At 34.8% G+C, this 72,089-nt stretch overlaps 1 pseudogene; it reads right to left on the bottom strand.

Moving 5' to 3' along the window:
• Positions 1-20,898: 20,898 nt before the first annotated feature.
• Positions 20,899-32,721, bottom strand: LOC109112855 (annotated as a pseudogene).
• Between the last annotated feature and the right edge of the window lie 39,368 nt (positions 32,722-72,089).

Below are 72,089 nucleotides of genomic sequence, written 5' to 3'. Positions count from 1 at the left end.
TATACTTGTATATAAGCATTATTTTACACAATTTTGCTAAATAAATAAATAAACGTACCTATTTTATACACATTTTTGCTAAATAAATAACAAATAAATAAATATACTTGTTTATATTCATTACTTTACATTATTTTGCTAAACAAATATAAATATATATATATGTACCTATTTTATATATTTTTTGCTAAATAAATAAATATACTTGTTTATATTCATTATTTTTACATTATTTTTGCTAAATATATATAAACATATATATATATATATATATATATATATATATATATATATATACCTATTTTATATATTTTTTGCTAAATAAATAAATATACTTGTTTATATGCATTATTTACATTATTTTGCTAAATAAATAAATAACGAATAAATAAATATCTTGTTTAATGCCTTATTTACATTTATTTGGCAAATAAATAAATGTACTATTTTATATAAATTTTTTGCTAAAATGAATGAATGAATGACTGATGAATGAATGAATGAATGAATGAGAGATGTCCCATCCTTCAATTTACAGGATGTTCCAGGCAGGGCTGTTTAGTCAATCATCGTCAGGAACAGAATCTCTCGCTCAGACTACTCCTCAGATCGATCACGAGCGAGAAAAGACGGTGAATCATTAGTGTAAAAACACCCGTGGTGCTTTTTTTTCTTATATGGAAGCCAAACATAAAAACTACTAGAGTTTGTTTTTCAAAACGCGCACATCAAATATATGAAACAATTTCTCACGCTTCGGATCTGTCAGAACTCTGAAAAAAGGACAAAATTCAGAATTTAAGGACTGGGCTCCTTTCAGTTTATATTCTGAACTGATTTGGAAGCTGAATATGAATTTGAATTGGAATGATGGGATAGGTCTGGCATTAATCTAAAACAAAAAATCTCAAAACCTATAAATAAATACATGAAAATAATATATTACATACAAAACAAACATATCTAACTGACTTTAATGTAATCCAACAACAAAAAACAATTTCCCATGCATTTTGGCATTCTGTTTGTTTTCTTAATTCAAATTCAATTAGATTTTAGAAAGCATTGGTAGTTTAATTCTAAATTTTGCAATTAATACTTATAATTTAAGCACCAATAAACACACATCCGAAGCTCAGAGACCATATTGATGACGATTGTCTTTGTAAGCACCAATAAATACACATCCGAAGCTCAGAGACTCAGACGGGGAGATAGAAAGAGAGGAGATGAGAGCAGATAAGCAGAGGAATGTCTCTCTCTCTCTCTCTCTCCTCTATACAGGCCCCGTTGGACTGGCCCGGAGCAATCTGGAGAGAGTACACTGCTGTCCACAGACACGAGGTCAGGCTTCCACACAACAGAATCTAGCAACAACAAACACTGGCTTCACGGTGTGGCTATTGCATTATGCGTGAGCTGGTTGTGCTTTAAACGAGATAAGTGAATTTCAGATTTTGGAAGCTTGCTCCAGAAATGTAAGACAAAGATCATTCTACTAAGATAAGATAAACTAAAGATGCTTAATTAAAAATAAAATAAATAAAATAAAATAATAATAAGAAGAAAATAAAATAATATAAAATAAAATAAATAAAATAAAAATAGTTATAAATAAAATAAAATAAAAAAAAATAATTATCAACATGTTGAAAAATATTTTTTTTTTAACACTTATGAATATTATAAAAATAACATTTTTTATATTTTAAAAAAAATTTTTTTTTATATTTTGATTTATATTTTATATTTTCTGTTTTCACTTTAATTTTTGGTTATGTTTTAGTAATTTTTGCTGTGTTTTTGTAATTTTTTATTAGGTTTTTCTAAAACACGTCCATATAGTTTGTATAGATTTTTGATTTTTGTGGGATTGGTACCATACATCATTAAAAAAATGTAAACTGGTGCAATAAATAGGTTTAAATAAGTTTAAGGTTTTATTTAAATTTTATTTAGTTTTATTTAGTTTAGTACTTAAAAGCTAAATATAAAAAAATGTCAGTATGAGGCATCTAGCTAAAATAAAATAAGTTTAAGGTTTTTTCTTTAGTATTTTAGTTAACATTTTGTTTTGAGTATTGATTTTAAATTTTAATTTAATTTATTTATTTATTTTTTTTAAAATTAATAAACTCTGAAAGAAAATTGTAAATGTTTACTTAAATATAATAATTCAACATTGAGCATGTAATAATATTAAAAATACTTCCATCCAATTCAGATATAAATTATTATTTACATATTTTGTGTGTGCTGTGCAGTTTTCTTTACATTGTCAGTTTTGCTTTATGCTATCCGTTTCAGTCTCTGTGAGCTGCTGTCTGTTAGTATGCTGCCTGTGCAGGGAGCTCCCTATGTAGACAGCGAGACAAGCACATTTAGCCTTTCTCTGAACTGGGAAAATTCCCATGCACTCATCATCTTCATCATCTTCATCATCATCACAGCACAGCTCAAGGATGAATCAATGAAAGCCCAGTGAAGGAACAAAAGCTGGCCCGTCTCCTGTCGTGCTGCGTGTCTGATGCTGGCGATAAGGGCTGGAGGCGGGTGTGAGCTGCTGGGTTCAGCGCCTGAACTGCGTCCACACATGCTGGTATTCGTGACAGACTTCCAGATGGCAGATTTGTCTGGAGCTGGGCATCTCGGGCTTCCCCCACCGGCGCTGCAGCAGATCAGCGGCCGATAAACAGCTATTCTCAGACGTCAAATCCTCCACAACATCAACCAGAGTGAAGCAAGAGGCAAAGAAAACTCTTCGGATTGGGTAGAAAATCAGAAAGCTGCTCAAACATACCATGCTTTTGGTGCGTTTGGTGGAAGTGCATGCACAATGAAGTATAGATTAATCGTGCATTTTGTACATTTAGCATCCATGCAGTTTCATGTTAATACTTTGGTGTTGAAGATTTTTATAAGCAGGGGGTTGACCGTCATGCAATAATTGAAATTGCACCTTAAACCCAGAGGTAAAACTGTCAACAGCTTGATTAATCAATTAACAGGATAATTAGGAAAATCTACAACATTTGGTTAACAGAAAACTATACTAAACATTTATGGAAATGCATGAACTTGCATTCATGCAAAGCAGTCAGAAAAGGGTATTAAAATGGTATTTTGGACTTTTTCTCATGTTAGTACCATCATAGACAAAAAAATATAATCACCACTTTTCAAAACATTATAGTCATCATTCATGGAACGTTGAATTACCATCAAAGTTAAAAACAAAATATCCACCAGTAATGTTAATAGAACATCCGTTCAGTTATCAGGTCTTCAATAATGTTCTCAAAACATTAATATCACTCATACATCGCTCATGGAATGTGTTATTCATTTCTGAAACAAATGAAACATTTGTTTTGGAACATTTAGAGAACATTCAAATCAACATTCTCATAATGTTTGCAAAACTGAACGTTCCATTAACGTTTGCATAACTAAGCAAAAAAAAAAGTTTTTTTAAATGTTATGAAAATGTTGTTTTGGAACATTCAGATAATATTCAAATCAACATTATCATAATGTTTGCAAAATAGAATGGTACACAATCAAGAAAAGAATTAAAACATTTAAAGAACTGGATGTTTTGAACATTCAGAGAACGTATCGTTTTATAACTAAATGGAAACGTAACTATTTTCATTATTTTTTTATCAGCTGCTATTTCGTGTAGCACAACATTTACTTAAACACAAGTGCTACCATGATTTTTTTTTTTTTTTTTTTGTGGAAATGCATGTAACAAAAAGTACTGAAATGGCATTTTTTTACCGTGTTAGTAACATCCCAGCTAACAGAGAACATTCTCAGAACGTTTGGATCTCTCAAAGTTATGAACAAACGTAACAACGTTTTATTACCCTCACATCAACAGAACGCCTCTTCAAAGTTAATATTTCTGTAATAACATTCTCAAACATTAACATATACTTATCATAACATTGTTTCATTGGAGGTCCTTTTCCCCTGAAACATTTCAGTGTTTGGAACATTTTTTTTTTTTTTAAATGTTGCTACTCATTTCAGAACGTTCAAAAGTAACATTCCCATAATCCTAATTGTTTGCAAAACCGGAATTGCATAATCTTGTTGTTTGTAAAATGTAAAATCTGGACATTTAGACCTTTCAGAAATAAACGTATTGCTAACGTTCTTTTTCGTGAGCTGGGATGTAGTTTGCTACTATGGGATTTATTAATTTTTTTTATGAACGTGTGACTGTCAGCACTAATTGCACTTTAGCACCAGTAGTAAATGTGATTAATCGCCTGTTTTATGGATTAATTAGTAAAGTGGCTACAATGTGGTCAGCCGTGACGCGACTTGTACGCGTGTGTTTTTCATGGCAGGCTTTAGCAGATTACGCTTCAGTGTGTGGTTGTGTGTTCTTCACAGCAGCTGCGTAATTCCCGCTCGGGCCCCAGTGTTCCTGCCGCAGTCAGTCGGCCCTCATTCCCGCTCGGGCCCCAGTGACTCCCAGCAGCAGGTGTTAAAAGCCAGAGGAAGGAATTCATTCTTAAGAGGGTCGCTCTGCCAGCGAGTATGAGCTGATGCTTCTGTTTCCACTGGCACTTTAACCTGAGACCGTCCTGTGAGAGCTGGGGACAAGCTCTGAATCTGCATTTAGAAGTTCAAGAGAAGCATTTTAATTGAACCTGTCTAAATGATAAATGAAATAAGTGCATGTAAACATCAGTATTCGTACTTGAGATTGACTTAGGCATTAATGAGCATCTGATGCATTGAAATGCTGTAGTTAACTCTCTATATATAAATCTTTTAAATAAATATAAATCAATAAAGATAAATAAATTATATATATATATATTAAATAAATATCTAAAAATTATTTAAAATATTCCCACTCTCTATATAAAATTAAATACTTATTTAAATATAATTTTTATATTTTATTAATATAGAGTTACTTATTTATAATATAAAATATTTTAAAAATAAATAACGTTAGAATTATAATTGTCGATCCTTGTCATATTATTTATTTTTATTTTTTGCCTTTTATCGGTTCCATTAAAATACTCTTTGAGGATTTAGAACTCTAATATAGGCAATTGCTAATTTAAGAAGAAAAAAAAACATGAGAAATGACAAAAATATGACAAATATCTCTCAAATAATGAGCTCTTAAAAACTAATTTAAAAATTACACAAGAATGGGAAAAATCGAATTGTTCGTGCTGTTACTGAATAACATTATAAACAATACAATTATTTTTCTTTCTTTCTTTTTTTTTCTTGTCTTAAATTAGCAGTACTCTATTTCGAGCTCTAAATTGCGATCGTCGGTAATGTGACTTCCTGTCAAAGATCTGGCTCTAGTCCAGAAGAAACTCTCATTGAAAGTGCCGGCTGATGACAGCTATGGTATCTGAAACAGCTTGTAAAAAAACACTTGACTTTCTGGTTTGTGCGGCTCTTGATGCTCCCATTCTGTATCACGTCCTGACAAACGGCTTCCTGTTTAAACCATTAAACCACCAGTATAGCGCGCACGAGAGCATTATAACTATTAGGAGTTTTTTAAGTCATCGGCAAGAACATGTTTATCCTAAAACTTTAACTAAACTGTAGCTGCACTGTAAAAGTGGCAAGTTAGTCACTTCTAATAATTTCCAAATAAATGAATCACAGCTGCTTTTTCTGCAACTTTCCTGACATGCAAAACAATTAATGAATCCACAGAAATGGAAAAGACCACATGAAAAATATCTTACAACTATCTTTTGGTCAACAGATATCAGATATAGTCATTTACTGTAAATTGTATAAAATGAGAAAACCAACCTCTACATATATATATACATATGTATATATACTGTACATATATGTATGTATGTATGTATGTGTGTATGTATGTATACATATATACATATGCAAATTCATTTGTTTTCGGTGTCTATTTTTATTTAATTAATTTATTATTACTTTGTTAATTTATTGGCAAATTTGCAAAAGGATGTACAAAAAATCTTAAATGTTTTTATAAAGCCATATAAAAGACTTCTGCACATGTTTGTCTCTACACTAACGTATTATATATATAGATAACATATATATATAATAGATATATATATTAGATATATATAATATATATATATATATATAATATATATATATTATATATATATATTATAAACATTTAAGACTTTTTGTACATCCTTTTGCAAATTTTCCAATAAATTAGCAAAATAATAAAAAATTTATTAAATAAAAATAGACACTGAGAAAAAAAGAAATTGCCTAAATAAAATAAAAAATAAAATAAAATAAAATAAAATAAAATAAAATAAAATAAAATAAAATAAAATAAAATAAAATAAAATAAAATAAAATAAAACAAAAAAAAAATTCTGAACAGAGGTCTGATATTAGCCTGGCATAAAATTATATAATATATCATGATATATCCTATAATACTATATATAATATATAATATAATATGCATATACAATATAATATAAATATAATATAATATAAATATATATATTAATATATAAAATAGTACCCTTTTTGTAATTTATTTTATAATCATTTATAAATATACAATATCTGTGCCCCAATGTACTACAAATATGGTTTACACCTCTGTAAAAATAGGGCACAATACTGTATTATAATGAAGGGATTTTCAGTATGTATGTTTTTTACAGATATTTTACCTGTCTTTTGACCTCTGCACTGCACTGGGTTGTATTTTAGTGGTAATGAAAAAGTCTGCAAAATTAATGGATAATGTCCTGGCAGACATTCCCAGTACATTTTACAAATATTTTTTTTTTCAGTGTGCATTTATTGAGCATTAAATCTAACCCATTTCTCATCTACATGTAGAGAACAATCGTCTTATCGGGCGAATATCAGAGCGTTTATGGCAAACTATCAGAGAACAAAAAAGAGCATAACTCATGTTCTCTCTGATGTTCTCTTCAAATGGCAGAAATATCCCGTCACATCCGTAACCATGCTGCACTTTCCCCCTTCACCTCGGTAACTGCATAAAGAGCGGCACAGAGTTCAGTCCTGCCAGACTCGATGAAGCCTGACGCTTTAAACCGCCGGCGGCGATCGGAGGCCGTGACCTCACTTCCTCTGTGCTGATGCGTGTCAATACGAGGATTTTGCAACATAGGCAGCGATCGCAGCATACCTCAGCGGCGCTCGGGAGGATCAAAGCCTGCACCACAATCGGCCCAAAACAAGTCAATTAGATTTAAAGCATTGGGACGGGGGTCTCGGGCGCGAGCGAGGGTGGAGGTAAAGGGATTTTTAATTTAGAAAACAAAATGGTAAGCAGTTTATTATGCAAACCCAACCAATCCACAGGAGTCAGGGATGAATCAGAGGCGTTTCTGCTCGGGCCGAGATCTCAGGAGACGCATTAGGGTTAGATTTATCAGCCGCTCGTTTACAGCGAGCACAACCCTGTTTCTGTTTAGTCTCCAGTGAGATTCATAAGGGACTCTGCATTCATTTGGGAGAAGTTGCATGAAGGTCGACTTAAAAGAGATGCACGGCTTTTTGCAGTTAAATACACTTCAAATACAGCTTTGTTAGCTAGAGAGCATAAGTGCAAAAATCAGAAACAAACACCAGAAAAAAAATACCCTGGTTTGTTCCGGACCGGGCCATATCTCAGATTATGAGGAATATTTGTTAATATTCCTGCCAAATCAAGCCCAAAAACACATTTAAAGGGAAGAAACCTGCAGGATGAAAACATCCCAGATGTGTGTGATACTTCTACCAAAGTCAAGTCTAAAAACATGCATCTGCAACATTTAAAAAGCAAGTTTATTTAAAGCATGCCTCGATCTGCAGGAAAATATGTAAAAATGAGGAAAACATGAGGATGAACGTCACAGATTTTGTGCAATATTTCTACAGATCAAGTCTAAAAACACATGCAACATCTAAAGTACATATGTCTGTTTAATCAGGGTTTCTGCAGGTTTTATGAAGATCAGTTTAAGACCTTTTTAAGATCAAGCATACAAAATAAGGACCAAACTGAAGTAAATACATGTAAAATGTGAACATCTAAAGAGCAGAAAATGAGCCGAATTAGCAACAGTTTGTTAAAAGAGATGCGCTGAGCGCTAAAACACATGCATCAGGCAGCTTTGAGTGCAAACTGCAGAGAAAAATGACCCCGCTTTGCTCCGGATGGGCTCTTTCTTTGGGTGAACCCTCTGAAATTCATCAAATTGGATCAAGATGACATCAATAATGGACTCAAGCTGGAGCTCTGAAGGAAGCAAACGATCCGTACATTGTTTTATTTTTTTCCTCAATAGCACATTCCGATTACGGACGCCGTCGAATCGGCGACATTAAAAGCCTCGTCACAGATGTCAACACATTGGCGTCTGCAGAGCTGTTTCTCTTATTCCGGGGCTTTATCGCATTACAGAGCCGTCCGAGCACGGACTTTAAATGCTAAATCGCTCAATCGCCACAGTGCGCCCAACACCTTAATAAAGCCACAAAATCATGCTGAAAAAACAGTTCAATCTAAATGATCTCCAATGCATTCAAGTATGTGTTTTATGAGTGCTTTACAGACATGCATATGCAACGTTTAAAGTACAGATAACTGAGTACTTTTATGGTTAATCATAAAAGAAACCCTGTGTTTTTCATGTTGCATGTGCCATTTCATGTAATATTTCTATGCAATGTTTAAAGTACAGATAACTGTTTAAAGCAATGCATGGTTTTGATGAATGTTACTCATGTCATGCTCCGCCAGCAAAATATGAACAAATGAGGAAAACATCACAGATTTCATGCAATTTTTCCATCAAATCAGGCTCAAAAACACATGCAACATTTAAAGGACAAATAAAGCAATGATGTGCAAAGAACTTTCCTATTGCTCATGCCATGACCTTGAGTAAAACACTGACAAATATCACAGATTTTGAGTAATATTCTGACAAATCGAGTCTAAAAACACATGCAACATTTAAAGGACAAATAAAGCAATGATGTGCAAAGAACTTTCCTATTGCTCATGCCATGACCTTGAGTAAAACACTGACAAATATCACAGTTTTTGAGTAATATTCTGACAAATCGAGTCTAAAAACACATGCAACATTTGCAAGGAAAGCTGGAGGATGAAAAAAAGATTTTGTGTAATATTTCTACCAAAATAAACTTCAAAAACATGCATATGCTACATTTAAAGAACTGTTGATTGTTATACTGTGATCTTGCTATTGCTCGTTCCATTTCTTTGCCAGAAAAATGAGAAAAACACAGATTTTGAGTAATATTCTGACAAATCGAGTCTAAAAACATGCAACATTTGCAAGGAAAGCTGCAGGATGAAAAAGCGATTTTGTGTAATATTTCTACCAAAATCAAGTCATGCATATGCAACATTTAAAGAACTGTTTAAAGCAATCTATGATTGTTATACTGTGACCTTGCTATTGCTCGTTCCATTTCTTTGCCAGAAAAATTAGAAAAACACAGATTTTGTGTAATAATTTCACCAAAAACATTTAACAGGACTGCTGTGTGTTTAATCAGGGTTTCTGCAGGTATTATGAAGCCAATTTAGGACCTTTCAAAGAACTTTTTAAGACCAAGTAAGGAAATTTTAAAGAGTTATTTGAAGGAAACACAATACGCCAATATATTTTCTGTAAATGCAAATGTCTAGAGAGCAGAAAAGCTGAAAATACAACTTCATGCTTTTAATTACTAACTCCATTACTGTAATAAACACTACAAAAAAGCTTAACTAGAAAGCATTTCTGTCGTTTTCCAATGCAAATGAAGATTCTCAAATCAAAATGCATTTATTTTATGTTTATGAGTTTATGATTAAAGCAAGAGCAAATATCTGCCAACAGGCTCAGAAAAATCTACTCCGAAATCAAGACGGCTTCATTTTGCATCGCCAGTAAAGAGATGTTTGCAAACTGGAAAACAAGACAAAAACACTGAGGAAGAAGTGCATGCGATATTTAATGCCACAACATTATCAGTTTAAGATTTTCTGCTCTGATTTGAGACCTTTTTCAAGGCTTTAATTTAAGGAGGGTTGAATTAAGACTTCACAGAAACCCTGTTCACGCAATCTGTGATGTGGAAAAACGTGGACGAACGTCACAGATTTCATGTTATATTTCGACCAAATCGAGCCCAAAACATATACGCAACATTTAAAGGACAGATAAGAGATAATCTCTGATTTGTGAAACCGTGACCTTGCCGGCGCTCATGCAGGAAAATGTTTAAAACACTGTTATGTAGATTATGAGCCGCATGCGTCTTATCTCGGAGAGCCGTCATCTCTGATTATGAGGACTATTGTGACCCTCTTTGTCACGTTCTCAAGGTTACTAATCAAATTTTTCCGTCCGGTTGGAGAACACAAAGGCTCTCGCTCATTCACGTCATGAGGTCAGCCAGCGTGCCGTTCCTGCATGAAAGCCTATCCTGGTGTTTTGATTCAGCAGAAGTGAGGGAATATTGGGCTTCAGGTGGGCGCCATGGCCTTTTTCATTACGGGACGCTGACGTCAGCTCTTTCATGTGTAAATCGGGGCAAATGTTGCTGTGCATTAGTTTAATATTCCCTTAATGGCATTCTGCTGTATGAAGACAGTTATCTCTATCACGAGTCAAACTAGTGATGTGATCAGACCTCTAACATTAGTGTTAAAGATCAGCGCTTGACATCAATGATTCCTCAAATCATCTGCAGGACAGCTTTTCACAATCAAAATCAGCTTTTATATTTTCTATGTAATTATGCCATTTTTTTCATATTTGTCTATATAATTGTATTAATTGTATTTCAGTGTGGTTATTTTAGTACATCAAGTTTAAACTAAACCAGATGAAAATGAGAAATGTTGCTTTGTCAAAAAGCTGATTTATGCATTTTTTTTTAAATTATTTCAGATGATTTTAGTTTCAGTTTTGGTTAACCTTGTTGTTTTGTGTTCAGATTTACCATTTTCACCATAAAACAGCTACAAAAACACTTTGCACACTGAAGGAGGAGAAACTAATACTAAAATACTATGTTATAATTAAAAAAAAAACATTATATGTTTTATGCCAATGTCAAATATGAATTTCTGCGCAGGAAATCTGTGCAGACAGTGAAGTAAAAACATTTTCATTACTGAAAACAAATGAGGAAACACTGTAAAAAATAATTTTTTCCATTCACTGCAAACAAACAAATGGAAAAACTGAAATTAAATACATTTTTATTATGGGAAACAAACAAGAATACACTGAAAATATACAAATATATTAAAAATTACAATGCAAGAACCCTATCGTTGGCTCTTTGATGAACTGTTTTAGATCTTTGTAAGTCGTTCTGAATGAAAAGCATCTGCTAAATGCATAAATGTAAAAGAAAAGAAAATCGAAACCAAAGGCTAATAAGCTATCTGACTTGAAATTAATAATAAAACACTGCATTATGGAGGTCTGTGAACTTCTGGCAGCATTATGGAGAGTTCTGCAGCTTCTTGTTTACAGTGAACTTTAATTAAAAACTGATTTATTTGAATTTGTAAATAAAACAAAGATTACAGGAGTTTGTTCTTATGGAGAGAACTGGAGTAAGAAAAATAGTCAAACCAAAAATTATTCAGACACCAGATATAATTTCTGATATTTTTTACTAGTGTGTGCAGTTCATTTATATAAGTGAGGACAGCAAAATAAAGTAAACTGTGACATATTATACCCAAAAATTCTTCATACAGTGGACTACCAGTAAAACTTGACCTGAGCGTGTTTTGATGAAGTGTTTTTCTTTAATTGCTACTGCGATCTTTTTCCACCACACACTGAACTAAATGAAGCATTGCTTGATAATTGGTTTTATAATTGTGTTCTTAAATGTAACAGCTGACAGCTATTCAGCCGAATTCATTCCAGAACATTCTATCAAAGTTATCTGAGATTATCAACATGAGCAGATATCATCTCGATAATCTCTGGTGTATACACTATTACAACGACGTCCATAAGATTCTCGTGAAATTTGGAGTAACTCATTAATCTGTTGTTTGATCTCTTCATATTTTAGGAGAGAACTAGAGTCACAATCACTTGTTCTGATTCTCAAGGGTGTAGAGTTTATGACTGATATCACACACTACTTTAACGATTAAATGTCTGACGTTACGTCTCTACGAATGACGAAATCAACCCTACACTGTATCAGACTTTCTCAAAGGTCTCTGGCTGATTAGCCCAGAGATTTACGCCTGAGAGGAACACAAATGAGCTTCCAGCTGTCTGTCATCACGAGCTGCAATAACACTGGGCTTCCTTCCATTGTGTGTGTGAGTGCGGAGCGAGTGTTTCTGTGTGAGAGCAGGCTTCCTGTGAGTGAAGCGTCGAGTCGAGTGTGTGCCGCGAACGCGCCGCGCAGGAAATGGCCTTCGGATGCAGACCGCATGCCGACAGCTTAATGGAGAAGTCCACTTACACAACGAAGAATTCCTGATAATTTACTCGCCCACATGTCATCCAAGACGTTCATGTCTTTCTTTCATGAGTCGTGAAGAAATTACGTTTTTTGAGGAAATCATTCCAGGATTTTTCTCCATATAGTGGACTTCAGAGGTGCTCAATGGATTGAAGGATAAAAATACAGCTTCGAGAGCTCGACACGATCCCATTCAAGGAATAAGAGTCTTATCTAGAGAAATGTTTAGTCATTTTCTGAAAAAAAAAATTATATTTATCCACTTTTATTTAACCACAAATGCTCGTCTTGCTCTAGCTCTGTGGACGCGTGATGGGTTTGTGATTTCATGACCTGACGTCCTTTGACTCTTTCACAAATCGGGAGACTTGATGGAGATGGAGAACTCTCAACTGTGTCTCAGACAAAAAACACACACACATATCAGTCAATAAACGACTTAAACTCGACTGTCGATTTGATGAAAAATGTTTGAGATCTCTGTTTGAGACATAGTGGAGATATTCTTTGAAACTCTACACATGATTTCTTATTATTGTCTTTTTCTCTGGAGAATCATCTTAGAACTTACGTAAAATCTCAGTTTCTCACTCCATTTAATGTTGTCCAGAAGAACTGAGAAATCCTATTTGAGATTCTTCCTCGATTAAAGCACAATAATCGACAACAAAAGGATGTTTAAAAACTATATTTAGATATTATATATACAATATTTATATACTGATTGATATAGAGTGCCGTTCAAACGTTTGGGGATCAGTAAGGTTTGTAATGTTTTTTAAAGAAGTCTCTTCTGCTCATCAAGGCTGCATTTATTTGATCAAAAATACAGAAAAAAAAAACGTAATCTTGCAAAATGTTATTATAATATAAAATAATGGTTTCTATTTTCATATCCTTTAAAATATAATTTATTTCTGTGATGCAAAGCTGAATTTCCATCATCATTACTCCAGTATAAAGTGTCACATGATCTTCAGAAATCATTCTGATATGCTGATTTATTATTAGAATTATCAACAGTTGATAAAAATATGCCAAATATTTTTTTGCTAACTGAGATACTTTTTTCAGGATTCTTTGATGAATAAAAAGTAAAAAAAAAAAAAAAAAAAACATTTATTCACAATATAAATCTTTTCTAACAATATAAATCACTTTAACACATCATTGCTGAATAAAAGTTTTAATTTCTTTCAAAAGAAAAAAAGAAAGAATAAAAATGTACTGACCCCAAACTTTTGAACTGTAGTGTATATTGTTAGAAAAGATTTCTATTTTAAATAAATGCTCTTCTTTTTAACTTTTTATTCATCAAAGAATCATGAAAAAAGTATCTCAGTTACCAAAAAAAAAATATGAAGCAGCTTTTCAACACTGATAATAAATCAGCATATTATTATGATTTCTGAAGATCATGTGACACTGAAGACTGGAGTAATGATGCTGAAAATATAGCTGCACATCACAGAAATAAATTACATTTTAGGGTATATTCAAATTAAAAAAAAAGTTATTTTACATCACAATAATATTTCACAATATAATTTTTTTCCCCTGTATTTTTAATCAAATAAATGCAGCTTTGATGAGCAGAAGACACTCCTGTAAAAACATTAAAAACTCTTCTGATCCCAAAACTTTGAACATACACACACATATATATATTTTAGTTTATCTCACAATTTACAAGTTTAACTCATAGCTAAAAGAAAAAAAGAATTGTTAGATTTATTCATATTATAGATTTATTATTGACATATATATTAATATATCATGTTGTTACATCATATTGTCATATGCACACAATATAATTGTCTAAAAATGATTTTTTTCAATAAAATCTAAGTTTGTCTCACAATTTTAACTCATAGCTAGAAGACAAGAAAGAATTGTTTGATTTATTATTAATATATGTGTGTGTGTTTTTAGATGACTATCTATCTATCTGTCTGTCTGTCTGTCTGTCTGTCTGTCTATCTATCTATCTATCTATCTATCTATCTATCTATCTATCTATCGATCTATCTGTCTGTCTGTCTATCTATCTATCTATCTATCTATCTATCTATCTATCTATCTATCTATCTATCTATCTATCTAAAGCAGATAGTTCCGGTCCTTGATTCTGATTGGTTGAGCCGCGTTCAAAGCTGTTGTAAATTACTCTACAAAGTAACATACGCCTTTGTTTACTTCTGTGTGTTGCTCGGCAACCACTTTGTTACAGCTGTCTACAATGAATGGTGGAAGAATACTGTTTTTATTAATATCATTACACTTCATTTGCTCTGTTTTACTCTGTTAAACCTTACTAAACATAACTAATAACATTTAAAAAAAATCAAAAAAAACCCAATAATCCCCGTGACGCCATGGTTTACAGTGAATTTATAACAGCTAAGAGGCGTTGTTAGGTATGACATGAAGTGTCCACACGTGTGTTTTTGTCATTGTCAGGCATGTATCTGCTGTAGTTGTGCTCCTGGTGGCCTTCAGAGGGCTTGTGGGCGTTTGTACGGCTGATATGCACTGATCTCTCATTGGACAGCTGTCTGTTCCTCATGTTCTCATAATAAAGATAGAGAACGCCTCACACGCAGATAAGAAGCCGCCTGATACCCCGGGGTGGAGGAATGAGAGATACATTAAAGATCATAACCACCAACAAAACACTCAAGTGCTCCGTCTGGTTCTGCGAAATCTGAGAAGACAAAAGCAGAGTGTGAATTCAGGAGGGTCATCTGACCCCGCCGCTTAAGACCTGAACCCCCGAAGCCAGCCTGAGTCAAAACAAACAGCTGGAACCGTCTTAAACCACGTATTCTCCTGGCACATGATCAGGCCCACAGCAAAACCTCTGCAGAGTTACATCCACCACCCACCACAGAGCTTATTAAATATGACAAATCTGACGTTTCTTTCAGCTACGCAGAGTGTAGTTCTCATTACTTTTTTTAAATAGGCTACATGTTTAATAAATCTGTTCCACAGATTCTACCACAGAATCAGCAGAACTAGACATGTAAAGTGGCCATATATGTTTCAGTAATCACACAAAAAATATCAAGAGTTAGTTGGAACGCTTATTTTGTAACCATAGCAACAGATGTTTGCCCTATGCGATTCTGTTACTTTTCATCTCACGAATGACACTTTTTCTCAGAACTGCGTGATACAAACTCGCAATTCTGACTTTTTTTCTCTCTCTCTCAGAATTGTGAGATATAAACTCCAAAGTGGCTATAATGGATCAAAACTACAATAACTATGCATAAAAATCCGTCTTTTTACGAGTAGCCTACCAGGTATAGGTGACATGCCAAAAATATTTTTAATACGACCGACTTTGTATGTAATGTGAATTTAATAAAAACTTTATAAGGTATTAATTACACTTATTATTCATTGTGTCTGTTTGATCTTTTACGAAAACTAACCATGGTTTTACTACAAATTAAACAGAAAAAAATAATGTTACTATAGTTAAAGCATGGTAACCACAAATTACCCATGGTTTTGCTACACTAACCGTAGTTTAACCATGGTATTTGCAGTAAAACTGTGGCTATACAAATGGTAATCCATACGCCAGAAAACCATGGCTACTACTCTTTTACTACAATAAAACCATGGTTCATTTTCGTAAGCGATTGCATCAAATATAAATATATTATTCAGCTGTTTTTGTCTTTTGGAAGCTGCATTCGAAATCCACTTTGCTCTAAAATCAGCTGCTCTTCAGTTTGAATGTGCATGACGCCTCTTCTGCGTTTCTTATATTTATCATAAACAGAATACATGTTATCTTGTTGTGACACATTAGATTAGAAGAAAGCTAATTTAGTGTAAATAGGCATTACGATCGGACGGTACATCGATAAAACATTTTCATTTTTTATTATTTTATTACAGATTACGTACTCTATACAGTTGCATTGACATATTATTAAACACCAATACAAATTTGTTAAACTAGACGAGCCAGAGTAATTTGGATTCTACTACTACTAATTAGAAGAAAAAAACGAAAAGGATTTTTTCTAGGATCTTTACAACAAACTAAAAGTGCAGAGGTTATTTGGGGAGACGGAAAGTTCACAAAATGCTTCTGTGCATAACAATAATAAAAGAGAAAAAATACACTCTTGTATTGTTTATGAAAAGAGAAAGACTAAGATAATCTTATCTTGCTGTTCTGAGCGCAGCTGAAGGACCTTCATGTAGTAAACATTCTTTACTCACACAAACACTGATGTCAAATATTATTGTGTGAATATTAATGAAGCTGTAGTGAGGGGTGATGTGTAACTGACCGAGTCCAGACGGCGAGAGCAGCTGGAGGGACTCTGCTGAAGCTCGTTCACAGCTGCAGATCCATCATTAGCCTCGTCCTCCATCAACAGCTCACTAATGAGCGCTCAGGAAATCCCTATCACTGCGGCCCTCTGGGAACACCATTCCCGATGACCGGCACCATACAGGCCTCCAAGCCTGGTGCACGAGTGTGCCTTTACGCATAAAACCCTCATTTCATGACTTGATTGTTAAAGATGCACATAATTAGCATTAATATGAACTATTTTGAGTGCTATTTGCTTGTGCAAAACTCATCACAACGATGCTGTGGTGTCTGCTAAAGTGTTCTGCATTACATCACAGATAATCACTCAGGGTTTAATCAAACCAGCTTGATTTAATGTATTAGAAACAACTCTGTCTGTCCTCAATGTGTCCTCAAAGTAAAAAGGTAAAGGATAAAAGAGGCTGAACGTTAAAGATTATATAGGACAAAATAAGTAAAAGCAGAAAACTAAGATGCTGAAAGATTAAAAAGTAAAGAACAAAGTGAAAGTAAAAGAATGAAAAAAGACTCTTAAAAACTCTTAAATTATGGCTGACGGAGCTCTCGGGTTCTCCTCACTTTGAAAGAATTAGGTACACCCTAAATGATAAGATTTTGTTATTTGAAAAAATCTGGTCCCCTTTTATTTCTTTTTTTGAAACACTCTTAAAAATAAAGGTGCTTGAAAGGTTCTTCACAGTGATGCCACAGAAGAACCCTTCAGTTAAAGAACCATCTCTTTCTTACCTTTTTATAATCTGAAGAACCTTCTTTCGCCACAAAGAACCTTTTGTGAAACAGAAATGTTAAAGGTTCTTCATGGAACCATTTAGACAGAAAATGTTCTTCTATGGCATCGTGAAGCATCCTTATTTTTAAGAGAGAAGGTTGTGATTGATACCTGGATTGTTCTCTGCAAACCTATGATTAATATATTATGCCTCCACCTCCAGTTTTTATCATTGGATAGCACTCTTGGGTTATGTTTTTGGGCAGTTATTTTTATTTATTCATTTGTTTTTTACTTTTTATTTCTCCTTTTTTTTCAGACTTTAAGTTTTATTTATCTGTTGTCATTAGTTCAAAGGTTCATTTGCTGAATTCCTTATAATAAAAAAAATATTCAAACACAAAAGTCAAATAAAAGACAGTGAAAGTCAGAGATTTCCCATCACATGGTCCTCGCAGATCTCCACATGACGCCATCGCTCAGAAATCTCACATTCTCCTGTGTGAAGTTCCCAGGTCCTTGCGCTCGGCGCTCTATCAGCGCTTTGGTTTTGACTGCATCAGGAGTATTTGCCAGCTGAATGTCACGTCGCCCCAGTGATCGGATTCCGGCCGGTTGACGGTCCTCCCCTCCGTCTCTCCCACACAGATAGAGGAGACCGCAGCTGCGCTCCGTATCCGCGGCCCATGAGCGCGACCTGACCTTCACCCAGTGGGACCAAACTGAGCGAACAACATCAAACCTCATTCTTATGTGCACAAATAACAGCTCATCCCAAACCAACACTGTGTGCAGTCTGGACGCTTTTATTTATAAAGTGCAACTTTGAAAGGCCATTTAATGAAAATTATTCACATACTAAAATAACTTTTTTCTGCTTCATATGGAAGCCTATTTATGCCACAGAATAAAACATAAAAAAGGTAATTGCTACTTTTTATCTCTCAATTTCTTGCAATTACATCTCATACACTTTTTTGCAGAATCGCAAGATTCACACACAGAATTGCAAGATATAAACTCGAGAACTGCGACAAACGCGAGAACTGCGACAAACGCAAGAACTGCGTCACACTCGAGAACTGCGACAAACTCAAGAACTGCGACAAACACGAGAACTGCGACACACTCGAGAACTGCGACACACTCGAGAACTGCGACAAACTCGAGAACTGCGACACGCGAGAACTGCGACACACGAGAACTGCGACACGCGAGAACTGCGTCACACTCGAGAACTGCGACAAACTCGAGAACTGCGACACGCGAGAAACTGCGTCACACTCGAGAACTGCGACAAACTCGAGAACTGCGGACACGCGAGAACTGCGTCACACTCGAGAACTGCGACAAACTCGAGAACTGCGACAAACTCGAGAACTGCGACAAACTCAAGAACTGCGACAAACTCGAGAACTGCGACACGCGAGAACTGCGACAAACTCGAGAACTGCGACAAACTCGAGAACTGCGTCACACTCGAGAACTGCGACACACTCGAGAACTGCGACACACTCGAGAACTGCGACAAACGCGAGAACTGCGACAAACGCGAGAACTGCGACAAACGCAAGAACTGCATCACACTCGAGAACTGCGACAAACTCGAGAACTGCGACAAACTCGAGAACTGCGACACACTCGAGAACTGCGACAAACTGGAGAACTGCGACAAACTCGAGAACTGCGACACGCGAGAACTGCGACAAACTCGAGAACTGCGACAAACTCGAGAACTGCGACACGCGAGAACTGCGTCACACTCGAGGAACTGCGACAAACTCGAGAACTGCGACACGCGAGAACTGCGTCACACTCGAGAACTGCGACAAACTCGAGAACTGCGACAAACTCGAGAACTGCGACAAACTCGAGAACTGCGACAAACTCGAGAACTGCGACACACTCGAGAACTGCGTCACACTCGAGAACTGCGTCACACTCGAGAACTGCGACAAACTCGAGAACTGCGTCACACTCGAGAACCGGCGACAAACTCAAGAACTGCGACACACTCGAGAACTGCGTCACACTCGAGAACTGCGTCACACTCGAGAACTGCGACAAACTCAAGAACTGCGTCACACTCGAGAACCGGCGACAAACTCAAGAAACTGCGACAAACTCGAGAACTGCGTCACACTCGAGAACTGCGACACGCGAGAACTGCGTCACACTCGAGAACTGCGACAAACTCGAGAACTGCAACAGCGACAAACTGCGACAAACTCGAGAACTGCGTCACACTCGAGAACTGCGACAAACTCAAGAACTGCGCCAAAACTCGAGAACTGCGACACGCGATAAACTGCGACACACTCGAGAACTGCGACAAACTCGAGAACTGCGACACGCGAGAACTGCGACACACTCGAGAACTGCGTCACACTCGAGAACTGCGACAAACTCAAGAACTGCGTCACACTCGAGAACCGGCGACAAATTCGAGAACTGCGACACGCGAGAACTGCGACACACTCAAGAACTGCGAGACAAACTCAAGAACTGCGACAAACTCGAGAACTGCCGAGAACTCAAGAACTGCGACAAACTCAAGAACTGCGACAAACACAAGAACTGCGACAAACTCAAGAACTGCGACACACTCAAGAACTGCGACAAACTCGAGAACTGGGACAAACTCGAGAACTGCGACAAACTCGAGAACTGCAACAAACTCGAGAACTGCAACAAACTCGAGAACTGCGACACACTCGAGAACTGCGACACACGAGAACTGCGACACGCGAGAACTGCGTCACACTCGACACACTCAAGAACTGCGACAAACTCAAGAACGGCGACAAACTCGAGAACGGCGACAAACTCAAGAACTGCGACACACTCGAGAACTGCGACACACTCGAGAACTGCGACACACTCGAGAACTGCGACAAACTCGAGAACTGCGACACACTCGAGAACTGCGACAAACTCGAGAACTGCGACAAACTCGAGAACTGCGACAAACTCGAGAACTGCGTCACACTCGAGACCTGCGAGATATAAATTTAGATTTGTGATATATAGGACCTAAATTCGAATTGCAATAAACTCAAGAATAGCGACATATAAACTCTAAAATTGCGACGTATAGACTGAGATTTGACAGATATAAATAAAGAGACTCAGAATTACTCAAAATTCAGAACTGCGACATATAAACTTGCATTTCAGAGAAAAGTGTCAGAATTGTGAGATAAAAAGCAATACACTTTTTTATTTTATTTTATTTCAAGCTTCCACAGGATTATTTTCCACACTAGAAACAGAAGGTCAAGTCAGATGCACATGTATGCAAAGAGATACGCAATTGTAGCATATTTGATGTTTTTATTTATAAAATGCAACTTCAAGAGGGATTCAGTGAAAACTCCTCACTTACTAAAACTTGCATGGTGTCGTTCAGGGGAAACGATCAGTTTGTTTAGAGTCTCTCTGAGTTACTGCAGAATATCACTGAACATCTTCCTTTTCTTCGACTCTCCCGTTTGAACCTCCTGCCAGTCGGCTCGTCGCTTCATGAAGTTTGTCAGACCAAATTTGGCCCAAATATGCCGTGCGAACTGATCGGATCGAAGCTGACTTTCACTGGGGACTGAGAGAGGAGAGAGAGGATAAAACACACTTTGATCACAACATGAGCATCTCTGATGGATCAGCAAAGACAACAGCAAATTACTTCGGGAAGTTGACAGTGTAACATGCTTTACTCGATCTAAAACAACTTCACATGACCCTGTCATGAGCTCATATTAACTGGAAAAATACCATATTTTCTGGAATACAAGCTGTGAGAAAATTGCAGAAACGTATCATTCCCCATCATTCAATGCAGTGAATGGGTGCCGTCAGAATGAGAGTCCAAACAGCTGATAAAAACATCACAATAATCCACAAGTAATCCACAGCACTCCAGTCCATCAGTGAACATCTGGAGAAGACAAAAGATGAAAACAAAACCAGCATTAAGATGTTTTTAACTCAAATACATAGAGTCTATAATCCATAAACACACTTCCTCCAAGTGAAAAAGTGTTCTGGTGTGAATCAGAGAGAAATCTGCACAGTTCAAGCAGCGTTTTTTTTTTAAACAGCTCTAAACAAATATATGTCTGGATTTTGGATGTGAGAGACAACAGGAGATGCACTTTTTTCACTGCAGAAGTGTTATTATGGATTATAGACTCTACGTATTTGAGTTAAAAACATCTTAATGCTGGATTTGTTTCATCTTTTGTCTTCTCCAGATGTTCACTGATGGACTGGAGTGCTGTGGATTACTTGTGGATTACTGTGATGTTTTTATCAGCTGTTTGGACTCTCATTCTGACGGCACCCATTCACTGCAGAGCATCCATTGCTGAGACACTGATGAAGTGCTACATGAAGAAAAACTCGGCTGAACTATTTGTTTAAAGCATGTGAAATGCAATGTAAAAGTCATCTCACCGAGTTTCTCAGCGATGCTTTGTCTCTGGCTGACGGTGGCGCTGTTCCACACGGCTTCTAACAGACGGCTGCCACAGCTGGAACAGGCCAGCGGAACATAAAGCTCCTGCGAGGAAGATTTCAAGTTTGAAAGCTGAATAAATAATCTCTCCATTGATGTGTGGTTTGTTAAGATGACAATATTTGTCTGAGATACAACTATTTGAAAATCTGGAATCTGAGGAAGCAAAAAAATCTAAATATTGAGAAAATCATCTTTAAAGTTGTTCAAATGAAGTTCTTAGCAATGCATATTATACTAATCCAAAATCAAGTTTTGATATATTTACAGTAGGAAATTGACAAATTTCACAAAATCTTCAGGGAACATGATCTTTACTTAATATCCTAATGATTTTTGGCATAAACAGAGAAATGTATAATGGTGATCCATACAATGTGATTTTGTCTATTGCTACAAATATATACCTGTGCTACTGATGACTTATGCTTGCTGTGCTGCAGGGACACAGATGAGATTGAATTGTGATGTTTTTACCTCCAGCTTTCTCAAGATCTTTCCCACGGCCCATTATCGCTGGCCGCGGTCAGCAGCTTCTGGAGCGCGTGGCTGCCGGAGCGGTCAGTGCCGAGGGTCAGCAGGTCAGCGGAGCCGAACCCATGAAGGCTGTTCATCAGGACGGATCGATCCTTGAATCCGGCGAGAGCTTGAACCAGCCGCGATCCGTGATAAGATACAGAGAGACGGCGCTGCACAGGCTGAAAGCACAGACACATGTTACCTGCACACTGCACACTTCACCTCGGTTTAAACAGCACAGGAATGACAAACATTTCAAACTGAACCTTGATAAAATGTTGACACATGATCTCATCATTCATTTATTAAGCGCCAGCTTTAAACTTCATATACTGAAATAAAATGATCAAATCATAACGGATGTGTTTTAAACAAACAAATAAATGTGCTCTGAGTTTATTTATTTACTGGAAAACCACCAAAATAAAAGTTTGATATAAATCTTGCTGGATATTTGAAATAAGAATAATGAGATGTATATATAAATGTTGTAATTTTAAAGTTTTAATAGAAAAATTTATTTCCTATTTATTTATTCAAATACTCATTTTTATTTCAAGCAGACGAGCATTATTACAATACATTCTGTTTATTATTATAATATATATATTATATATAATATATATATATATATAGTATTTTATCATATACATAATTTTTATTATTATAGTATATATTATTAATTTTATTTGTTTATCATATAATGTCAATAGAAATAAAGGATGCTATGCACTCAAATTAATTAAATAATAAAAAAAATAAAAATCCAGAGAAAAACAATAATCATGTTTAGCTTTATCATTTTTTGTTTTTATAGAAAATATAAAATGTTCTCTCTCTCTCTCTCTCTCTCTATATATATATATATGTGTGTGTGTTTCAAATATACAATAGATATACTGTATATATAAATATATATATCATATATAATATATTTTTTTTTTTTTTTTGTCTCATGAATATGCAGATGCAGTATGGTACAAATCACTGTAATCATTGAAGAATATTGTCATTTTTTTTTTTTTTTTTTTTTGAAATGGAGCTATTCAGTTTATCTTACTCAAAATTCCTGCATTTTTCATATTACGATATACATCACAGAAAAACAAAAAAAATGTAAATGTCATTTTTTCCTCTATTATGCAGCCCAGTGGCTTCCAGACTGAAAATGATGTACTATTATGTGTAAAAATGCTGTTTTGAAAGCTTTAACATCATTAACCAGTCAAACTCGTGGCTGATGTTACTTCTGCTTCTGAAGTAGAAGATCAAGTCTGATGCATTTCACAACATCTCACAACACACTGCATTGTGGGATACACACACTGCACACAGTACACATGCAGTGAAACTAGAAGGAGCTGAACAAGTGTGTGAAGGAGCGAACAGGGTGACGGGAGCACCTGTGTTGAGGGCCGTTCCCTCTATTGCTGGTCTCTGTGTTGTAAGTACACTTCATTACGCAAACAAAGAAAGAAAGAGAAGAAAACACAGGACACCTGCAGAGATGCTGGCTCACTGCAGTGAAAAGCCTGATGGGAAATTAAGTTCATAATGAAACACCAGTTTATCGCATACTGCACACTGAAAACGTTTGCACAAATAAACAATACAGACAGAGCATTAGCACACTGAGTAGTATGCACACTGTACAGTGCAGAAGTTATAAGAGTAATATTATAGTGGCTTTGCAATTTTGTTTGGGTGCCAAAATTATACGCTTCACCGTTCATGTGTCATTTTAGTATTATTAAGATTTAAGCATTATTAATATCTTTTAAAAGGTCTTGTATTTTTATACTTTCTATTTTTTGGTTTTATGGCTTTTATAATACTTTGAAATTTATTTTGTTTTTCACTTTCATATTTTCAAATTGAAGTTTTTGGTAATTTTGCTGTGTTTTTCGTTGATTATTTTAAGATGTAATATATCTGAAAAGGTTTTTACATGACCATTTTTTTCAAGTTCAAGTTTTACTCAATTAAGGGTTTTGTTATTTTTTATTTGTATTTGTTTTTCATTTTCATGTTTTTAAATGTAAGTTTTAGTAATTTTGTTGTGTTTTTATTTTTTATCAAAAATTCTGAAAAAGTTTTTGTATTTTTACATTTTTTTTCATTGTTTTTTTTAATTAGATTTTCTTTTTATTTTTACAGTTTCAGTTATTTTAGTAAACTCAAAATTTTTTTTTTTTTTTTATTTAATTTTTTTCCAGTTTATTTTATTTCAAGCAACCAAAATATTAAAAATATTATTTTAGTTACCTATAATAACCTTGTGGTCATTAAAGACATAGTTTCAGAGCAGCAGTATTTAAATACAGCAGCAAGCTGATTATAGCTGGAGCTCGGTGCAGTAGCTGGAGTGTACCTGCAGGAGGCGCTGCAGCAGTTCATTCTGCTTCTCCTCCCAATAAACACAGCTCTCCACCATCAGCACCACCACACCCATGTGACCCGCGGCCAGAATCGCCTCGAACCCCTCCATCAGCTCATCGAAGATCTTCAGGAACTGAGCGCATGACAGAAAGACACATTTCAAGGGAAAGAAATTACCATATATTTTATATATATATATATATATATATATATTAATATTAATATATATCAAAAATTAAGCTAATGTGTTAAACTAACAGCCCTAGTTATTATAATATATTGCAGATGGTTGTAAGATGCATATTTTATGTCTTGCATCTTTTTAAAAACGAGCAGCTGAAGTATTAAAGCAAATGCATTTCAAAATAAGAGTCAATTGTTTACGCTTAAAAGTCCCACATTATGCATACACAATATATATATATATATAATTATGAAAAATTCATGCGATTAAAATTTTATAAAGCAGTTAACGCACTGGCCCCGTCCCCAGACCTGTAGGTCACCTTACATTTTATACAGTTGACTGTTGTTTTTGAAGATATACAGTACAGGTCAAAAGTTTGGAAACATTAGTATTTTTAATGTTTTTGAAAGAAGTTTCTTCTGCTCATCAAGCCTGCATTTATTTGATCAAAAATACAGAAAAAACAGTAATATTGTGAAATATTATTACAACTTAAAATAATACTTTTCTATTTGAATATACTTTAAAAAAAATAATTTAATTCCTGTGATGCAAAGCTGATTTTCAGCATCATTACTCCACCTTCAGTGTCCACATGTAACATCCAGTCTTCATCACCATGATGCATTTAGAAATCATTCTATATTGATGTTATTATAGAGTGTGGAAACAGTTCTGCTGTCTAATATATTTGCTGAATAAAAAGGTTACAAAGAACTGCATTTATTCAAAATAATAAAAAAATTCTAATAATATTATTTCTAATATATAGTTTCTTTACTATCACTTTTTATCAATTTACACATCCTTGCTGATAAAAGTATTGATTTTATTAAAAAAAAAAGAAATAAAAGAAATTTTAAAAAAAAAATTACTTGACCCCAAATTACTGACCAGTAGTGGATATTGTTATTACAAAATATAAATATTTTTAAAAACATAGCTTCTTTTTTTTTTACTTTTTATTCATCAAAGTATCCTAAAAAAAGTATCACATGTCTGAAAAAATATTAAGCAGCAGAACTGGTTCCAACTTTGATAATGAATCATCATATTAGAATGATTTCTAAAGGATCCTGGTGATATGATCCTAAAAATTCAGCTTTGCATCACAGAAAATAAATGATATTTAAAGTATAATAAATTTTAAACACAATTATTTTAAATTGTAATAATAATATTAATTTTTTTTCTGTATTTTTGACCAAATAAATGCCGGCTGATGAGCAGAAGAAACTTCTTCAAAAACATTCAAAAATAGTTAATGTTTTTCCAAACTTTTGACCTGTACTGTATCAAAAAAATATATATTTGATAATTCCGACGCTTTCTCGGATTTCAGTCCAAAATATCTTTAAAACATATCTGCAATTGTGAGTCACAGGAGTAGAACTAGTGTCTGAAGAAGATGAACGAAGGTTCTTACAGGTTTAATTAATACTAATAATGGACTCGAATGTTCATTTTATGGGGAACTGTCCCTTTACAGGAGGCGAGGCAGGGCTGTACCACTCTGAAGCGCGCGCGAAGCCGTGAGTCAGGCTTCTGGATGGTGTAGTTTGCTGATGGCCGATGAAGGGCCAGAGGCATCAGCTGCGTCCTCATGGTGGCTCTGTTACACGTCTCGCAGCACGGCCCTTCTGGGAGTCAGCTGGAAAGACGGTCTGCATCAGGTGACTGCAGGAAGGGCCTTCAAGAACACCAGCACAAGCGGATCTGAACACCAAACACGCATCTCAGTCATCTCGATATCTTCTGGATCTTATCAATGATGATAATCAGAGTGTGTTTTGTGCCTCATATCTAAACTGAATCCCTAAAGTGTTTGATCTTCCTCATATTCTGTGGTGAGGTCGGTTCTCATGGGATAGAAATGAATCTTTTCCAATAAGTTTAAACTGATTTTTATAAAGCCATTCTTTCTGAGTCTTTGGAGTCAGATTCTTACATGTAATCAGTGAATCAGAATAATAAGACACAAGCGAATGAACTCATTATTAATAAACTTGATCTCTGCAGTGCAGAGGAAACACAGAAGCTGCGTCTGAAGAGACATTTACACACAAGACATGAAACACATTAACCTGCAGTTACACACGCATATAATATGTTCGGATATATTACACATTAAAACACCTGAATACTGGTATTTGAATATTATCTAAATATAAACAGATCCTATAAATGTGAAATTAAAACCTCCAGTAGGTGGCAGCGAGCCTGTTTAATAAGAGATTGAAACTGAATCATTTAAACACTTGATTCATTCAGGAACGAAGTCACTGTTGATCAGAGGACCAGAACAGCGCTGTGACTGTGTTTGGAATGTTTTTTGTGAAAACACATTTTTCTACACTTTAGACTACACTAAAAAACTAAAACGTGGTCACCCTGAGCATCATCACCTGACTCCAGGAGCCGAGCTGAGCGCCGTCAGGTATCCCATGATGCCCTTGATCAGCTTCCTGCACAGAAGAGGTCTCTTCCTGTGGCAGACGGTCAGCAGTGTCTGGAGATGGCGCTGGCGCAGGGCGTCCGTCACCAGACTGGAGGACCGGGACAGCACAAGAGAAGATTGAACCACACACCACACACCACACAAACACACACACACACACACACACACACTCCCACTCACACACACAACACCCACACACGCCCCACGCACACCACACACACCCACACCCCGCGCACGCACGCCCACACTCATGCACCCACTCACACCACCACCACCCCCAACACAGCATGCACGCACCCCACACCACACGCACACTCCCCCCAACCCACCCAACACCCCCCGCACCCAACCCCCCCCACCCCACGCACCCACCCCACCACACCCACGCACCCCCCCACACCCACACACCCCCCAACTCACGCACCCCCTCCCCCCCCCCACACCACACACCCCCACCCCACACACTCACACACGCCCGCACACCCACCCCCCCCCCCCCATTCTCACACCCCCACAACCCCCCACCCCCCCCCCCCACGCCCACACACCCACACACACCACCAACGCCCCCACCCACACACGCACACACCACTCACGCACACCACTCACACGCACACACACCCACACACCCACACACACACACACCACACGCACCGCGCTGGGACACTCACACACACTCACATTCTCACCCACACACGCACGCACGCACACACCACAGCACGCACAGCACGCACGCACCCACACGCACGCACACCACGCACACACACGACACACGCACCCCCACACGGCACGCACACCCCGCACGCAACGCACCCCCACACCCAACGCGCACGCACGCACGCACCCACAAAAACCCACACCCACCCCACTCACCAACACACCCACTCACACACACACACACACCACTCACCCACACACACACCCGCGCACAATCACACACACTCACATTCTCCAACACACACACGCAAGCACACAACACACGCACGCACGCACGCACCCACACACGCACGACACACGCACGCACACACCGGCGCACGCACACACACACGCGCACGCACGCACGCACACACAAACACACACACACACACACGAGTTCAGATGGTTTACCGTTAATGGTCTCCAATCAGACGCTCGGAGAGATGCGTCAGCTCCCACCAGAACGAGACGGGGATCTCGAAATCCAGCACCTCTGCTTTGGCTTTCTTCTGCTTTTTGCCTGAAAACACAAACAAAATACATAAAACTGAGAGGAGAAAAAATATCAGATGCTTTTATTATTATTAAATTTTTTTGTTTGCAAGCAAATGAAACAATTTTTATCAAGAAGCTTTTATTATTATTACTAAGATTATTTTAGTGTTTTACTTGTTGTTTACGGCAGCAAATAAAAAAAAAAAACATCAGATGCTTTTATTATTTTTAAAATTATTTTTTTTTGTGGTTTTTGACTGATAACAGAAGCAACTGAAAAAATAAAACAATAAAAAAATAAGATGCTTTATAGTATTATTAAGATTTCTTGTTAGCATTTTTTGTTATAGAATAAAAATTAAATTTTTTTTTTAAATATTTCCTTTAAAAATTATCAGATACTTTTATCATTATTTTTTGGCTTATAAATGAAAAAAATAAAATAATACAAATTATCATTATGCTTTTCATTATTATCATTATTATGCTTTTATTATTATTACTAAAATTATTTTAACGTTTTATTTGCTGATAATGGCAGCAAATTTAAAAAAAAAAAACATCAACATCAGATGCTTTTTTTATATATTAAGATTATTTTTTATTGTGGTTTTTGCTGCTGATAACAGAAGAACTAAAAAAAAGAAGAACAATAAAAAAAAAGTCAGATACTTTTATTATTAGTAAGAATTATTTGGGTTAGCAACAAATTAATTTTTTTTTAATATATAAAAAAATTATCAGATGCTTTTATCATTATTTTTTGGCTCATAAAATGAAAAAAAAAAATATACATAATTATCAGATGCTTTTATATTATACAAACTCATTTTGTTCTTTTGGAAACAAAATGAAAGAAAGTGAACAGATGCTTATATTATTATTAATTATTTTTTTTATTTTTCAGCTTATAAAAAAATATATAATTTTATTATGACTTAGGTTTTATTTTTATTAGGATATTTTCTCGTGGTTTTGGCTGATAAAACCAGAAAACAAACCTCAGTCCCTCCGAGGTCTGTGTTTGTCACATGGTTGACCAGCAGCATGCTGCTGGGCTCAGAGATCGCTCAGACCCTGACGAGTGTCCGGAGCACATGATAGCCGTACGGATCCTTCAGGAACTGCACCAGACTCTCTACTGACCCACTCCACACACACGCTTCACCTCAGCCTCCAGCATCCCACAATGCTCTCGTCCTCCTGCTGTTGACGTCAGAGTCGTCCTCTTCACAAACACATGTGATCGTGAGAAACACTCTCGGACAGAACCAGCGAACTCCCTCCAGCTCAGAAACTATCTCACGAGCGGCGGAGTGAAGCACCGCATTCCGGAATACTACTCACTAATATAATAATCATATAATAATAAAAAATACATATCCAATAAAATTATAATAATATTATTATTAATAATAACATTACTTACTACTATTAATGTAATAACATCAATAATAATTAATTATATTATATAATAAATATATAGTATTGTTATTATTAGGGGAAATAATAATAACATATTCAATAAAATTATTATAATAATATTTGTATTATTATTATTAATATTACATACTACTATTAATGTAATAACATCAAAAATAATAATAATAATTATTATTATTATTATTAATATAATAAATATATTAGTATTGTTATTATTAGGGGAAATAATAATACATATTCAATAAAATTATTATAATAATATTTGTATTATTATTATTAATATTACATACTACTATTAATGTAATAACCTATCAAAATGAAATAATAATATAATACTAATTAGTATTATTATAACCATATAAATATATTATATTGATATTATCGGGGACATAATAATAATATATTCAATATAAGTTATTATAATAATATTTGTATTATATTATAATTACTACTAGCTCTGAATGTAATAACAAGATCAATATAATAATTAGTATTAGGATATTAGTATTCTTATATTATGAAAAATACATATTCAATAAAGTGTTTACAATCATAATATAATAATAATAAATATTATTATTACATTAATATTGTTATTGTTAGGAAAACAATAAATAAATATTCACTAAAATGCTTATAGTAATAATAAATAATAATAATAATAATAATTATTATTATGTATATATTGCTTACTACTATTAATAATTATTATTATTATTTTAGTATTGCTCTTATTTGGGAAAATAATACTATATTCAAATAAAATGCTTATAGTAATAATACTTTTCTGATTATAATAATAAATAAAATTCCTATTGTTTATTATTAGGGAAAAATAATACAATATTCAATACTAATATATATTAACTTGCTACTATTAATAATAATAATAATATATATGTATTATTGGTTAATTATTATGGAAATTAATAACTAAAGATTCTCTGACCGTTCCCACGGTGGGCCTGTCTGAGCGCGCTCTCCAGCACATGACCCCGGCACGTGATCACAGACACGTTCCCTGAACGCTGACCCCGTCTCTCCCTCCAGCTCGGCCAGCCACACCTGCCACCTGAGCGGGACTGGCCAATGAGAGCAGCCGCTCCAGAGCCCACGCTGCCGGTAATATCCATGGAGTACGAGCACCGCTTGACCCTGACCTCGACAGCACGTTTTCTCACAAACAGAGCTGAAGAGACCACACAACACATGCTTTACACACACACACACACACACCACACACACACACCCACCACACACACTCTCACCACACCTCTCTCACACCACACACACACACACTCTCACACCAGTTTTGGAGACCGCTTCAAGATCAATATCCAGGCTTTTCCAGTTTGTATTTTGAAATAATCATTAATTATATATAATTAACCTGTACGATTATTAAAAAAAATAATCGCAGTAATGTTTAATAATAATAATGTTTTTGTAGGAAGTGTCTCTTGCTCACCAGTTAGTATAATTAATTTGACAAAAATACAGTTACAACAATAATATTGTGTGAAATATGTCAGCAATTACTTTTTTTATTTAACTAGTAATACAATTGTTCAATTTAATAAATGTAAGATTTATATTATACATTATATATTTATATTATACACAGCAATTTTTATATTTACATTCCATATTTCATTTCTAATATACTGGTGCTTAATTATTATCAAAATACTTTTAAATGGTTCTTATTTCAATGTTGAACCAGTTGTGCTGCACAAATTTTTTTTGTGGAAACTGTGATACAATTTTATTTTTCCAGGATTCACAGATGAATTAGAAAGTTCAAAAAAACAGCGTTTATTAGAAAATATAAATCTACGTACCATAAATGTCTTCACTGTCACTTTTGATCAATTTAATGGCCTTCCTTGATGAATAAAAGTATCTTACTCCAAACTTTATAAATGGCCACGTATCAGGTTTCCACAAAAATATTGTGACACCACGACTGTGTTCAACATTGGATAAGAATCAGAAATGTTCCCCCCCCCCCCCATTTCTTGAAAAAGTTCTAGATTCATAGAATTTTCTGACAGATCAGTTGACAATGCAAGACTGGAGTATTGATGCTGAAAATTACAGCTGTGCATCACAGAAATATATATACACTTAACGTATTCACACAGCAAAACAGCTGTTTTAAAACTGTAATAATATTTCAGTATTGTTACTGTATTTGTGATCATATAGATGCGGTCTCGGTGAGCAGAAGCTCATGTTCTACAGACGCGCTCTCTCCTTCACCTTTCTCCTTCGTCCTCTGTGAATCCCTCGCCTCAGGCGCTCGCTGACGCGGCCGGAAGTAGCTCACGCTCGTGGAGTTCCAGTCTCCCGTCTCTTGATCCCGTCCTGCGCGGGCGCAAGGTTCCTGACCCTTCTTCTGTACACCCTGAAATAGCGCGCGACCTTTGACCTCCATCTCCTCAACCATCACTTTGGTTTGTGGTTGTCTCTCAGATCGGACAGCACAGCGTTCACACCTGAAAATAAGCGCTGTCAGTGTAACGTGTCAACTTAAATAGAATGAAACAAAGAGAATTAAATATTTCCTACTAGCCCGGCCCCAGACCTGTATGTCATCTTACATTACCAAACATGATGCAGGACAACGATCCAATAAATGCCATTTTGCCCTAAAATTCAAGATATTGGGGCAAAAATGCACACTGTATGAGTTTTTTCTGTTTTTGACTCATAAAGCCACAGCTGAAATGTAGTTTTTGCGCGTCTGTGAGAAACACAGCGGTGTTTAGTTTCTGATTAAATCCGTGTTTTGAACGAATCGATTGAATCAACGATTCATTCATAAAGAGCCGTTTACGTCATTCCTGAATGAATCAGCCGTCTGAACGAATCGAGTGAATCAATGATTCAAAGATCCATTCTTAAAGAGCCGTTTACATCATTTCTGAATGAATCCGCTGTTTTGAACGAATCGAGTGAATCAATGATTCAAAGATTCATTCATAAAGAGCCGTTTACATAATTTCTGAAATGAATCCGCGAAGAAAAAAAACTGTCCAATCATAAAGAGAAACAATAAATCAAACATCAATTCAAAAAAATCCATTTAAATAATTCCTAAATGAAACCAACATTCATGAAGAAACGTCTACATCAATCCTAAAATACAATAAGACCCTTTAACAAAACTACTTAAATAAAATATGAATCAGCCGTGTTTGAATCTTGGAAGGACAGCGAATGAATCAAATTGATTCATAAGAACATTCATAAGATCCAGTCACACATTCGCTGAACAATACTCACCTGTAATTTGTAATTATAATGTCCTAACTTAAGTACATTCTCATTTAACACAAACATCACTTTAAATACATCTTCTGGGGGGGTATTTGTCACAGACATGTAATTTGCGGATGAATTAATCTACACATCATGTGATTATTCGATTAAAAGATGGAATCGATTTGTACTGAAAAATAGCATTTATTATCTGAGAAAAACATAAAAGTATTCCATGTTATAATCACATGTACCATGGTATTGATATGGTACAGCCACAGAGGTTTCTGTAGGGATAACTCGAGATTTCATTCAAAGCTAGAGAATAAATAACCATATTAATACAGAATTCGTACGTAAAAATACATACTTAATCAGGGTAATTACCATGATAACCTCCCCCAAAACACAATGGTGGATACCGTGGTACTTTGATATAGACCGAGTTACTCGGGGTATTTTAAAGAATATTAAAACTATATTACCACAGGACTGTTTTGTTATAAAATCAATAAAACCATTAATTAAAAGTAGATAATAATGCGAGCGACAATCGGGTTTTAATCGATCAGTTGAGTTTTGATTAAGTTAATCAATCAATCAACTAATCACTAGATCAATCAGCTGTTGCGCTGTTAATCATAGCACATTTAATTAAAACAACATTACTACTAATAAATAACAATAATATATTGCGCTTACCAGTGTAAGCTTCTGCTCACATTGAACACACGGAGTACCAGCATGCAGGCGACGCGCGCGTGCTGATGACGTCAAAGCGACGTGATGTCACGGCACAGCGATTTTAGCAAACAAAAGTCCCGTCACGCTTAACAGCACAAATAAACATAAATGTCGTTTTTCTCCTCAAAAATAAAATTTTGCAGAAATAAATATATATTATTTTCTACAACTTAAGAATTTAGCAGATAGTTAGGCTTGAGATTTATACTTTATAACATTAGCATCAAACATATGAATAATTATTATATTATTTATTTTTTACAATCAATTTCACAAATAGCTTATATTATACAAATCAGAACAGATTTTTGTCGGTACAGCGGTTGCCACATGCCAACACTGAAACAATTGATATTTTCTCAATTTACAGTAAAACTATGTTTAGACAATATGATTGTGAATAAAATTGCAATGTACATACCAAAGAGGAGCAAAAAAAAAAACAAAAAAAAAAAATCCCCCTTATTAGAGAAGATGTCAGAACTTAGCGTTACAAGCCAGCAATTTTGGGAAGCACTTCAACATAATGCAGATATTGTTTATTATTATTTTTTCAGAATAACAAGGAGGAAGTAATAGAAATTAATTGTGCTCTATGATTAACTCGCGTATAGAGGGTTTTTTTAAAATGTAAGAAGTTTTGGTACAGTGCCACGGGGTAGAGATTACGAGTATATGACTTATTTCACCACCAAAGGACATAAGGTAAATTTGAGTTTAATTAGAATCGAACTCTGACTGAGACAGCCCCGCGCGCCATGTGTGGTGTGGGATCGGCGCCGCGCGCTACCCGTATCGCGCGCACGACTCTAGGTGGAAAGGCTTACGCTTAAACCAGGCTGTTCCTCAATCTGAGCGTCGTCCGTCAACCAAAAACATGTCCAAAATGGAAGCAGAATCCTCAATCTAGATCCTCATTGACCTGGAGGTCCAAAGGTGAGGAGTAGCGCGGACTGGCAGTGTGCTCTGGTGAAGTGTAAGGCAGGGTGTGGACTCGACAATAATGCGGTAAAGGGGTTGTAGGCCCGCGGCGGATCCCGAGAGCTCGCGTTGACTGATAGGCGGTTCTGAGGCGAAAGTGCAGCGGGGTTGTCGGTCGGCTCCGGGTACTAAACTTGGAAACAATAAATAAAATGGCATTTTTCCTTACTCAGTTTTTGTGGATGTGCACCATGTTGTCATCCGCGCCGAGTAGTTGAACGAACTGGCATTTACCATTGGTTTCTAATATCTAAACACCGTCGGCTTCACCGTCTGATACCATCTCGTACTATGTCGTCCACTTCACCGCGCTTCATTATGTAAGAGTGCATTTATTAATATAATTGTCTGCGGCGCACTCGCCCTGATTTAAAGACATGTAAAGTGATACCACCATGGCATTGTTTTTTTCCTAAGTACGTTGCTGAGCGCGGATGTTTTCATTCTAAATGTAATAGTAAATTAAAATAAAAATAATAAAATGCAAGTGGACACACTCCAGATTGTATTTTATAATTGCAATAATATTTGTGTGCAAGCACGGTCCTTTGAAGTTTATTTTATTTCCTTATGATATTATTTTGGGTTTATGTTTGTTTACGCACGCTACATCCGGCGTAGATTTTTAACATCACTTCCAGAACAGAGATTAAAAGATGATGGGGATTGACCCGCTTTGACCATCACAAGATGTTTCTTGTGTCTTTCTCGTTCCTCCGCTCCAGTAGTGAAATTACGTTGCTTTTTTTTTTTTGAGGTCGACAGTCAGGATTTCTTCCCTCCATATAATGACCTTTGATATAGTCTCCTGACTTTACGCTTCCCAAAATGCAGTTAAAGTAGTGCCGCCAAAACGATTAACCGTGAATAATCGCGATTAAATGCGCATCCAAAATGTAAAGCTCTTGGTTTCTATAAATATAATAAACAACATTATTTCTTTTTCCTTTAATTATAGGCATGCATTGTGTTTCTGCTATTATGTGATTTATATATACATAACAAAATATTACACAGTGTACACAGAAATATATATGGTAAACAAACTTTATTTTTGGCTGCCAGCATTAATCACAATTAATCGTCCATGGCACTACTTGAAACCGGATTTTTGGACAAGTCAAACCTAGGGGAAACCATATAGAAGTCCATTTATAGGCAGAGAAATCCTTGAAATGTTTTCCCTAAAAACATAATTTCTTTTTACGACGGAAGAACTAAAGAGACATCGGGACAGACTGGATGACAAGAGGGGGGTGAGGAGTTATCCATCTGTAGTCATATCAGTCTTATCACACTGTCTGTTTTGGATGTCATTTACTTATTTTACTTTACTAATATGTCATGGTATGGATCGAAAGATGTAATCATATTTTTAAATATGTTTTAAGAAGGTATCTTAATCATGTTATATGGATTAAAGTACTATGAAAGTATGGTACTTACAACTGTACTTAATGACTTCCAGAGTTTGTAGTTCTGTTAATCAATGCTTACTTATTTTAACCTCTGTTTTATTTATTTATTCATAAGAGTAAGGTTAATGTAATTGGTTTTATTTGCTCTTAAAAATTTATTAGTTTAAATAATTTTTTAATGGAATTATAGTCATTTATTTATTATGTATTTTCAACCTCAAATATGTAATGATTTAATTCTTTGATATATAATGCATTTAATAATTTTTATTTATTCAAATACTTATTAAAAAGTATTTATTTGGCACTTATATTTATCTATTGTCCAATTTTATATTTATTGTTAATCTATTCTAGTATTTATTTTAACCTGTTTAATTTCATTTATTTATTAAATACGGTTATAATAAAACGGTTTTTATTTGCTCTTTTTACATATTTATTTGAGTTCAAAATTTTTTATTTCTTTTTACTCAAACTATGCATTGATTTATTTTATATACATGTTAGTTATTCACTATGAATACTTAATTAAATCATTTATTTATTTAAATGTCTTTTGATTTCCATTTTTTAAAAAAATGCCCTAGCATTAGAAGTACCCATATAAAGTACTATTAGCCATGATCATTCAGTGTCACGGTATATCTCAGAGTACCTGTGGGAAGGTTATCAGGCGATGCATCCCTGTGCTATGGTTACTCACTCGAACTGATTAGATGTCTAAATTAGTTATTACAGTAAAGGCAGTTCGATACCAATGCCAGTACATAGGTCGTTCATTATGTACCAAGTGCGTACTTTTGATTGATATGCATATGATTTTATTACCATATTGACGCGGGCCATGGTTCATCTAGAATGTACCTTAGAGATGGAACCTTGTGAGCACGTTCAAGCATTAAAGAACAGGAGGTACACACCATTTACGAAACATGTATGTTGTAAGTGATGGAACACGGTTGAAAAATCTCTGTGTTTGCCGTATAGAGGTATGAATGAGTAAATCAGCGCTATGGATACGGCCATTGAGGTTCCACCTGCAATTATCTGTGTGAGGCGTCTGTTAGCGCAGGATGTTCTCTGTAAGGAACGGTTTTGTCCTCTAGTAAGAGATGTCATGGTGTTGATTCTTTATTTTGGGCCACGTGTGTGGTCATGGTATGCCAGTGTGCTTGCAGAAGAAATAAACGAAAGGGTGTTAGGGCAAATAGTATTCAGATATTCCGCTGGATGTCTAAAAAGGACACATAAAGCAGCTTTTTTACTGTGGAGTAGGGCTGGAGGTTTTCTTTTGTGTTCAATGCTTTTAATGTGAAAAAAGTTGTAGCTTTTCTCTTAAATGGAGTTCCAAAATGCTTTTTTTGCTTTCTAGTACTACGTGTTGTGATTGGATTCACACTACGCTCAAGTGTTTGTGGTTTGGCGAGATGCTTTGAAGTCTCTTCCTGATCCCAAAAGCTGTATCCACATAGGATCATAAAAATACATTAAAAAAGGTGAAATATTAGTAGATTATATAACCAGTGTTGTTCTTGTGTGAAATCTCTGTTAAAGTGTAATTTATTCCTGTGATGCGCACGGCGGAATTTTCAGCATCATTACTCAGGTCTTCCAGTTGTCACATGATCTCTGGATAACCAGGAGTTTCCCAGGACATCCTCGTTCTGCGAGATGCAGGGTCTGGACACGTCTCTGATTTATGGCTGAGCTATGGACTGATCAAGCTCTTTAATCATGTTTTTTGGGCAGGTTCCTGCACCGGACAGTAAGGTGGCAGCATGAGATGATGATCAGAAACAGAGCTCTGCTGATTCGTGCTCCTCTGTGCTGGATGACGCTGCGGTCACAGGCTAAGTTTTAAATCATATTATAATGTAGAAATGGGTCAAGCTTTCTTTGTCTATGTAAAAATAATCACACCACATGCTGAAATGAATTTCAAAAAGCGCAAGTGTGACACTGTTGTGCGCAGTTAAACCAGAGTGTTCTCGCCCACTGAATAATAAAAGGGAAGTTGGCACGTTTTTTCTCGCAATTAGAACTTTTTTATTTTTATTTGAGTGTTTTGCAATTTAGTACTTAGCTACATTTTTAATTAATGTAACCTGGTAAATTACAATTAATTCTAAGTTGTTTTTGAGTAATGGTTGAAATGGGGCTTTTATTTTACTATGTGTTCACATTTCGCTTTGTTATAAGCTATTTATTAACAGTTTGAAAATGTAGTCATAGAATATCTGAGTTCATGTTTTAATTGTATTGGGTAAAAATACAAAACATGAGTGAACTGAAACTTCGTGTGTCCATTTCTCCATTGCGGAGGAAATTTTTTAGTTCTTTTGACCACCAGATGGTTGAGAATTAAATTACTCCAAAGAATCTCAGATGATTAAGTCAGCAATGTAGCGATCTGGTGCATCAGCATCTAAACGTTTGTTTATCTATCGTCATCATAGATAGTCTGCACTTTTAAAGGCACCATTCTTAGTCATATTTAAAATAAGTTATATTTTACATATGCATCTCAGTATTTCAGTGTTTTTCTCCTTTTTTTGTTTGTTAGCATTTGTGAAATTATCATTCACATTCAAATAAAAGTAGCATTTAAAAGCAAATATATATTATATGTAATATATAAAATAAAATAGAAGTACTAATGGAACCACCCAAGAAATAAAAGTTTGACAAAAAAAAAATTAAATAACATTGACTTCCAAAAATATAAAAAAAAATCTACTTCAAAAATATTAACAAATCTTACACCAGTGACAATTACATCACTGTCATATAAATATAATTTAGGTTTTGGTTCATTTATTTTATATGCTACTTTTATATTTAATCGTTTTTACATAAAGCTTTTTACATATTGTTATTTATTTATAATTACAGTTTTTTTATTTTAATTAGATGTTTATACACTGAAAAAAAATTATTCAATTAAATTTTAATTTAAAAAAAACAAAGGTAAGTGGCTGTAATTAAGACCATTTTAGCTACATTTTAATAAAAAAATTAGTTGACTAACTTCTTAAAAAAAAAAAAAAAATAACCGTAGCTATTGTATCACTGTCATATATAAATATGTATCGATATATTAAAAAACTATTAAAATAACAACAATACGATAATATATATATATATATATATATATATATATATATATATATAATTGTATCTTTGTTGTTGTTAAATGGCACGCTTGTTGCTGTTAGCAAATCATAAAGAAATTAGTTATTGCGTCTTTAAATGAAATGGTGTTTATAAGTTCTTTACTTGTTTAATGATAGAAGGGTTTAAGGTATAATATACAGTTTAGGAGACGTGACTGACCAATCAGAATCAGCTGTTCCTGAGAGCCGTGGTAACAGTTATTGCCTATTAAATAACATCCGCGAGTCGTGAAAGTGAAAAAGAACGTAATCGTGGTAAAAGTGTCCCGCGAGCTTGCGTCTGGGATGGACTTTAGAAGGGAACGCCAGCTTTGCTTTCTCCGTTTTCTCTGAGTGAACATTTTAAACCCATTTTGGTTTCTCGTGGGTTTGTGAGTTGTGTTGTTGATGCACCAGACACAGTCACATCTTATGCAGTAAATATCCCTTCATACTGATGGGTTCGTACAGATCTAACAGCAGATATCTGATGAGTGGCTAAATGCAAGTGTCTTTCCAGCTGAAATCATGCTTTTGTGCAGGTTGTTGAATTGAAATGATTCTTTCTACCAGTAGAATCCAATCGCGATTTCTCTCAGTGATTCATGTACATCGTTTGTCAGGGTTAAACCTGGATTAGTCAGTCGTGATTGTTAAAAGCTTAAAAAACATGACTGTGTACACACAATTAAAGCATTGCGTCATTCTATCGCAATGAAGAGAGATCCATCTTGATGCTTGATCAGTGTCCAGCTGAAACTTCTGTACCGAACTGCAATGTGAGATATTATAAAGTTTTTATTTCAATATTTCTAAATATTTAATTTACATTTTTTAGTAATTTCCTTATACATGCATTTATAGTAAGTTTTTTGTTTATTTTGAATATTTCTACTTAGGCTTAATTTATTTCTATTTCACTTAGTTCAGTTGGGTGTAATTTTACTAATCCATTTTACACGTCGTTATTTTAGTAATTATTTATATTTACATATTTACTTTGAATTTTTCGCTCTGGTAAATTAAATATTGTTATGCGCTTTTCTCTCTCATTTTTCTCTCAGTTTCCTTTTGTTCATTCAAAATATTTACTACTAGGGTTTCATTTGATTTTCAGTTTTTGGTTCATTTATTTATATGCTACTTTTTATATTTTATCTCTTTAGTATGCCTTTTCCATTGTTATTTATTTATTTTATAATTATAGTTTTTTATTTTTAATTAGCTGTTTATACATCTGAAAAAAAAATTATTCATTAAATGGTAAAAAAAAATAATACAAAGTGGTTGCACTAATTAATTTTAGCTACATTTAAATAAAAAAAAAACCATTAGTTGACTAACTTTCAAAAAACAATTATTTAAACATAGCTAAAATAAATTAATTATTTATTATAAATTAATTGAAACCACTTATCTTAGAAAAAAAATTATAATTTTTTTCAGTGCACTTTCATTTTTTTAATATCTTAGTTTTTTTAGTGATTTTGATACTTTTGTTAAAAAAAACCTAAAATGATAATAATAATAATGTGCAAGACTTTAGTTTTAGCTTATTTTTATTTCCAGTTCTATAGCTTCCCTTTAGTTTCTTTCCATCTAATTGTTTCAACTACAGCCGTTTCTCTCAGTGTTCCTCGTGTAGTCCGCTCTTTTGTAATCACCGTGGTGTGTGAAGGGTTATGTATACGTTGGACCTGGGAAGATCATCAGCTACCGTTGTTTTCCTGCTGATGACAGATTTCCTCTCTTGGATGTCTCCTCAGCACAGTGATTCTCTCCGATGCTCTCTAATGCTATCTGATGTGATCAGAGTCCTCACGTCTCACACAACAATCCTTCTTCTCACAGCTCCAGAAGAACTTAATTTCTGAGGTCGAGCATCTGGTGTTCTGTACCGTGTTTACAAAAATACATCCATTCCTTGGCAGCTTTGATCCTGCAGGACTCCTCTAATCCACTAATATGCGACATGCGCTGGTCATAAGATCCTGGCTTTAAAGGCATAATTCACATCATCTTCTCCTTTCATCTGATCTAAAGGCCATCGGAAGAGCTGAGCGGACTGATTGTGAAATCTGCTGCCAAGCTTGTTGTACCAAACTGTCCTGTCTTGCTGCAGTTTAAATGAGCTTTTCCTGTGTAAATCTGAACTGAGTGAGAGATATCTATTAATATGATTTTATTCACATGACCTTTGGAATGTTGGTTACTAAAACACAATTCAATGTGGGAAATTTAAATAAAAAATCTATTGAGAAAAAAAATCTATTATATAATAATTAATAATAGTAATGTCATTTTAATTCTAAGATGCAATTGTTAACTAAATATATATACTTTTTTATTTTAATTAATAATAAAGATATTGATAATTTAATTATATATAGGCTTATAGTAATAAAATTGATTATAAAATGTTTGGGTGTACAGCATTACACAAATCGCTGTATAAATGCCTCATTCATTCATTAAATTACTTTAAGATATTAATAATATTAAGTCTTATATTCATAGCAATGTATTCGATAATATATTGTCTTATTGTAATTCAACCTGCAACCCATCCTTTTTTAGACGACCGCCAATAAAAAACTATTGATCTCTCTAATTTATTCAAAATCAGCTTCTAAGTTTTTACAAAGAATTTCATATACTTACTACAATTCATTTGTGTGCAAAACTAATTTCCAATTATTTTATTCAGTCAATGTCCTATCATATTTTTGCAATACATTTTATCATTTTAATTTTTTATTTTTACAATTTAGAATTTTTATCCTTAAATTACTTTAATTTACCTCTTTTAGACTTCTAATTCAATTGGTTTTATTTTTTTTATTATTATGTATATTATTATTACATTTCATTTTTATTATTTCCCCAAACTGTTGAGGTTGAATTAAAACCTGTTTTCCTCCTGCATATCATATGCATATTACTAATCAAAAAATTAAGTTTTGATATATATTAACTGCAAGAACTTTACAAAATATCTTCTTCTGCAAACATGGATCTTTTACTCCACATCCTAATGATTTTTGTCATACAAGAGAAACGTATAATTTTGTCCCATACATTGTATTGTTGTCTATTGCTACAAATATACCTGTGCTACTGATGACTGCTTCTGTGCTGCAGGGTCACATATTGCTTTCACACATCAACCATTAGTCTGCAGGTTAATGTCATTTATTCTGCTGAGACACTGTCTCTGTTGTGTATCCTTGTGCTTTAATGCACTCATGCCGACTTTAACATCATTTTCTGAGCCTTCACGGTTGCCACATTTATAGACCTTATGTCCTAATATACTTCAACTTTATTGTCATTCTTCCACATACACCGTATACAGCAGAACGAAATGTTGTTTCTGACGGACCAAGGTGCAAAGACGCTGACTTAAACAGTATACACAGGGTTCATGACAACACGGATCAGACATGAGAGCAGATTAAACATAACAAGGCAGCAGTGTTAAATGAGGTAGAAATGTGAAATTGTAGGAATGTAAGAAATGTTAGAGCCAGGAGAAATGCATGCTTTGTGCATACTGAGGTGGCTCAGAGCTCGGCATACGCTGCACAGAATACGCATTTAGTGCACACCGGGTGAGCTGAAATGTATAGTATTTGAAATTATTATTTGTAATGTTTTGAAAGAAGATTTTCTGTTCTATTGCTTCAGTATTTTCTTGATTGAAATACAGAAATATAATATATTCAGAATATTATTACAATTACCGCTCATCTGTTTTTAAATTTATTATACTTTAAATTATTATTTATTTCTGTGATGCAGTTCACTTTTTAGATTATTATCATTGATGATATTCTCTAGAAATCAATATCCATGATGATTCATTATCAAAGTTAAACAGTTCTGCTGCTTCATATTTTTCAGAACATGTGATACTTTTTTTTTTTCTTTTTTAAATAAAAATCAATACTTTTATTACAGCACCATCCATGTGGTAAATTCTTTTCCTTCCAATAAAAATCAATCATCTATTCAAAGAAAATATATTATTAAGAATATATATTATTAAATAAATTATTTAATTTTTTTTTGAATAAATGCAGTTCTTTTAACCTTTATTGTCCATCAAATATATTGGACAGCAGAACTAATACTTCCAACACTCATAATAAAATCAGAATATTAGAAATGATTTCTAAATGATCATGTGATAGACTGGATGTTACATGTGACACTGAAGGCTGAGTAATGATGCTGAAAAATTCAGCTTTTGCATCAAGGCTAGAATAAATAATTTTTTTAAGTATATTCAAATTCAAAACTATTATTTTAAGTTGTAATAATAGGACACATATTACACGTTTTTTCTGTATCTTCTGTGTTCAAATAAATGCAGGCTGATGACCAGAAGAGACTTCTTCAAAAACATTAAAATAGTAATGTCCGCAAACTTTTATCATCTGTACTGTATATAAACCGAACATCGTAAGAGTGTCTAGTGCACAGCTACTGAAAACACGTAAGGGAATGTCCATCGGAAACTTGGTGCCCTTGATCCAGGAGTTCAATTACGAGCAGGGCTTGACATGCTGGAGAACTGGCACAGTTTTCAAGTTCACATGGCTGGAAATCCCTAGCACAATGAAACGTTGTCCAAGGAGCCGTTTGTTACGAAGCACGTCCTCCGCATCTGAACACAGTGACACCGATCAGTCCAAGGGCCACCAGCTTGCTATTATTGCATGCCCTTAAGTATAAATACCATGCGAGGCCATCATGCTTCCTTGATTGTGGGGAGTGTAATGGATGATGCAGGTTTACGTGAACACGGTTAGTGAGTGTCTTTAACTGAGGCCTCTCTTTATATGACCTTCAAAAATAGCGCTGTTTGAAATGCCAGTAAAATGTGATTTTCAATGAACCCAGCCATTATGTGATTCAATAAAGTCATCCCGACTGTGGACCGGTTAAACTATTGTTCTCTTTGTGCTTGTTTGTTTCCAGAGAGAGTCTTCTAACTTGTTCAATCTAATTGCCCCTGCCTTTGTTTCTGACATGCTGGCACCTCGTCCTCTCTCACCTCGATTGTCTTTCTGTGACACTTAGGTTGTTTAAACATGAAAAGGATCCAGCGCAAAGGAAGTCAAACAATCCCTATAGACACCTTGGCTAATTAATTCGTTGGGATTTTAATTTACTCGCAGGGTTGGGACAGTAGGGTTTAAGTATCTTTTGGCTTTTTACGATACTGGTGCCAAAATGATACTTTTAACTGGTCATCCCTTCCAGTCATCTTTTGGCAAATGTCTATCCACATCTGTCCCTTTTAAAGTGTTTAGTGTGTATAAAATGAGTTGTGTTTGTAGGGGTTCAAGGTCGATCACTCGCAGTGTCTTTAACCAGATACTGTTTGGTTGTTTTCGCGAAAAGGCAGAGTCCGTCGTCCTCTCCAGATGCACATATCCAGCGTCCGTTTCGATAAAATGGTCACTTCGCAACCTGAATTGTCTGAACCCTCCCAGAGAGACAGTGAGCCCATATCTCAGTTTTAGCAGACCACAGCCAGCAGATACTGCGTGTTCGGGCCTAACAGCTGCATCATCGACCCCGGGCCACGGCCATCATCTCTCATTTCAAAGTCCCAAACCATTCACCAAAACAGTGGATGGCTTGGTATCTAGCATCCGAGTAGCTTATCAAGCTTTTATCCTGATCAGCTGAGATGTTTACGTCTGTGCTTGCTGTTTTCAGTTGACATGTGACATGCTTTCGTAACTTTCGAAATGAAATCAATTTTAACGAAGAATTTAAACACACTTATAGTAAAAAGCATCAGGTATGTGAAGTGTTGACTGCTGTTTTCATTGATTCAGTGAGGCTACTGATTAGTTTAATTATGTGCAGATGAGTCGTCATATAGATGTTTATATGATTGTGTTAATACTTGTCTTATGTCCCCAGTTTATGCTGCAGTCAAGAAACCCAACGAGAATATAAACACAAGTTCATGGTACAGACCATCTTTGCCCCTCGTGAGTCATTAAGCAGACACAGGAAGCCTTGCAAAACTTCCTGTGTGCATGTATAACACTACTGCTTTTTCTTTTCAGTGTGTGTGTCTGTGTCTGTGTCTGTGTGTGTGTGTGTGTGTATGTGTGTGTGCTGTGTGTGCGTGTGTGTGTGTGTGTCTGTGTGTGTGTCTGTGTGTGTGTGTGTGTGTGTGTGTGTGTGTGTGTAAAATGTAGTCAAAATGGTCTGTCTCTGGGTGTCTTGTGTCTGTGTCGGTGTCTGTGTGTCTGTGTGTGTGTGTGTGTGTGTGTGTGTGTGTGTGTGTAATGTCCGCCGGGTCTTGTCTGGGTGTGTGTGTGTGTGTTTGTTTCTGTGTCTGCCCTGGGGTGTCTGTGGCTCAGGTCTGTGTCTGGGGGAATGTGTCTCAAATGTGTCTGTCTCTGGGTGTAAATGTGTGTGTGTTTGTGTCTGTCTCTAATGTCTGTGGTTCACGTGTGTGTGTGTGTTCAGGTGTCTTGAAATGTGGTCTGCCCTGTGTGTGTGTGTGTGTGTCTGTGTGTGTGTGTGTGCGTAGGTGTCTCTGTGTGTGGTCCCAGTCCAGTAAAATGTGTGTGTGTGTGTGTGTGTGTGTGAGTGTGTGTGTGTGTGTGTGTGTGTGTGTGTGTGTGTGTGTGTGTAAAATGCTGGTGCTGTTCAGTGCTGTAAATGCGTTCACACCAGCAGATGGCAACAAATACCCCATTAGCGCAAACTGCTTAACTCCCCAAGTCCTGACATATGAAGAAGTAGTCAATTTTTTTTTTTTTTGGAACTGTTTAATGAACCTTCAGACAATTATATACAATTTGCATATGTGTTTTGTATCATATTTGTTTTTTATGGCTCATAGAGAGAGAATATGAAGTTCAATTTTATTCAGTCTCAAACTAAGCAAAAATATGAATTTGGTGCCGATACTGATATTTCTATGATGAGATTAGATCTTTATAACAGTAGAGCAAATACTGACATAAAATGATCTAAATATCAGCGACGCTTCTATATCTGTGTAATGTGTCCTGGGTGAGATGAGATGTAAATGATCCAAACATATACACGCAGTGATTTGAGAGATGAAGAAATAAAGGCCTCAGAAGATGTGATGTTCTGGAGGCTTAGGAAGATCATTCCTCCTGAGGAACAGTGAAAGTAAGTTTGGAAAACAAACGCCTCCTCAAAAAGATCCAGATGATCAGATTTGAGACTCTAAAACATGATTGATGGAGAATCAAGTAAAGCTGAGCTGCTTCAGTCCAGAGTTCATCTGGAGATATTAATTGCAGTTGTTCTGACCTTTACTTGATCAAATCACCAAGATCTGACACTAGAAGTAGTAGCTGTACACACTGAAAGAGTTTCACTGATAAAACACTCTAAACTATCAATCAGAGACAGGAAGAGATGCAGGATAGACTGGCGTGAAACCAGCAAAGATTGATCATTTACAGCCTTCCTTGGAAACTAATAAGTGGTATCATATAATGATGCAGCAGGCCCGTATAGGTGTCATGCTTTGAATTCCAGTAAAGTGTGTGTGTGTGTGTGTGTGGGCAGCTGGTGGCTGCAGGCTGATGAATTGCCTGTTTTTCATGTGTGTTTCAGTGGAAAGGACGTGAAACCCGGGATGAGCTCATGGATTCCAAACTCAGATGCGCCTTTGAGCTGCCGCGCTCTGAAAACGTAGATAAAGCCGTGTGAGTACAGCGGTAGACGAACCTCTGTTAAGCACGCTGCTGTAAATTGAATATAATAATTTGTTTTTAACAGCAGAACGGGTTTCACTCTTATGGTAAGGTGCTGTAAGTTATTGTTTTTTGATCAGTGAAAGCCAAGAGACCGTTTCAATCACAAACACTCACTGCCTGGGTTCGTCACTTCTCTAACTCATTCTGATTGGCCGTTGTGTTCGAGGGCGGGGTTTCAGAGAGTTTACAGTTGGCAAAACATCTGGAAACCACTTATTAACCTTTTATTCCAGCTACTAGAGTTTAAAGTCGTTTTTGAAGCTTCAGCAGTTGCAGCCAGTAATAGTCTGTTCCTCTTTTGTACTGCCGTTATATGTAATGCTTTTCACTCAACACCTGATGCACATTGGCGGGCCGTAACGGGATTGATTTCTACATACAAAACTTACTTAAAAATGCAAATTATGCAAAGTAAATCGTTTTCCCAAATCAAAGAGAGGCTTTAAAAAAAAAAAAAAAATCCTGACAAAATAAAAACTTAAAAATTAAAAAATTAAGCCATAAATATAAATAAATATTTACTTAAAAAAAAAAAAAAAAAAAAAAAAAAGATAAAAGAATTATTATTTTACAGTGAAATTATATTATTTCTTTTTTCAAAGTAGTATTTTGTAATAATGATAATAGTATCAACAATAATAATAATAAAAAAAAGAATTATTATTATTATTATTATTAGATTATATATAATTGATATAATATTTTATCACTATTTTGATATAGAGATAGACAGATGAAATATTATATATACATATGAGTATATATCTGAAAAATTAGAATATCGTGACAAAGTTTTTTTTAGTAACTTATTTCAAAAAATGAAACTTTCATATATTCATTTAATTTCAAAAGTTTTTTGTTTTAATTTTGATGAAAGTCAAAAATCCAGTATCTCAAAATATTATAATATTTACATTTGTGTCTGCTTCAATAAATGAATCTCATCTTATGGCTGTGCATATATTCTAGAGTACCCTTTGCTCCCTTTTGAAACCACAATTATGGAGAAGACTGCTGACTAAGTAGTGTCCAGAAGACAATCACTGACACCCTCCACACGTTTGGCTCATTACTTCTACTAGAGTGGTTGCATCAAAGCATTATTAAATGCAAAGTTGACTGGCTGGAAGAAATTAGATGCAGGAAAACGTCAATATGGAGACTATCCTGCAAGTTTGAGAATACTCTCGTCAATCAAAGCTGATTCAACACTTGGGAGAGCTTCAATGAGGAGGACTTTTCTTTCAATGATATTTAAATTGTTGTGTAAAAATCTGTGTGTGTGTGTGTGTGTGTGTGTGTGTGTGTGTGTAAATATATACTCTATAAAGTTTTTAGTAATGCATTGTGTTTTTTGTTGTTTATTGCTTGCTTTTTAAGTCTAAATAGTTTTACTAATTTTTATTTTTAGTTTTGGTTATTTTAGTATATCAAGTCTGGAACTAAATGGAAAATGAGAAAGTTCAACTCATAACTAGCTGGAAATAAAATGTTAAATTTTTTAGTTTTTTTTGTTTCAACTAACGCTATGTCAAAAAAAATATCCGTTTGTCCAGTTCAGGCTGTCCAACAAACAAGCACAACAAACCTGGAGCTTTCTGCTTTTTTAAAAATCTCACTTTTTAAACCCCTCGACTCCCCCAAAATCGTGTGTCCTAAAACACACACTTCATTGACACACACACATCGCACACCACACAGTGTTCATGTGATCCCATGTTTGTTCCTGAACGCCACCTGGCGTCCTAGAGTCCTCAGAAGAAAACCTACCCACTGGTTCCCGTGTCGTCCGGCACACCAGAACCATATCAGAGGAGTAGGGTAGGACAAAAGTAAGCTGAGGGTCAGAGCAGAGAGCAGAATAGAGACATCAGTAGGGTAGGTCAAAGGTCAGCGGTCAGTAGAAGAGAATATGTCACATTATGGTCTGCTGCTATAATAATCAAACAAATCACCAGAAATATTAACTGTCAAACATCCGATTGATTTAATCTGATTTTTCTCCAGCATAATAAACAAATACAATGATACAAGCTCTTATATCAAGTTAAACATTCCCATATTATTATTCTAATAAACAATCTCTTAAGCAATTCACATTATAACAAACCCTATTAACCAACGTTAATGCCCCAGCAAACCAATCTAATTATATAAATTCTCCTGAAAAAACATGTCTACACTACTATGGACAAATAATATTTACACAAACTACAAGCAACTAAATAAAAAAGAAAGAAATAAAAGGAATTGTAACTTAGAATGTAGTAATAATAATATTGGCTAATAATACTAATGGGTCATCATCTATTTATTATATTTGTTTCTTTTCTCTTGTTCATTTATAATTACAAATATTAATATTAAAATACTGTCTATTTGGGAAATTATATTGTTACGCACATTTCTTGTTTTTAGTAGTTTTACATTCAACAAATACACCAATAATAATTTAATATTTAGTAATTACGACATTTATTTAAGCACTTTATATTTTAAAGTTTATTTGATATATATACCACGCAACATTTTATTCATAATACTTTGTCCGACGATGTCCTTAGTCACAATTGCTATAATTTGAAAGTTTCAGTGAGATTCCGCAACCAAATGGTAAATGTTTGTCTGTCTTATGATGGAAACACGAATTCTTCGTTTTTACCCACAACGCCGTTCCAGCTCCTCGGGTCTACACCTTGTCAGCCACAGATGTCATTTTGTCCCATCGTCCTGTCCCCTACCAGAGATGCCTCATCTCGCCCACATCGCTTCCAATTACTCAGAGCTTAAACGAAATCTTCCACCCCTCCATTTCCACAAGCCTTTTGATTTCCTCCGAGATCTGATGTCAGAGTTTCTTATGTCAAACTATTTTGATTCTGTTTCAAACCAGATGAGTCCAAGATTATGCAGTTATGTCTTGTTAAAGAGTAATTCACCTAAAATCAACTATTCATGTCGTTATAATTACCCTGACATGAAAGAGAAACTAGTTAACTGAAAACACAAACCATAAAAAAGTGAAATAAAGGTTGAAGTTCCTTTATATTTTATTTAATTTCAGCTGGTTTTCAAGACAGCATTTTAAATTTTTGTTTAGTTTAAAGAAAAAAAAAATAGATAAGTAAATCATAAAATAAAATAATGAAAACACAACTTTAACAAAAAAAAAATAGCTCCATATTAACAAAAATGCATAACATAAAAAAAAAAATAAAAAAAAAATCACCACAACAACAAAAAAAAATAATAATTATTCCATCTGTATGGAATTTAAATATCATTGGCTTTCAAAAAAAATGAACCCAGACTTTATAAAACTGAACCGTAACTTTTTCCACAAACTATAATACCTATGGCAATTACAAAAGAAGAAAAACACATGAAATGAAAAAAATTACTCAGTCCACAAATTTCTTTGTATTGCAATATATTTGTAGTTTGTGAAAAGTTACGTTTCAGTGTTATAAAGTACGTCATTTTATTTTTGAGCAAATAGCAATCCATATACTGAAATAACTCTAATAACATGTAATCCCAAGCTTTACATTATAGAGCTGTGTGATAATAAATAAAACATAAACCATAGAACAATAGCAATGTCACTCTTTTGTAACAATAGGTCCGCCATTTACTGATCATATCAGAAGACGGATAAAATTTCATTTTAAAACGAGGCTTTATTGTATGTATAGATTTTCTAGGAGCTTATAAAGGTCGAATTTTGAAATTTATTAATATTTATTCAAAATCACACTTTTAAAACGAGGTTTTATGGTATTTACAGATTTTCTAGGAGCTTATAAAAGTCGAAAGGGTTTGTTGATTGTGAGCTGTTCTGTCTTCTGTCTCTAATTTTCCCGTCCTCCTCCTCCAGAGCGACGTCGAGTCTAAACCGGCGCCGGTTCTGAACTCCTCTAAAGCAGACGGCCCGGTGTCGGTGAACGACTCGGAGTGCAAGCGCTTGGGAGGAGGTGCCAAGCCGCTTTCAGACGAGTCCAGCAAGCTCAATCGATGAGAATCGGCCAGCTCAGGTAACTCCTCGGCATTAAAAGCTGCCCAATCATTTTAATCATCCAAATTAGGGGATAACCGGTGATAACGTAGGGCATGCATCCACCGACAACAGAATAAAACGATATAAGCCTGTGGTCCAAATATAGAATATTAGGTTCTTTACACTAAACGAAGTTCACTGAAAGGAAACCGAGACAAACGGAAGAAAATAATCTGAGTCTTAGATAATGATAAAACAAACACACAAGAACACCAAAAAAAAAAACAGACAGAAGAAAGCAGTTTTCTTTATTTTGCAAAAGCTTTACAGAAGCTTTGTGCAGTTTTTTTGAACGGATTTTTTGCTTCTTTATCCCTGGTACGACCAAAACCAACACATAAGGTATGATAAATTATGAGAAATAGTGTTGGGAAAAAATTGCACACTTTATTAATAAAACCATTTTAAATTATAATAAATGTGCCTTTTAATTCGCATACATTGCCTAATAAGCGCTCAAGCACACACATAAAGCTTTGCCCACAACACCAGAAGAAGTACTGGATCCAGGCAATGTTTTCAGGAACAACAGTAATGATGCCTGCATTAACATTTAGCCAATTCACGTAAAAGACTAGTGTTTTTTCTGGTTTTCCGGTTTAAGAGAAAAAAAAAAAAGGAAAAGCGGCGTCACTGACTCGTTCTCTCTTTAGTAGTGATGCTCCTGTCTGCATGTTTCACACGGATTACACAATATGAGAATATTTGTTTTCCATTTTAATCAGTCATTTCACTCTCTATAGATGTATTTTTTTTTATCAGTAAGGCAAGTATAAACAGTGTAAGTTCATGGAGACCGAGACGGCAGAAAGCGCATCCTGTTTCTTTCATTATTTTACAAAAGCACCATGTTTTGTTGTTATATCTTATGGAGTGCCAGACAACAGACACTTCAAAAAAACACTAAAAATTATCCCACAGCTCCCAAAAATCCACACATACACACCAATAAATCAGCCAACATTATATCTGAATGATAATAATATAGATGCAATCATCTGTCTCTTTCAGATAAGTCATATCCGAGGTTGATGAAACGGCATAGACGCTTAAAGTCCCGGTTTTTCTGATATTTTTAAACATTTTGCCTTATTTAACATATATTAGCCTACATGATCCAATTTTTTTTTTCCTCACATACGTACAGCCTAAAAATGTAGGCTGTTTTTTTTCCTCACATGCTTATAGGAGTAGTGTTTTTTTTTTATCCATGCTGCAAACATTTTTAAATATCTTGATAAAATACTTTAATGTCTTTTAAACAGGTTTGTTAGTTTTTTTGTTTTTTGTTTTTTTTAATACATTTGGGCAAAATCTAGAAAAGATTTTTATTATTTTTATTATTATTATTATTATTATTTTAGGCAAAGAAAATAAACGTTATTAACTGGTCATTTTCTACTCAAACCTGTTTCTGAACAGTAGTAATACAGAGGAACAGAAACATTCAAATACCGATTCTGCTCAGAGAGAACCAAAGTTTTTTCATTTTTAAGCCCTGCTTTATGCAGTTGACCAGTATGAGTATGAGTATGAGTATGAGTATCGAAAATTTTAATTTTTTGTACTTTATTTTCATTTAAATTTTGCATACTTTTTTAATCATTTTATTTGTTTTGTCATTTATTAGTTAGTTTTTTTTTTAAAGGTCGTTTGTAATTTTTCTTTTCGTTTTCTTTTAAATTTGTTTTAATTTAGTTATGTGTCATTCTTACTGGGTTTTTTTTTTTCTTGGATTAATTTCCAGTTTTAGTGTTTTTAGGTTTTAGTTTTTATTTATGTCTACTTAGTAATTTTAGTGCTTTCAGTTTTCTTTTTAATTTTATTTTTATTTATTTATTTTTTTTAATTATTAGTGGTAGTAATAGTAGTTTTTTTTTTAATGTCCATTAGTAATTTTAGTGCTTTTATAATGTGTTTTTGTAATATTTATTTGTTTTTTTTATTATTATTATGTAATTTATGTAATTTGTTTAGTAATTTTACACTTTAATTAAAAGAAAATGATTATGTAATTTGTTTAGTAATTTTACGCTTTAATTAAAAGAAAATGAGGACTTAAAACAGTATTAGCAGACTAATATTTATATATTATTTAAGCTTTATTTCAATTCAATGATCATAATATGAAAAAAAAAAAAACCCTTCTCAAAGAGTTTTTTTTAGGCTGCCTACCAGTTGTGGGGTGTGTGTGTGTGTGTTGTACTGTGTGTTGTTGTGTGTGTCTCTGTTTTTGTGGTGTGTTTTGGGTTTTTGGGTGTGTGTGTGTGTGTGTGTGTGTGGTGTGGTGGAGTGTGTGTGTGTGTGTGTGTGTGTGTGTGTGTGTGTGTGTGTGTGTGTGTGTGTCAGGACGAGGGTCTGAGGCTGAGGAGGTTCCAGCGCAGTGAACACGTCACGAGTAACTCCAGCTCTGCTCTGGGTCAGGAGTCCAGGGCCGGCTCTCTTCCCTCGCGCTGGTGGTCATCCGCCAAAATCTCATCGGGTTCTTCCTCGGCAAGTTCATCCTGTAGGAGACTCCCGTCTCTCTTTGTTTGGGTTCATTTGCTGTTTTCTGTTGAGGGCCAGACGGATGTTAGAGCCATGAACTGCTTCTGAAAGTCTTCCCTCAAACGCGTTTCGTTTCACTCAAACTTGATGGAAAGTGTAAATGTGGTTTTAATGGTTCGTCCAGACGAAGAAGAGCTTCGGACCTTCACCAGAGACACAGGTGCCTCCTGTCCATTCGTTCTGTTTCTGTTCCTAACAACACCAACGCAGACCATTCTATCACTTTAATTACCAAACAACAACAATCAGACAAATTTATTACAGCAATTAACCACACAATTAATTATATTATTAATGTACTTTCTGTCAAAGCAGCATTTATCCACACAAGACGTTCACTTTACTGTCTCATACTAGATGACATTGAAGAAATAAAAGAAAAAACTCAACCTGATGTGTGTGTCTTTCATTCGTCGAGTCGTTATTTGATGAAATAAGTGTTTTTGACGAGAGATTTTATTTATAAATTAGGGTTAGGCATAAGTAGGAAAAAACTTAAGAAATAAAATTTATTAAAATATTTTATAATGTTTTAAAATATTTTATAAAACTATTTCTGATAAATATATATATATTTATTATTATTATTATTTATTTGTATTTTTTTTTTTTTTACAGAAAATGCATATCAAGTGTCTATCATTAAAAAAAAACAATAATGTTCATGTTTCATAGATTTATTTTTCACCGTCAATTCTGTTCTTTTCCAAAAGGTTGTCATGATTATCAAACACTTGTTGCTTTTTCATGTGTACGATCACGTTTTTTTGGACGATGTCGGTGAGTGGTTAATAAATATAAATCTTACTCATAAAAAACTAAGTTCAACAGACACTGTAAAACAAAACATCTTAAGATATAAAACATTACTTCAAGTGTTTTTGTGCTTTTAAAGTGTCAGAATAAAGCAGGAGACTTTTATTCTGTTAAAATCTCATTCTGGTTCCTGTTTGGCTCTCAGCATCGGAACAAACACTGAGCGTCACTGTAGTTCCTCATCATTACACAGAATGAAACATCAACCTTAGAAGAACTTAAAGTATTACTGAAACACATCAGCTGACCCTTCAGTGAGTTTGGATGAATCTTCATCACACTTTCACAGAAATGATCTCTCTCTTCAGTCTCAGTGTGTCTCTAAACATCTCTGCAGATACAGTGCTCTGCGAACTCATAATTCACTGCATGTATGCTGAGACTGACTGAGCGTCTGTGAGTTACTGAAGGGTCAGTACTGGCCTGAACAGCGTCTGTCAGAAATCCCTCGGATCATAAGAATCCTAAAAAAAAAAGAAAAAAAAAAAAACAAGAAAAAACAAAAACCAGCGTCTCAGATCCTTCCAAAGGCCTCACGTGATCTACTCTCACTTCAAAAATCATACTTTTTTCAAAATATTTTTATTTGGATGAGAAAAGCTTTTATGAGAAGAATTTTTTTTTTCTATGAGAGATTTATTTATTTTTAATTACATTTTTTTGTTGACAAATCAGATTTTTTTTTTTTTTTTGATAAGTAAAAAAAAATTCAGATGAGAAAAAGAAACGTAAAAAGTAAAATGGTTAAAAAATGTTTTTTTTTTTTTTTCGATTTCAAAAAATAAAACACTGTTTTTTTTTTTTGATGAGGAAAAAAATTTTTGAAGGAGAGAAAAATGTTTCTGCTGACCGAAAAAAAGTTTTCAAAAGAATTGTTTTTTGATGAAGAAAGATCAGAGAGAAACTAAATCTTTGGGTTTGTCTCAGAATGATCTAAGAACTAGTTTTTCCACCTTGACTCTTTTCACGCTGCAGGAATGGAATTTAAAAGTTATAAAAGTCAGCAGTGTTTATCTACAGTTTTAATATTTCCCTTTCCTTCCATGTAGCCCTTAAAATGTTCATCATCTCAAACTCACTCACGTATAAAAATACTCATAAACATCCACATCTCACTCCGAGAAGGAAAAACACCCACAAAAAACAACAATTCTGTTCATTATCTTCTTTCATATTAATTTTAAAAAAATATCAACAATCAACAAATAAATATATGATTTCTTAGAAAAAAATTTCAACCTTATACAGATGAAGATTGTTGTATTGCACAGAAAGTGAGTAAATAATGACAGGATCTTTATTTTTGGGTGTTTTTTCCTTCGAGGGTCCCCCCCTGATTTACAGGCTGTTTTTATTCTGGGTCAGAAACATCTGATCGCCAAACTCCAGACCTCTCCAAAACAGCACCTCCTGTTGTACAAGTATCATACTCGGTCCCTCCCTGACTGACAAAAACAAAAGCATCATTCTGTCACAAAAACATATCACCAAACAAACACAACACCGCCGCCGTCGCTGTAGTTGCCAGATTGCTGAGGCGCTGCGCGGCGCTGACCTCTGACCTCTGACCCCCAGCGGCGGAGCACTGCACCAGCGGGGTCTGGTAGGACGTGGGCCGTCTGTCGGGTCGGTCAGGGCTGGAGCCGTCGCTGGGACGCTGGCCGTGAACAGCATGAGTCGGCCGCAGCGTCCCCCCCCCCCCCCAACAACGCGACCCCCCCTCAATCGGAAAGTTCATACCTCGGTGTGGGGAGGCGGAGCCCAGCGCTGCGCAGCCAGTGGTCGGAGTGGCGGTCCTGCTCCACGCCACTGCATCGAGCCCTGAACACCGCACTGTTCCCTTTAAACACTTCACAGAGACACGGTCGCCCAGATCCATCGGCATCCACGCGCCTGTGGTGGCACTGCAAGATCAAACAGAAAGAGTTCAGAATATATGCCTACCACACACACAACACACACACCACATCTATACAGCATAATATATACAATATATATATGATATTATGAATTATATATATATATATTATATATAGATATTATATATGTATATATAAAGCCCTTGTTTAAACCCTTATGTTTTAAGAGTATCCATTTTTGTTGTTTGCATTGTGATATACACAATTCAAAAAACAAAATAGATACTATATAATTATTCTATACTATATAAACAATATGACTGAAAATAATAAATAAATAGAGTGTTTCCGACTGTTTAAGATTTTCCGAATTATTTTGTTTAGAACCATTATGATTTAAAAAAAAAATTATTTGTATCATATTTTTTTTAGAACCATTAAGATTTTTTTTTTTTTTTGGCATTGGATGTACTTCCAGTTTTTATAAATATTAAAAAAAAAATATATGTTTTCAAGCAAAGACTTTAACTTTTTTAATGATTCGAACTATTTAATATAATGTTTTATGCAAAATGTAGTGATTTTTAATTTTTTCTTCTTTTTTTGCCATTGGATGTACACATGTGTTTAGAGAACATAGGAATAATTAAATAGAGCTATAAATAAATTATTGTTAATTCTCTATGTAAATCGCTTGTTTTTGATGGTAAAGTGTAGATTCTTTATGTTGAGAAACAATTATGATTGTTATCTTTCATTTATTTATTTTTTGCATCGTGATCCAGATTGGTTTTAATAGCTCATAGAATAAAACAAATAAACCCAAGGTGTGTGTGTTGTAAGAGATTTTGTCTGTTAAACGAGTGGACTCCTGACCTCTGAACACAAAGTCGTGCCGCCCATGAACGCGTGTGAGCGCGGGCCGAGGCTGTAGGTCCGCGGGCGAACAGGCTGAAGTTGGTGTGTCTGCAGGCCGTCAGAGTAGTGATAGTAGTGACCCTCCTCCCACGTGTGCTTGCCGTCGTGAAGTGAAGTGTCCGGAGGAACAGGCCTCGGGCCGGACCTCGCAGCTGCGGTACGCCCACTGACGCGCTCAGGGTCACCGTCGCTCGGGCCGCGGCGGGAGAAACGGTCGGCCAAACTCTCCGAGCGAGAGATGATGTTGTTTCGACAGACGACGCAGAGATCCTGAGTCTGCGTACCAACCTGTACCAGCAGGACTTACCATCTTGAGCGTCAAAACAACCTGGTTCTTCGACACAGTCGAACATCAAATGCATCTAATGCAGGCTTGGTGTTTCAATCTAATGGTCCATTTCTTTATTTTTCAATCTAATAGCATATATTGAGATTTATTGTTGTTTTATGTTTGGGAAAAAATTAATTGAAATGCAATGAAATATACAAATAACTATGTTTTATGGTACTGTATCATTTACTGTTAAGTAACTTGTCTCCAAAAAAAGTACACAAAAAAAAAAAATGCGTCATTGACTATTTATATGATACATTTAACCCCTAAATGATTACATTCAGAGTTAACTCTTACACAAACTGATATGACAATTCAAAAACTTCAACTGTAAATGAAAACATTTGAAACTCTAAAAATGGTAAATGATCATTCAAAGTATTTTTTTTTTATTTAACTATAAATGATACAAAATTTTTTTCCATTGTAAATTATATATTAAATGTCTAAATCATATATTCAAACTGTAAGAACAATATACAAAAAACCCTTAAATTATATATCACATATAATTACAATCATGTTCAATATTTTTGCTGTAATGGTTTTTAAAATATAGTCCTGTAAAGAGACATCTAAACTATAAAAATTACAAAAAAACTGTAAATTATATATTTAAAAATCTACATCATATCTACAATATATAGTCTAATATAATATATATATATATATAATATATTAGACAACGTTATATATTTATTATCTTATTTTTATTTTTTAAAAAAATTGAAAAAATTATATTAATCATATATTATCTATTAAATATATATATTTTTTAAATTAATACATATAAGCTGTAAAAAATTAAATTACATAAAAAAAAAAAAAAATATTCACACACTCAAAACAGATTTCTCACATATTTTTGTACAGTATACACTATATACACAAAAAAAAAAGAAAACAAATGCCTTAAAAAAATAAAATAATTACACATGATGCCTTTTTTTTCTTCCACCAAACACAGACTAAACTAGTTGTGCTTCTGTTAATGAGACTTGTGGGACAGAGCAGCTAAACAAGGACTGACATATCCACAAGCAGTACTGGATGAAAACTCCCTGATTCTTCTGTTTTTCAAGCTCAAACCATGTAACACACACATCAAAGACGATCAATCTTTCATAAAGGGAATATCTAGCTTTACATTTTTTACGAGCGAAGCTGGTTTTGGTCACAAAGCACCCATAAACAAACAGCGTGTCCCTCTCTTAAAAGAACGAAAAGCTCTGTTTAAAAAGCTTCTTTTACAAAACATTATATTTTTAAAGATGTACACTAATTCTCTTTACAATGTACTTTATTGACATTAACACAGCACTGCACAAAAAGCACACACAACAACTGAACTGCTCAATCTCCGAATAATGGGATTTGCTTTTTAGATTTATGTTTTTTATTCTCTTCTGCTCACAAAGCCGCATTTATGTGATCGCAATAAGACATAATTATTAAATATTATTAGAATATAAAACGGGCCTGTTTTATCTGTGATCATTTTAAACTGTAATTTATTTCTGTGATTTCAGCTGTATTTTCAGAATCTTACTCTAACTCCAGTCTTCAGAGGGAGTGTCACATGATCTTTCAGCAAACTTCTAATACGATATGTTACACATATTCTGGTAATGACGATTTCCACACTGGTCTTAAGCAATATTAATATAATCCACTATTTCAGATAAAGCTGACACAGAACACTTAAAACGTCTGCGGCTGTTATTGTGTGCGTTCTTCCATCGCTTTTTTGCTCTGTTCTCGAGCTCTGACTCTTCTGAGAGAAACCTAGTCTGATCCTGATATTGGTGGCTGTGACAGTATTTCATATCAGAATTATCTCCGGCTTATTGTCAGCTGAGAGCGAGGCCGCCTCTTCTCGTTTTATCTTTATTATTATATGAGTCTTGCTGTGACTTCGCCAAAGAAGAGATTCGAGCAGACAAAGCTAAACATTTCACATCGGATCCTGAGAGTGGAGAGAAGCCCTCGCTCGTCTGAGACGTGCAGCCATAACCGCACCAGCACTTAAACACAGCCCCTTCCACAGCAGCCTTCATTCATAAACTCTCCGAGCAGAACCGAATGGAAAAACCCTCAAGAACACAAAGCTGCTTAGATCTTCTCCATGAGCTCCAGCAGAGAGAGCAAGTATTAACTTCAGTGTACCCGACTCGACTAGATCCACTAGTGCATGGAGGAGCACATGAAACACGTCTCAGGCTCTTTTTAGTAATAGTGCTTCTTAAAAAAAAGACTTACCTTTTGATGTTGAAGTCTTAAACTTCATAAACTTTTTTTTTCTTATTTAGTTAGCTGCCTATTTCTATATTTATCATTTTTTTTTTGTTCAAGTTTAAGTACTAAAATATCTAAAATTAATACAAATAAAACTAATAAATAAAAATGCATAAATAAATAAACATATACACTATTTGAAAAAACAAAAACAAAAAAGAATAAATGCTAATATGGCTAATAAAATTTATATTGTATAATACAAATAATATTACTAATATTTATGCACTAATTTATCTCATACTAATAATTAAATACATTACTACTACTACTATAATAATTAATGTATACTTTAATATTTAATATAATAATAAATAATAATGACTTCATATTTTGTAAAATAATAAATGTAATAATGAAATTAATACTTTTACATACACGATTAAATAATACTAATCTTAAAATACAAATCAAATAATATAAAAAATCATAATTGGTATGATAACAAATACTACTTAATATTAAATAAATATAAATAATAATATAAGTACATAACGACAATAAAATTATATAATAATACATTTAAATACATAATATTAATAATACTAAATATTTTATTTAATAATTAATACTAATAGTAAATGTTGTTTAAACAAGAATAAATAATACTAAAATTAAATATAATCAAATAATATAAAAATAATAAGTGATATGATAACAAATACTACTAATATTAAATAAATATTAAATGTGTGATATCAGCCATCTGCCATTAAAAAACCCATATCACTTAAAAAAGTCTAAATGCAGGCTATTTACATACATTTCATCTGTGTCCCTGCAGCACAGAAGCAGTCATAAGTAGCCAGGTATATTTGTAGCAATATACAACAATACATTGTATGGGTCAAATTATACATTTCTCTTTTATGCCCAAGAACATTAGGATATTCAGTCAAATCATGTTCCTGTAAATATTTTGTAATTTCCTACTGTAAATATTATGAAAGCTTAATTTTTTGATTAGTAATATGCATTGCTAAGAACTTCATTGAACAACTTTAAAGATGAGTTTCCTCATATTAGATTTTTTTGCACCCTCGGATTCCAGATTTTCAAATAGTTGTAGTATCGCAGACAAATATGTCCCTCCTAACAACCATAATCAGTGGAAAAGAATTATTTATAATAATGTATAATGCTCAATTCTCAAAAAACGGACCCTTATGACTGGTTTTGTGTCACAGGATGGTTTCAGATTTCAGGACAGGCTCGGCGGATGAAGAGGCTTGTGCTGCTGCTGTCACCCTGTGGGTTCTGCAGCGCCCGCTGGTAGCGGGAGGGTCTGTAGAGCATATCCTCTGCGCCCCACGCTACTCGTTGTGAATGTCTCGCCCAGGCAGCTTGGTCAAGCTCCTCCTCCCTCCAGCAGCTGATCCAACTGTGATGGGCCAGTACTGCTTCTACTGCTTTCTCTACTCGCTGCTAATCTTTCTCCAGCCGCAGCACAGCTGCTCTCGTGCATGGAGACGTTCAGAGGTTCAGTGCAGGCCGGCCCCGCAGAAGAGACGCAGGGAGGGCCGCAGGGTAGGCGCTCCAACACAAGCTCGGAGGCTGATGTTTGGGACTGCCATGAAGCGCAGCCGAGCTCTCGGGTCCCGCAGACGCAGACTGCACACACCAGACGGATGCTGTGGATCTGATAGTTGGTCCTCGGTGCCGCCTCGGCACGATCCAGGACGGCTGCGGCAGACCAGACGGCCTCGCACCTGCACACTGTAGCTCGGCGGGAGCAAGTGGTTTGTCTGCGTATAGAACTGAAGCGCCTTAAACGTTTGTTTGTGGAAGAATGGTACGATCGAGTGGGAACTCCGGACCGGTACCACTCTCACAGGCTGCCACAGAAACCCAGACTGATTAATATGGTAAATGCCTTTCAGTTTAATGATTGTGAGATATAAATTGATTCATGCTCCTAACTGGTTATTTTTAATTGGCCACACCGTGATTTATGGCATATCTCTCTCTCACCTTGTGGTACACCCAGTGGCCCTGGATGTTGGGTGGCATCGGGAACGGTGACGGACGGGCCCCGTTCTGCAGGGTTTGAGCAGTGCAACACACTGTGTGTTTTCTTTTGGACTCCAGACTAACTCTTCTCTAGAGCCGGGACGTTGAGCGAAGGCCGTTCAACACAACCTAATCCATAGCAGACCAGGACACGAGGCCACGGCAACCACAGGGGTTCACATCGGCTTCGCTTCGTCCCACTTTACCTACACCCAGCTGCATGCAAGTCACAGATTAACAGTAATCGAGGACCTTCCAACATTGCCGCAAGACTTCACATCTGACACTTCAAAACACTAATCACACTTGTCCCATCTGTATCAGATAAGCGCTTTAATGATGTGGAACGAGCACCCCGGCCCCCCTCTGGAGTACTCATACCAGCTGTTTTAAATTTTATTCATTTTCTGAATTCATATAATGACACTTGGAGCAAATAAAGCGGATGGCTGGATAAACCGCAAACCATTTCTGTCTTCTGGCCGCCATCAGGAAGCTTGCTCTAGGCATCGAGTGCCGACCACCAGATGAAGCGAAAAAACCTCCACCAGGAAGTGAACGCATTTATTATTGCTTTTTTTTTTTATATACACTTTAATCTCACAATTCTAACACAATAATAATCATAATATAAATAAAAAAATTCTAATAATATATATAAAAATTTTATATCTAATAATTCACACTTTATTCTTGCAATTCTTTCACAAACACACTTTATCTTGCAATCTGATTTTAATCGCTCAACAATTTAGGACTTTTTTCATACAATTCTGAATTCATAACCAGCATTTTTTTTTTAATTTCTCAGAATTGCAAAAAAAGAAAAAAAAAGAAAAAAGAAAACAAAAACTGATATGAGAAAAAAATCACATGGCAGAAACAAATTTCCATATAAAAATAATATAATTATTTTAATTAAAAAACGGTTATTAGTTGTATAAATAAATATTTATTAATAATAAATAATCTTAATTTTGGGTTGCAATGAACATTTAAGTGATCAGTGTGTCGTTAAAAAAAAAACAAACAAACAAACAAAAAAAAAAAAAAAAAAACCATTTAATTTCTCCTCGCAATGAAGAAGCGTTTAAAATAAATCTATAAAATCTAATCTTTTCCACTCTGAAAGAATCTTTAGTGATTGGTTAAAGGTTTTCTTGGATGGGACACCAAAGTGTTGTGGCTTGCGTTTATCTGGAAAATTGTGGCCTAATAGCAAAAATAAGTTACAGTGTTTTACCAATCTAGGAAAAACTGTACATAATACACAAATGTTTTAAACTATTTTAAAATTATGAAAAAGTGGTTTACATAATGGAACTCAATGACGGCACCTCTAAATATGTCACTTGTTTCATTACTATTACTGTCTGGATTGAATCATGTTTTTTGAATAATCTCTTGAATGAAATGATTTCAAAGACAAATAACATTTTTTTAACATCACAATGCTAATGGACATGATTAGTAAGCGCCAGCTACTTTTCCAAAGGGGATTTTCTCTATTTTTGATCTCTACCAAAGACATCAGTTGTTTATAATCTGAAAACCATAATTTTTCATCCCAGTATTTCTGTATAACACGAATAACGCACTGTATAAAAATAATGTTTCCTTTCCCCCGTTCCTCCTTTTCCTGTTCCCCTCCCACCAATCCCAGCAGCGATTCCTTATAGCCCTTAATCCTTCCTCAGATCAGCTAAAAACACATCTCTTCCACCATCTTTATACAAACCATCTAACTCTAAGCACTTCTATCTAATGCTATTCTTTAAAAAAAAACCCATTAGCTTCTTTATTGTAATTTTTTGTATTCTACTGTTTTCTTTTATATACAATTAAATAAAAGGTACAAAAAAGATACTAACACGCTTGCTCTATTCTATTCTATCTGGTGTTATTTTTTAGTTATTATATTATTAAAAAAAAAAAACGCTTGCACTGAGTCTTTGTCATTAGCACTTGTGGATCATTACTCTTGTTGGTTTTGATTGCTTCTATTGTCTTCCATTTGTAAGTCAGCTTTTGTATAAAAGCCTCTAAATTAATGTAACTCTCATATACACCCAGTTATTCAAAACCTGAAGTCTTTCTTTCATGATCGCCTGTTTACCTTTTCTGTACAAGACTGAAGCCAAGCCTTTTTTAACTAAGCATCCTGTGGTTGTGGATGCATATTACACAGTATGAAACAAGAAACACATCAAGCCGGTGGGCGATGTGTGTTTGTATATTCCCTGTTCTAAGCAGGTGAGGAGTTAGTTGATGAATTAGTGTTTCGTATTTGAAAATCAAGAGACGACTTCCCTGTTATATCTGTGTGTGTTACAGAGAGAACGTTTGTGTGGTTTTTGTAAAAAGTGTTATTATGAAACTAAAAAAACTGAGTCAAAGGCTGGAGAAATATAGTGTATGGATTTGCAGATTTGGTGTGTGGCTTTTCTGCTGTTTGAATCGAGATCGTGAATCTTTAATGATTAATCGTGCAGCTCATAAAGCAGGAGTCTCACGAGAACATCAGATTAATTCCATTCAGCAATGATGGCATTAAACTGAACCTGATCAAACTGAGAGGTAAAATGACATTTTCATAATGGTGAACCAAAGATTTCAAAATAAATGCCGTTCTGTCAACTTTCTATACATCTGTGCATCCTGGAATAAAATACAAATGTATCAGTTTCCAAAAAGAATTGTTGTCATCACAACGTTGTCCATTCAACATGATACTAATCAGAAAATGTTTTCTTGCTTCTTTCTTTCTTTTAATCATTAACAGAAATTTCTGATATCATTTGACAACTGAGACTTGAGTAATGATGGCCGAACCTAAGCTGAGCTGGTGGTTCCTCAACAGAAATACATTACACAACTTTAAAAAACAGATATTCACATAGAAAACAAACAGCTTGTTTAGATTCTAATAATATGTCATAATTTTGATCTGTTTTTTATTACTGTAGTGTGTTTGATTAAATAAATGGGCAGCTTTTGGTGAGCAAGAAGAGATAATCTTTAAAATCAATCAAATTCCACTACTTTTATTAAAAATGCTAATGTTGAATGCATTGTTAGTAGTTTGTGTTCCTGAAGTCTTTCTGAAGTCTAATGCCTCACTAAAAACTGTTAGTTGTTGGGTTTTCCACCCATATTTGTTCAGTGGGGTGGGTTGGACTTTTTATTTTTTTCCCCTCACCACTAATTCATGAGTATTTCGATTAATGCTTTCCTGGCGTTACTTGCGAAGCAAACGTGGAGTTGCGGCTGAGGATCCCGTGCTGCTCCGGTGCTCTGCTTCTTCTACGTATCCTCTCTCAACGGGAACATTTCCACGCTGGACGAAGCCCATGTGTGAGCTAACGAGACAAACCACAGAAAATATCCGTTCTCAAGCGCTTCAAAACGTCACCACAAAAAAAAAAAACCGCTATCAAACAAAAATAAAAAAAAAATCATTCAAAAAAGCACACAACACGCTTCAAAACTGAGTGCAAACACACGCTCACAAAACTGCCCTCTCTCGCCAACTGCCCTCTACAAAAACACAAACCAACGCTGTCAAACCTGCCCTCGCCCTCCACCCTCCTCCTCTGCACGGGGACCCTCCCAGAGCTCGCTCTCCCCGAACTAACGAACACGAAGACCACAAAAAAAACGCTTGAATTCAACCACACTTCAACACCACAAAAAAACGCTTTTCCAACTTACTTCAACTGCCTCCCCCAAGAAAATGTTGGGTGCCGGCGTCGGGAAACTTATCAAAATCCTTGGTTCAAAAAAACAAAAGAAAAACACACAAAAAACGCTTCAATTTTCAAAAACGTGCAAACTGGCCAAAAAAAAAACAAACTCAACACATATCTCAACAGCGCTTCACCACAGAACACGAAAATAATGTAAAGCTTCATAGCCACAACAGAACCGCACAACACCACCACAACAACACCAAAATCATCATCAAACCACCACCCACAAAAAAAAACAAGAACCACACAAACCACATCATCAAAAAGCGCTTCCTCACAATCACACACATTCCACCACGTTGGGAAAGAAAACTCAACCGCATTCATTCACCCAAAAAAACGCACTCACACAAAACACCACCACACAAACAGAAACGCGTCATCAAACACACCAACGCTAAGTCAAAAACTGCCCTTCCCTGCCCTCCCAATTCTCCACGAACATGCCTGTTTTCAATCAAAAAACTAAAACTTGCCTCACAAACTGCCCTCAGTCGTTAATAATTCTGATTATAGATACAAGTTTTTGAGCTTTCTGACCGCTGTTTAATGTAGAAAAAAGGGGAGGCGCATGATTCAAAGGAGGAGCAAGGGTTTGATGTGATGAAAATAGACCGGAACATGGAGATGAACAAGCACAAGCACTAGAGGAAGATAATATAGGCCTCCGATCAGGGCTGCTTTTCCCCAAAAAAGCATCATGAAGCTTTAAAGTACATGTCGAATAATAGACCCACTGACAACCTGCCCGGAACGCTACCTCCATTTTTGGCGATTTTCACCTGTGCTTTTGTCCAACACACGCCCCTTGCTTTTTTTAGCTCATTAAAAAACTGCAGTTTTGGTGCTTATTTTTTTTTCCTACTTAACATTATTATTTACTTTACTTTTTCCTATATTTTAACAAATTATTTTAGAAGCCAATCTACTAACAGACAAACAGACATGTAGTTAAAATACAAAAAAACGGCTGTCAATAACAAACATAAACATCACTAACATAACAAAACCTACATAAAATAAAATTAAGAATAACATAAAATACATAACATAACATAACCTTACATGGACATAACATAACATATACATAAAAGAACATATACATAAAAAACATAAAATAAGACTAAAACATAACATAAAACTAAAACATAACATACAATCACCTACAGACATAACATAATAACATAAAATAAAATAAGATATACATAACATAACACTAACATACCATAACATAACAACCATAACATAACATAAAAACATAAACATAAGAATAACATAACATAACATAACAATAAATATTTTAAAAATAGATAACAAAGACTAACATAACATAACATAACATACATACTACATACAACATATACAATAAAAGAAATACATAACATCATAGCCTACATAACATACATAAAATACCATAATAATAACAAACTAACATAACATAAACATAAGAATAATAACATATAACAGAACATAGTACATAACATAACGACGATAACATAACACTCACATAAGACTAAACATCAGATATACATAAAACATAATCAAACATCCCTAACATAAAAAACGAACAACATAACATGGACATAACATAACATACTATGATCATACATACAATAACATATAACATAAAATAAAAATAAGATAACAATAACCATAACCTCACATAAACATAACATACCATAACAATACATAAAATAACATAAATAAGATAACATAATAACTAACATAACATAAAATAACATAAGATAACATAACATAACCTAACATAAACATAACAATAACATAGAACATAAATAACATAAAAATCAAGATACATAAACATAACATAACATACATAACATAAAATAAAACATAAAATAACATACCATATAACATAAACATAACATAGAATAACATAACATACAAACATAGACTAACATAACATAACATAACATACATAACGTAACATCATCCACAAACATAACATACATAACATAAAATAAGATAACATACAAGACAAATGCATAAAAACCTGTTTTAAACTGCATAATTATGTCATCTTAAAGGGGACATATCACATTTTTTTCATTTATCAATAATCAATAATCCCATATAATTATCCAATTTACAGACAATATGCAGTAGCAAATTATACAAATGTAAAAATGACCGTTAAAATTTTTTTATTCAGGAGTCAAAATTGTGACTTATGAGACATGTTTAGTTTCTGACACTTGTTACTTAACATATATAAAAACTGAACTTAAATTAACTATTTCAAACTAGAGCAATGTGTCTTTTACAAAAGTGAATCATATTAATTTTTTTTTTCGTTTGTTTTTTTCAGATAATGCTATAGAATTTAGTTATTTTACAGACATTATGTACTTAAAGAAGTGTAAAATGACCCCAAAAAATCAGATTCAAGATGGCAAAGTTTGCACACTTAATCTGAAATGTTTGTTTGTGACACTGTTACTCAAACTATCAAACTGACTTAAACTGTTACCAAATTAACTTTTCAATGTTTCAACATGGAAATGTTCAGCTTAAAGGTATCACACTCTTGTTTTACCTTGATTTATTTTTTTTCCCCTTTCCCAATTTTTACAGACACTAAAGATGAATATTGACACTTATTAATGTGTAATTGACTTAGTTAAAATTTTAATCTATGTAGTTACATAACATAAAACTATATACGTAAAGCAGAACTTAATGAACTATTTCAAACTCATATTAAAGGGGTCATGATTTGTTTTTTACAGATAATGTTTTAAACCTTTGTATGTGATTTTCTGTGCCAAAAGAGATTCTGCTCATTCTCTGTATGTGATCAAGAGTGGTTCTGTTCCAGCTTAGATAACATTCACTTTATCTTTTTATGTTTTTATATACAATCTCTGCTCTTCTGTTCATCCACAGGCTCAGACAATAACCAGAAGTGACAAAAATGCACCTTAGATTGACATTTTTAGGGCAAAGCGGTGAGTTCTTCTGTTATGCAACATGTCATGTATTTCATAACATTCTTTTCTAGACTTTATTCCAGACTAAATGACCCTGAAAATCAGTGCCAAGAGGCAAATATTTCAACTTTATAAGAAATGTTCATTTCTGATTGATCAGTTAATGTGCATAAAACCGAACTTGATTAACTTTCTACAGAATCTGAATGATATTTTATCGAAGCTGATACATGTTTTAACAGATTTCAGGTCTGCTGCTGTTGATTTTCACAACACATCCAACTCTATTTACAGTTTTTTTAACATTTTATGAAACTATTCACTTTCCATTAACAGAAAGTCTTCTGATCTATCTATTTCATCTTTTAAGTCATAATGTTCAAAAGCTGCGAACGTGAGATGAAAACCTGATTTTTCAAGCTAAAGCAAAGTTGTAACTTTCTTGTCGATACATTTTTCAAAGTTAAACAACAACTAAACGTTTTAAAGTAAAGTTGTAACACTTATAAATGTTTTGTACCCTTTATTCTTTGTAAATAGATTTGAAATACTTTATTCTATTAAAATGTTGAGTGAACAGACTGAACATCAACGTCATTTTTTGTTGGTTGTTTTTTACCTTACATGACGTATTTATATTCTATTCTCAGATGCCCTAGTATTTTCACATTCGTGTTTAAATCTCCTAACCCTAAACAAAATGACATGAAACACTCACCAAACAGCAGCAGCAGCAGCGCAGCAGCAGACACACAGACATTTATGCTCACAGAATGCAAATAAGCGGATTTTTTTCCTTCCGCTCGTCCTTTTCGCAGATTAATCCAACACATGAAGTTTCTCTTTTAATCCAGAGCTTTTGAGAGTGTAGATCCGACGGTCATTCCACTGGCCCCCCCCCCCCCCCCCACCCGAGAAACATCTGAAACAGTCGGCTTCGTTTGCTTCATGAGAAGGCGGTTCATATAAGGCAGAGTTTACTGCTCCCGCAGTAGATCATGCGCATCCACCGAAACCCATTAGATTTATAGAGCCTGACTGGAAAATATGCACGACGAGAGAGAGAGAGAGAGACACAGACTGATAGAGAGAGCGAGAGAGAAGAGAGATAGAGAGCGGACGAAGAGGGGGGGGGGAGGGGGAGAAAGAACAGGGAAACCCCACACAGCAGAGATAGAGACATGAGAGAGCGACAAAGAGAGAGACAGATAGACAACACCAACCACCCACACACACACAACACACCCACACACACCACAAGCAACACACCACACACACCACACACCCTAGAAGAGATGGTTTTTTCATTAGGAATCTCAAACACAACCACATCAAACAGGGAATCCTGATCTCAGAACAAGTTTCAACTTCAAATATTTTTTTTGTTTTTGTCGAGGCATTTACGTTTTTCTTGTTTGTTAGGCCTCTTTAAAGTAAGCATCACACAATATGTAATCTAAATATGCATTTATTTTGACGTCCTAACAAATGGTAAGTTGCTCTCAAACACTTGTCCTCTTCTGCTGACGTTTCAAAATCAGCTAATCAGAAACTAAAATTGAAAATTAAAACCATTAGAAAACATTTTACTTCTTAGTAGCTAAACTCACTTGAATTTAGTTTAATGGAAGACATATATGTAAAAAAAATTTACTAAAGACTTTGTAGCTAAAAATTTAAATAGATGTGAAAACTAATTCAAAATATTAAAACTATAATATCTCAAAGATATAAATTAACACAGATTTATATACTATATATATATATATATATATATATATATAGATAATATTATATATATATACTAAACCAATTTAGTTGCATCCCCTTAAGCTTTTAAAAAAAACTTTTTCTTAAAGATTTACATGTATATCTGATTTTTGATTCATCTAATAAGAAAGCTGTGAAAACATAAATCTTTTTAAAAAGATATTTTATTTTCTTGCTCCCTGGCATATATTAACATCATTCTGTATTACTTTATGTTTACTAAATAAATAAATAAATAAGAGAGACTGTCCAGAGAAGGCCAATCTATCTTTCATGATGGAAAAAAACCATTTAAACAAGCGCATGACTTTAATCAATATACAATATCATCTAAATGCATTCCTGGTAGCTCAAACAGTAAAGTGTGTCGCATTTGCGAAACATAAATTATATTTCCATAAATTCACCACAACTTTATTTGTCGTGTTCTATCATGCATGTTTATGTTGCTTTGGCAACTATTTTCATTTTGCAACTTACAGTAATTTGAATTGGGCATGCAATGATGTGGTTGCGTTGTCAATTCTTTTTAAAAACGAATGACTTCAAATGACTTCCATGTGGTGTTTAAACGTGAAGCCACGTGCTAGTCAGCACAGAGTAAAACATTGTCCTTTGTACAGGATGTAGAAAAAGAAATTGGTGTTCTGCACCATATGCAGAGTTAAAAAAAAAGCCAAACAAGCGAAGCATTTAAGTGCAACTGGACTGCCTGGAGTTACTCTCAGTCACAAAGCACTTTAATCTTGTGGTTTGGCTGGCAGTCAGATCGGGGACTATTGGGAGTGGAGTCTCCTCTCTCTCTCCTGGTCCTGTGCGCCTGTCTATCTGTCCGCTTGTGCAAGCTTGTGAATGTGTCGGAAACAGAGATGCTTGGCGAAGCCAGCTTGATACGACTGGTGGGTGACTTCATATCCGATTGTCTACACGTTCCGCCTTCTATCTATCTGTCGACGAGCCTGACCATGTTTTCTTGCTGAAAGCCTCCTTCCTGTGGAGGCGTTCTCGGACTCGAAAAGCTAAGGTTCAGCTTGAAGAGAACACATCGCAGCACTTCTGGCTGTCGCGTCTTCTGCCGAACCAGAATCTCTTTGACGTTAAAGATGACGAAACAAAACAGCAGCTAATCACACACAGTCTCAGTCGATTCAACAGATCAAACCACGCGGACGGCCCCCCA

This window comes from Cyprinus carpio, chromosome B2 (assembly GCF_018340385.1).
Source record: "Cyprinus carpio isolate SPL01 chromosome B2, ASM1834038v1, whole genome shotgun sequence".
Lineage (NCBI taxonomy): Eukaryota > Metazoa > Chordata > Actinopteri > Cypriniformes > Cyprinidae > Cyprinus > Cyprinus carpio.
Note: the sequence above shows the minus strand (reverse complement) of the source record. Positions and strands in the feature narration are given on the sequence as shown.